At 32.9% G+C, this 54,982-nt stretch overlaps 4 protein-coding genes, 1 non-coding gene and 1 pseudogene across 5 annotated transcripts; 5 read left to right on the top strand and 1 right to left on the bottom strand.

The window, feature by feature from the left end:
• The first annotated feature begins 22,646 nt into the window (after positions 1–22,646).
• Positions 22,647–26,583, top strand: LOC125831316 (protein NUCLEAR FUSION DEFECTIVE 4-like). The gene is made up of 2 exons (XM_049510515.1): positions 22,647–23,157; positions 25,338–26,583. The coding sequence occupies exons 1-2, from the start codon at positions 22,687–22,689 to the stop codon at positions 26,499–26,501; spliced, it is 1,635 nt and encodes a 544-aa protein (XP_049366472.1). The 5' UTR covers positions 22,647–22,686; the 3' UTR covers positions 26,502–26,583.
• Positions 26,584–27,175: 592 nt separating this feature from the next.
• Positions 27,176–30,684, top strand: LOC125831365 (protein NUCLEAR FUSION DEFECTIVE 4-like). The gene is made up of 2 exons (XM_049510561.1): positions 27,176–27,849; positions 29,318–30,684. The coding sequence occupies exons 1-2, from the start codon at positions 27,361–27,363 to the stop codon at positions 30,509–30,511; spliced, it is 1,683 nt and encodes a 560-aa protein (XP_049366518.1). The 5' UTR covers positions 27,176–27,360; the 3' UTR covers positions 30,512–30,684.
• A 533-nt stretch (positions 30,685–31,217) lies between these two features.
• LOC125831159 ((+)-cis,trans-nepetalactol synthase NEPS1-like) lies at positions 31,218–40,523 on the top strand (annotated as a pseudogene).
• Positions 40,524–42,638: 2,115 nt separating this feature from the next.
• On the bottom strand, positions 42,639–42,720 carry TRNAS-UGA (transfer RNA serine (anticodon UGA)). Its single transcript has one exon. It is a non-coding gene; the product is annotated as a tRNA-Ser (tRNA).
• A 1,633-nt stretch (positions 42,721–44,353) lies between these two features.
• LOC125831152 ((+)-cis,trans-nepetalactol synthase NEPS2-like) lies at positions 44,354–45,321 on the top strand. The gene has a single exon (XM_049510337.1). It carries the CDS (start codon positions 44,354–44,356, stop codon positions 45,152–45,154), a length of 801 nt encoding a protein of 266 aa, XP_049366294.1. The 3' UTR covers positions 45,155–45,321.
• Positions 45,322–49,281: 3,960 nt separating this feature from the next.
• LOC125831681 (uncharacterized) lies at positions 49,282–54,624 on the top strand. Its single transcript, XM_049510861.1, has 5 exons — positions 49,282–49,782; positions 49,871–50,004; positions 53,798–53,945; positions 54,049–54,155; positions 54,402–54,624. Exons 1-5 carry the CDS (start codon positions 49,485–49,487, stop codon positions 54,441–54,443), a joined length of 729 nt encoding a protein of 242 aa, XP_049366818.1. The 5' UTR covers positions 49,282–49,484; the 3' UTR covers positions 54,444–54,624.
• Positions 54,625–54,982: the final 358 nt, after the last annotated feature.

Genomic DNA, 54,982 nt, shown 5'->3' with positions numbered 1-54,982 from the left:
TACTCACTCAAACATCAAGCCATTTTATTTGGCCACGTAGCGCCAATTTGAACCCCTTTAAACCAAACTCGCCTATCCTTTTAAAAATTATACTGTTTATACATAGTTAAAATGTTTTTTTATGTTTTACTAATTTCTTTTGACTTTTTGTATGCTTACTTCTCTCTATTTGGCGACAACACATGTTTAATTAAGTAGCTATTATTTGTTTTATTTTATTGAGAAAAAGGGTCAGAATATATTGAAACTTTGATCGATATTGCTACAACAATCTTAAACTTTGTAAAAAAAAATGACATGATCCTTTTGACAACTATAATTAATAGGAGTATTAAGTAGGGGTGTGCACTATTCGGACTAAACCGAATAACCAAACCGAATTTTTATTTGGATTGGTTTTTCGGATTGGTTTTGGATTAATAAATTAATTTGTTTGGTTTTCTAGTTTGGTTTCGGATTTTAAAAAATAAAAACCGAATTTATATATAATGCTTAGGTTTAGAATTAAGTTGGAGTTAACCACTTTTGTCCTTTTTTGGTTATTGCCTTTCATGATGATTACATTTATATTTTATGTTTAAACATCTATAATAAGTATACTTATAAGTATTATGTTTTAAGTTTTACTTATGATTTATATTAGAAAGTATATTTAAGAGATTCAATATTATTACTTTGGTTATGTTATTAATTATTGACATAACCGAATAACCAAATCGAAAAAAGCCGAACCGGATAGAGGAAAATCAAATCAAACCAAATTTATTTTGGATCGGATTGGATTACACTTTTACAAAACCAAAAATCAAAAAATCCAAATCAAATAGTGCAAAACCAAACCAAAAAACCGAATGCAAACCCCGCATTAAACTATTAGCATCCTTGTTATATTTTAAAAATTATTTGGATGGTAAACAAATTATATTGAAATTATAATAAGTGGATCAAATAATACCGAATGATTTAGAAATATTATTTATATTACTAGATAATTCGTGTGTTGGACTATAAATAATAATATGTGAGGCTTAATATAAACGCTGTGTTTAATTTCAAATTTTAACCGTGATTTCTTAAGAGGCTTTGGAAAAAAAGCTTTCGAGAAGCATTTTTATCATTTTTTTTCTGTTAATAAAAGTTCAATCAAACTAGTTATAAACTTTTTTCTTCCTGTTAATATAAACTAGTTACACATGTTATGTTTGAAATTGTTATTCCTTTTTTACCAAATGATCTATTAGTGAAGTGATTTATTGAGACCTGTTTGATATAAGAATTTTTTATTACAAAGAGAGATAAAATGAAAAATACGTAAAACTTTAATATCACTCATTTAAAAGGATTATTTTAGTCTTTTGCATTTATTGACTTACATATAAAAAAACTTTTATTTTTAATGTTTCATGCTTAATGAAACATATTCACATAAATGAAAAGAAAGAAATATTTCTCAGGTAGAATAGTGTTTTTGGTGCCTCAATTACTGCTAAATTCTATTTGTAATTTTATGATATATGACTCAACTAATTAAACTTCCAATTAATTAACATGTGCTCTTTACCTTTAGGTTGAAAATAAGTTATATTTCAGTTGTTTGTAAAAGTATATTACCTTTATTGACGAAGTAATTATACAAATTTAACATGCGTTTGGATACTTAAGCAATTGTATTGTTAATAACTCTGGAAAACTATGAATACTCTTACGCAAAAGGATAAAAGTACACATTTCAAGTAGTTAAAGAGTAAATATACTTGGTCAAATGTCATAAGGCTAAAATTAAGATTTACCAATAATTAAGGGATAAAAATAAATACTATTAACAGTCTTTTTTAACAACATATTTATTTAAAAAGTTGAATTAATGTTATTAGATAGAGTAATATTTTGATAAAACTTTTTACTCCCTATAGATTTGAACAATGTTTTAAGTGTTAGTTAAAACAGTAATATAAAGTTAAAAATATGATATAATAGCAAAATTAAATGACAAGTACTTTTACTTTATATATTCCTTTTATCTGTTTCCTAATTGTCTCTTGTGCGTTATTTGTGCCTTTGTGGCATCTGGTGGAATAAAATTATTACTACGTGTTACGTAACATGATACATGACACGTGTACATGTCCAGCTCAGCTTAGGCACGTGTCCAACACATTATACCTCGTGTCCATCGGCTATTGACCATTGATTTCCATTGACTAAATTAAATTAGCAGAAGCAAAGCTTAAGCACTTGTTTAATCTTAAATTAAGGACGGATTCGAGTATTAATTAGTGTGACCTTTTGGTGTTTCTAATGAGACATTAGCACATTGATTAAGTACCTTCATCGATGTTGACTAAGTACGATCTCACATTGATTATTAATCCAACTTATTGTTTTTATCTGTCAATTATTAATGTTTATAACATGATTAGTTCTCTGATTAGCATTAATTAGCTCCCACTCCCCTCCCTCGTTCCAGAAGCTTCTTTCGAATATCCATTGTCCAAAACATCAACTGTTCATTTCATTAACACCTTGTTTGGATGGTTGTTACCTGTTGTGTATTATATTGTTAATTTAAATACAATTTTGTTTTAATTGTTACTTAAATTCTATTGTGTCGTATCGTTTAAATTCATCATTAGGTAAAGACTTATTTTGTATAACGAACGATGTGGTGTGATCGCATCTTTACCTTAATATTTTCTTCTCATTTTTTCTTTACTTATTATTTAATAATTATATTTATTTCATTCATCCTACCTACTCATAGTAGCTCTATCCCGTACTCTACAATTTTTTGTAGGTTTATCATTGAAATTATGAATAACTGACATGATGTAACGACAGAGGATATACAATTTATCCAAACGTTGTATTCATTAAAACAATACAGTACATTACAAATTTACAATACAATACATTATGAAACAATACTTAACAACTATCTAAATAAAGTGTAAACATAGAAATTTTTAATGAGTGATATATAGGGTTGTATAACAGGAAAATATTCAAACTCATCCTTGTTGAATCTCTCATAAAATAATATCAAGATTGCAATATAAGATTAAATCAGTTTTCTTTTTTATGTTAGAAGCAACATGCCAACCAAATGCAATATAAAATAATCTCGAATTTAATATTGATTGTCATTATTTTTAATCATGATAACCAAACGACCCTAAAAGTCTGCTTGAACATTTAAATTTCAAGATTAAAAAGGAAACCTATAGAATTTAAAATAAAAAGGGAAAAAAAGGCACATTGAATGGTATGATATATACCGTCTTCATTGTTTGGTAGTGACAACCTTCATTTAAATATTAACAATTTTCAAGTTTTGTTTAGATTTAAGTTGTCCACACTATTAATTAACAGACCTTGTAACCTTCACAGTCGACAAAGCTTCTTTTTTTTTTCCTTCACAAAAAATAAAAAATAAAAAATTAGCTTTGTTAACTAATAATATACTCCCTCCGTTTCTATTTATATGCCACCATTTTGGATTTCATGTGCATTAAGAAACTGAGCAAGTTTACTATTCTACCTTTATTTAATTTTTTTGGAACTCAAGTTTTCAATCAATGAATATGAATTAATTTATTTTGATTAATTAATTTAACCAATGAATATAAATCATTTACTTGCTTTTCTAAGTTGGTCAAGTGTATATTTTCAAGGCAAATAATTCACAAGGGTAAAAAAAGGAACAATATAGTAATTTATGCATTGATTTTATGAAATGACAAGTATTATGAACTAACTATTTATAAAAAGGAACGGAGAGAGTAATGCATTGACCGTACATGTTACAAGTGTCGGAACAGTAATGATTTTCCCAGAAATTTCCTAAACTATATATATATATATAAACAACTAAATAATGGCTATATTATAAAGCATGTGCCTAATAGTTAAAGAAAATACAACACCAACTCAACAAGCATGAATTGGTGCGCACAAGCCCGATATCAAACAGAGTTCGTTAATTAACATGCAAATACTATTTTTTGTCAACTTGTTTAATTTGAGAAATAATAATTAACTTCAACTTATAAACATTCTAATTTTTTAAAAATAAAAAATTTATGTCCAAACATGATTTTAATTTTCAAATATTCTTTGTTAAATTCAAATTTAAATTATACTTTTTGCATTTTCAAACACATATTTTTCAAACACTTACTAAGGTAGCGTCATAGAATTATCTTTGTAACTTCAGTAACATATATAGATTTTTTTTTATGAACAAAGTTTTCTCGATAATGGATTATGGGCCAGAAGTGTTGAACAATGTTGTTCCAGTTGGGATTATTGGGCCAGGAGAAGAATGTTGAAGTGTATAAATTCATGTTCTATTTAGGCATTTTTGTCTAAAGTGTGTCCTTGTGAAAGTCGAACATCAAATATTATTGCTTACGTTAGACATTTTTTCCAACAATTTATAACAATCTTGAGATATCTCAAATACTACCCAAATTAAAAGTGTATGATATAATTAGTCTCCAATTAACAACAATTAGCCGTGTTTGTAAAAGTTGCAAAGGTTTGATCTTCCATCATAGCCATTGGGCCATGAATGACATGGGCCCAACCAAGATTAATCTGTGGCCCAAACGGTCCTCTTGAGTTTCTTGTTTTTTGTTAGTATTTTTTTTTAGCAACTTTCACATATACCAAACATAAAAATCATATTTGTATGTTATACCTATAGTTTGTATAATTACGCTCCATAGCAAATTTTATGTTTGCTATGGAGCTTTTGATTTGTATAATTCGCTACAAACATCAAATTTTATACAAATTGTTTAGTTTTGTATAAATTCATTTATACATTGTAATAATTTGTATAATTATAAGTATATAGGGAGAAAATATATGTATTTGTATATACACTTTTCTCTCACTTTATACAAACACAAACGCATTTTATACCGAAATGTATAAAATGGCTAATTGTATACCGAAAAATGGCTAATTGTATATCGAATCAGATTGCAAAAAAAGGGGATGTTTGCTGTGAATTACAATTAAAATAACTATGGCTATAACATTTAATTTGAATTAGTAATTTGCTATTTCATACAATTTTCTCTATTTGTTTTAAGTTATAATTCTTTTTGAAATTTTTGGTCCTTCATGGCTCCATCCTTCCATCACCCTAATCATGTGCAACAACCATTACTGATTTTTCAAAATAATAATAATAATAATAATAGAATTATCGTTTATTTGAATAAAATACTAGAAATTTGAACATGAATACATGATGATTGATTAAAGACTAATATTGTTGGAAATTCCTTCTTCACCTACTATCGGTCTATCACCGCTTATATTTTTAAAAACTTAGAAATACTAAAAATAAGAGTTGATTGTTTATATGATCACTTAACTTTTAGTTGGAGTTACGTTTAATTAATAATCATAGATTGTATAAAAGAATATTTTCACTATCAAATTATATTTAATACTTGTTATAATAAATAATATGTCTTGTTTTTAAAATTGTATCTCTTTTTTTTTTTGGAGAATCACTTGTTATCTATTGATTTGATATTTATCGATGTATAAATTAAACTAATCATATTTCTATTTCAAAGGGCAAAACCTTCTAAGATTGGATAATCATTAAAAAAAAATGATAATGTTTGAAATATAAAATTTATCTACCTACTACATTCAATGTTTATATCAAATCTTAAATACATGATATACATCTACACATAAAATTTTAATATTTGATCATATAATTAATAAACATGCATCTTTATCTTATTAAATCACTTAATTACAATAATTTACATAAGTCGACGAAGAAGATTTATTGGAAGTTACAGTTGTTGACCTATAGTACGTGGCATATTAATCCAAAACATGAGGGACTTAAGTCTGATGTGGACCACAATAATAAAATCCATAAGTAGCATTGGTTCCACACAGTGCTTGTATCTTTTACTCCATCTGTTTTTAATTACTTATTCAATTTTCTTTTTTATGACAAATAAAAAAAATAAAATTATTTGTTATATCCTCAATTAATTAATTTTTATTAAAGTAAGACTTGTTAAAAATCTTAATTTTTTAATCCATCAATAGGGTAGAATGATAAAGTCATTACGTCAATTATTGTGTTCTTAATAAATATATCAATTCAAAAATGGATAAATAATTAATAACAAATGAGTATTTTTTTGAAGTTGGGTGCAAATTCCAAAAGGAGTGTTTGGTATGAATGTCTAACTCTTTTGTTAAAATATATATTTTGTTAGCTTGAATGTTATGAAAAAATGTTTTTGATGGATTTCTTTTCTTTCAATTTAAGAATTATGACTTTGCTTATCTAAAGTAATGAAGTATTTTCAAGACTCGTTCTCTTTCAACCACACTATCAATCCATTATGGAGCATGATGATGTCCGATCTCGATTCGAGACTAAATTCTCAATCTAAAGTTGGAATTTGACTTCAGACCTTAATGTGGCGCTTAATTCTCAATTCCGAACAAGATCCCAATCCTAATTTCGACCCCTACTTTAGATTTGATCTTAATTTGCGATCCAATTCTTAACTTTGACTTGGGACCAAACTTCAACGCTGAAGTTGTTTCTATTTTTAGAACTCAACTCATCCCTATTTAACCAACATCTAATCTGACTCATCTTTTCTTATTTTAGGAACTCATTTAGAGTCTGTTTGGATTGACTTAAAAAGTAGTTTTTAAGTCAAACTTAATAACTTTTAAATCAAAAACTAAAAAGTAAGGGTAGACTTATTTTAAATTATTTTTAACTTTGTCAAACACTTGCAAAAGCTTAAAATAACTAAAAAGTGGATTTGACCAACTTTTAAACTAATCCAAACAAACGCTTAGTCATAGATATTGCAAACATCTTTTGGGAATTGTTTTTTACTTATAGTTGACATCACTTGATATTAATAATCTAATCAATCTTTAAACCATTTTTTTTACCAAAAAATAAATAAAAATTTTAAATCATTTATATCGAATATTAGAATTACTCTCACCAACCAAATTTAAATCATTTTATATCAGATATAACCAGGATTGATTTTACGAATGCTCAAAGAGTGTCACGTGACACTACTTTGTCGAAAAAAATTACTATACATATATAATTAAATGTAAAAGGAAAAATAGAGAATATACTTTATAAAATGACATTCTTTGACACAAACGTGCACTCAACTTAGCTGGTTAGGTGTGTAGGTTTCGTGGTCAAGGTTGCATGTTTGTATCTAGAGGTCGTCATTTGTTATACGTCTTAAGTTCTTATTTAGATACATTTGAAGTTCTCCATACACCCTTTTAATAGGCTTATTTTTATGTTCTTTTTTCTTTCACCTTCTTTCTCACTAATAAATTAATTTCAGAAGAATTTATGAAACATTTAATATTATTATTTTAAAAAAAGTTATTTTGAATATGTATATTTTAAAAAGTTCATGGATTTTTTTTTTTAAAAAAAATTATTATTAGAAAAGGTATAGTATTGAGTGTGAATTGTATTTTATTTATATATATTATTTTAAAAATAATAATAATATGATATCATATTAATTTATTTATTATTTTTCTTTTTAAAAGGTGATCCCCTTACAAATTTTTTTGTGTACGTCACTATATAACTATTATTCTATATGTGATAAGATTGTTTGTCAGGAGCGAATCTACTATTACTCTATATGTGATAAGATTGTTTGTCAGGAGCGAATCTACGTGGAAGTGAGGAGGTTCATGACCCGAACCCTCTCGATCAAAAGATTACATTTTTTATATATAAATGTCATTGAGGTTGTTGCGTGTTCAGTTGCCCCTGACATCATATTTTGTAGTTTTCACCATTTTTAGTTAGGTACATTTGTATGTATTTATTTTTTAAATATCTAATTTTCCTCATCCTGTAATTTTACGTATTTTCTCCCTTCATATTTTGAACCCGCGGAACAAAAATTATGTGTTCGTCAATGTTGTCTTAATTATATAAGAGGATTATATTAAAGAATAGTATATTATAATTCATGTTAAAAAATATTACTCTTTTATTGAACTAAAATTCTATCGATAAAAGTTGTAGTCTTTTAAGAATAGTTTTGTGATAGTGTATTATATTTTTGTTATGAACTTTTGCTTATTTGATATAAGATTATATATATAAAAAAACAATTAGGGCAATTTTCATAGTTTTCACGACTTTTTATGCTTATGAGCAAAAAATATAACTTAAAAAAGTGTAACATACACATACAATTCACTTAATATGGACTAGAAGAGGTATGCCTTATAATTAACCAATAAACCATAACGTGAAAAATGAATTAGAACTAAATTTAGCATAAAAACACATACTATCGTGGTAGTGACGTTTTTAATTACTATCGACCATATGGATGATATTATTATTCCATTAATTAAATTTAGCAATAAAACATATATTAATGTGCTAATCATGATCTTTAATTTTAACTACTAAGACACCTCCTCTACCATGTGGATATTAACAACAATAGTTGTGGCATTTTTCTTTAGGTGCAACTGTGCAAGCGATAGAGAAGAAAAATTTATGGTTGACATTTTATTTATGAAAAAGGGTATGTACTAATTAAAAATAGTTTAAATATATTATTTATTATATTTTTGGTTCAAATAAATTCCTTCTATTATATATTGATACAAATTTATTCTTAATTCTAATAAAGGGACACATTTCAAACTTAAAATTAAATAATCCTTCCTCAAATTTAAAATCAGATTTTTAAAGAACTCATTGATTTAGCTACTATACACATGGTCGATAATACACATGTCACGACCCAAACTGTTGTGATTGGCACCGACACTAACCATCTGGTGGGAGAATCACTACTACAACCCAAACTAAACAACTAAAACAATACTAAGACAATTAAGTTACAGAAGCAAGTTAATTAACTAAACAAATGCGGAATAAACAACCTAGAACTTGAAAGTTAATTGACAGTACATCAGCTGATTAGAGCCAAATATCCTTGGCTAAGAAATGTTCCTTATCACTGGGCTGGAATGATTGATTTGCTTCAGAATTATAAACCCAATCTTTACTTTCATATTGTCAAGTGGGAGGCACCAGATGAAGGATGGGTCAACTACAATACAAATGGGGCAAGCAAAGGCAACCCAGGGGAGAGTTCATATGGTTTCTGTCTAAGAAATAGTACGGGGGATCTGTTATATGCTGAGGCGCAGAATATTGGTATAACTACAAACATGGAAGCAAAAATAATAACTTGTGGAATGCATTAAAATATTGCAAAAGACAAGGCATCAGTAACATCATCTTAGAGACCGACTCTTTGAGCCTTAAGAATATGATTATGAGGGATTGGAAGATACCATGAACCTTAACCGAGAAAATAGAGAGGAGATGCAGGAAATTATGGCTAACATACATATTCAGGTGATGTACATTTCCAGAGAAGTGAACCAATTAGCAGATTGCATTGCTAACTTAGCTATAAATCAAGAGGAGAAACAACACTACGACAGTTTTCATAATTTACCATATAGGGCAAGAAGGATTCTAAACATGGATAAACAACATACACCTACAATCAGAATTAAAACAAAAAGGATAAAACAATCACCAACAAGATAAGCAAAAGAAGGATCACAAGTTCACTTATTACAATTACAAACTAGTTTGTGGTCAGACCATTGGCAAAATAGGTACGCGAGATCGTCTAACCAGCCTGAGCTATAACAACCAATAAAAACAATAGAGTCACCAGCAAAAACGATAGTAAGATTGGTATGGAAGTACTTGTAAACAACGAGGAGAACTACAAGAAGGCAACTTGGATTTCTCTTTCTTTATTTCAACTGCGCGGGAGGAAGGGAAGCCGATTAGTGATACAAAAGAGGGGAAATGGGAGCACTTATATGAAATGAGCATCACAATTATGGAGAAAGAGGAGAAATTGATACCTTTGATAGCCGATCAATACCAATACTCCTCTCTGAGATGGAGAACGTGGATGACCCAAAAGCAAATGAGAGTGAAGCTCGAGATGAAAGGTCATGGCAGAATCTTCAGCGGTGGATCTTAGAGATGAAAGAGGAAGGAGAAACTACTGCTTAATTTTTCAGAATTCCTAATTTCTAGAGTTCTGTCTTTTTTCACCTGAAGAATGGTCATGTTTGGACCCTCTTTTGTATATATTTGTTTCCTATTTGGTCTAATGGGCACATCTTGAGTCCATTAGATTTTCTTAATAAAGTCGGACCACAAGTCCAAATTTGATTTTTTTTAAAAATAATAATAAAAAAAATGTACCAAAACATCTAAACAAATTATCCAAGTCTAAACAAGAAGGGATACATCCCCAAACTAATGAACTAATGAACTAACTACAAATATCTAAGTCCGAAAATGATGGACATAGACGAAAGAGAATCCTATGGCAGTCCAAAAGAATTGGATCACCTTTGAATTTGAAGCGACGATCATTGATCTTCTAAGCGAGATCTGTCAATAGTCGCATGAAAATGCCCTATACTCAACAAAAATAAGAGTAAGTGCAGAATCAATACACAACCACAGTGTACTGGTAGGATCACACGGCTATCCCACTAGTGCAACATAAGCAAGTCAAACAACATTATAATCACATGCATATATATCAGCATGTACAACATCATCAACATGAAGAATCAACAACACATTTCACATTTATCATCACATCATTGGTCCTCTCATGGAACCCAAGCCCAAATAGTTAGCATGCCAGAACGTGGCAATCTGATCCCATATTTATGCCGAAACGTGGCAATCCGATCCAAGTTAGTTATGCCAAAACGTGGCAATCCGATCCCATTCACACACCACAATCACAAACACAAGTACATCATCAAGATCATACATTTAAGTCATGATTTCATGGCAATGATATTCATCTATCTTGTTTACAACAAGTGTGATCAATATTGCAACATTCATACATGCACAAGTATCACAATGAAGCAAAAACAAGCATACATCACACAAACATAGAATCACAACCATCACCTACCTCCAAACAAGCTTGAAACCCTAAGAAACTTGATCCTTCCCTTTCCAAATTCGTTTTTCTTGTTCTTGGTCTACAACAATCAATATAATGCTGGAATCAATAAACAATTATTAATTACCTGAATTACCAACAAGTCTAACAAACCCTAGATCAATCCATGATCCCAATTATCAAATTAAGGGTTGTAAGGGTTGTTTCAACCATAGATACAAGATCAAAACCCCCCCATCAATATTCACCTATTCTATTACGTTCTATGGATCGAAAAATAGATTCGGAGAGTGAAAAGCTTACCATAAGCCTCAAGAATGGTGAAATATGAGTATGAGTCGCCTGGGGGTCGTTCCTTAGCTCTAAAAGTCAAAAAGTGCATAATGAGGTCGTTTAGGGTTTATTAACAACTTTAATTCGCGTCGGTCCCGCCACAACGGCCACTACCTCGCCACAACGGCCATAACTCCCGCCAAAGCGGCATTCTTGAACCAGTGAGCTATTTGTCTTTCACCTATGATTTTAAATCTCATTGTACCCGCCACAACGACCCTAATCCCGCTGTAGAGGCTCTGCCAGAGCGATCAAATCGAGCACCAAAGCAGCCAAAATGCAACAGAGAGCTATTTAAAGAATTCCAAAATTCCCCTTTCACAACACACTTCTAACCCACGACACTCAGAAAATACCTTTTGCACTAAGATCGATTTTGGGAGTTCTACTCGCTCGAATTCAGTTTCGTAAAGTCGTACGGATTCCTTAACAAGTTAGCTATCTACTCATGCAATCAAAATCATAATTACTCCACTCGATTGTTACCAGATTTTTCTACTCTTGGTGACTCCAATTTCCTCCAAATCTGGACAGGGTTGGGAAAATTCAAATATTACGAAAAAGTTTTTATGACTCCAAATTTCCCCCGTTGGCATTTCTATAACGACGGAACCCGATCGTTACAATAGTTAGCAATTTATCCATCACTCGTCCCCAAGTGACAAAACTTAGGAAAAATAGGTTAAGGAAAGAACGATGTAGTACCTGGTGTGACGAACAATTGGGATACTTTTCTCGCATGTCCCTCTCGATTTCTCAAGTAGCTGGACGATGCTTCTATTGAACTTTCACGGACTTAATCTCCTTGATCCTCAACTTACGCACAACATGATCAAGAATAACAATCGGTTCCTCCTCATATTGGAGGTCTTTGTCATGCGCAATTGGGTCTCACTTAATGATATAATCTCCGTCACCATGATATCTCTTCAACATAGACACATGAAATACCGGATGAACACCGTATAGATTAAGGGGTAGAATCAATCTATACGCCACTGGCCCTACACATTCAAGAACCTCAAAGGGACCAATATATCTCGGACTTAACTAGCCCTTTTTACCAAATCTCATCACCCCTTTCATGGATGATACCTTAAGAAGAACGTTCTCACCAGTATGAATTTCCATGTCTCTTACCTTATGATCCACATACTTTTTCTGTCTACTCTGGGCTGCTAGAAGTTTAGCTTGAATACTCATCACCATATCTTGAGTATCCTTCACTAAATCAATCCCCAAAGGTTTCACATCTCCAGCCTCGAGCCAATCTATTTGTGATCTACATCCCCTTCCAAATAATGCCTCAAATGGTGTCATATCAATGCTGGAGTGATAACTAATATTGTAGGAGAACTCACACAAAGGTATGAATTTATCTCAATACCCTCCAAAATCAATTACACATGCTCTCAACATGTCTTCAAACACTTGAATAGTCATCTCAGGTTGTCCATCCGTCTGTGGATGAAAGACTGTACTAAAAGTGAGTTGTATCCCCAATTCATCATGCAATTTTCTCCAAAACTTGGAAGTGAATTGAGTACCACGTTCTGAGATAATAGAGAGGGGCACCCCATGTAGCCTCACTATCTCTTTCACATATACTTTAGCCAATTAGTCAGCATTATAATCCATTCTGACCGACATAAAATGGGCTGACTTGGTCAATTTATCAACCACTACGCAAATAGAATCGAACTTCCCCAAAGTCTTGGGAAGACCAACCACAAAATCCGTAGCTATTCTTTCCCACTTCCATTCCAGAATTGACATTTTTTGAAGTAAACCTGCAGGGGCCTTTGATGCTCATATTTCACTTGTTGGCAATTTTGACACTTCGCCACAAACTCCACTATGTCTTTCTTCATGCCCGACCGCCAATAAATTTGTTTTAGATCTCTATACATCTTGGTCACACCCGGATGAATAGAATATCGCGAACCATGAGATTCTGCCAATAATTTTTGAATCAAGCCATCAACTCGAGGAACACAAATCCTTTATTTTACACTGAGTACACCTTTCGCATCAAGAGTGGTCTTTTATGCCTTACCATTCGCCATCTTCTCCTTAAGTTCGTTCAAATTTTCATCCTCAAATTGTTTGGTATTGATCTCCTCAATGAACGTGGCCTTAACTTCAATGCTAGCTAACACCCCGCCTCTTTCAGAGATGCCCAATTGCATGAACTTAGACTCTAAGGCATGAATTTCTCTGGCCAAAGGTCGCTTGGTTACACTTAAGTAAGCTAAGCTACCCATGCTTACCGTTTTTCGACTCAACGAATTTGCCACAACATTAACCTTACTCGGATGGTATTGAATGGTCATATAATAATCATTGTGTAACTCCATCAATTTTCGTTGTCTCAAATTCAGATCCTTTTGAGTGAACATATGCTGCAAACTACGATGATAAGTAAATACTTCACACTTAACATCATAAAGATAATGTCGTCAAATCTTAAGAGTAAATACTACCGCTGCCAACTCCAAATTATGGGTTGGATAATTTCTCTCATGCACATTCAATTGGCGCGACGCATAGGCTATAACATTCTTATCCTGCATTAACACAACGCTCAATCCAGAATGAGAAGCATCACAATAAACTATAAAGTCCTTACCTTCCACCGATAATGCTAGAATGAGCGCGGTGGTTAAGAGAGTCCTAAGCTTTTGAAAGCTCTCCTCACATTTTTCAGTCCATTCAAATGGTATCTCCTTTTTTGTCAAATTGGTCAAGTGAGTAGCAATTGAAGCAAAATTCCTTACAAATCGACGATAATAGCTAGCGAGTCCCACAAAAATCTTAACTTCCGTCACAGAGCTAGGCCTAACCCAATTCCTAACCGCTTCAATCTTTTGAGGATCTACCATTACACCCTCTTTTGACACTACATTCCCCAAAAATGCAACTGATTTCAGTCAAAATTCACACTTCAAAAATTTAGCATATAACTTTTGTTTCCCAAGAACACCCAAAACAGTACGAAGATGGTTGACTTGCTCTTCTTCACTTTTCTAATAAACCAAAATATCATCAATAAAGGCTATCACAAAAGAATCAAGAAAAGGCTTGAACACTCCATTCATTAAACTCATGAAAGTTGCAGGCGCATTGGTCAAACCAAAGACATAACCAAAAACTCATAGTGCCCATAACGAGTTCTAAACGTCGTCTTGGGGACATCCTCAGGTCTAATTTTCAATTGATCGTAACATGATCTTAGATCAATCTTTGAGAAAATCGATGCATCTTGCAATTGGTCAAAGAGATCATCTATTCTAGGTAAGGGGTACCTATTTAGAATAGTGACTCTATTTAATTACCGGTAATCTATACACATTCTTATACTACATCCTTCTTCTTAACAAACAAAACTGGAGCACTTCATGGGGAAGCACTAGGGCGAATAAATCCCTTATCAAGGAGCTCTTGGATTTGTGCCTTAAGCTTTCTTAATTTTGTCGGAGTCATGCAGTATGGGGGGATAAAAATAGGACGAGTACTAGGCTCTAAATCAATGCAAAAATTTATATCTCTATCCAGAGGCATACCAAGCAAGTCATTAGGAAACACTTCACTAAATTCTGACACCACATGAATAGACCCACTGAATGGAGCCTCAATCTTAACATCCCTAACATGAGCCAAATAAGCCAAACAACCATGCTCTACTAATCTACTAACTCGAATGAAGGATAGAATTTTAGCTTGCTTAGGCTTGTACAACCCCTTCCCACCTAATTTTTCCCTTCTCTGAATTTCTAGAGTTACAGACTTAGTATTACAATTAAGCACAACGTAATAGGGGGATAACCAAGTCATGCCTAAGATTATGTCAAAGTCAATCATATCCAAAATCACCAAATCAGCCCAAGTCTGAAAACCCATAAACACAATAGGACAAGCACGATAGACATGAGTAACTATGACTGACTCTCCAACTAGGGTAGAAGCACGAATAGGGGTGTCAAGAATATCACAAATCATCTCAAAATCAGAGGCAAATCTCATAGATACATACGAATAAGTAGAACCCGGATCAAACAACTCATTAGTCATCCGGTCACAGACAAGAATAGTACATGTGATCACCGCGTCGGATGCCTCCACCTCATTCTTGCCCGAAAAAACATAACATCTTGTCGAGCTACTTCCCTATTTGGTTGCGCGTTACCCCTACCTCCATTACCATTACCATTTCCTCTACCTTCACGACCTAGCTGATTTCCTCCTCGCCCAACTTGTGGACGTCCTCTACTAATATTATCGTTCCTCACGGGTACCACTACTCTAGACTGTTGCTGCTGCGCGGAATCTGACATACGTGGGTGGGGACAATCTCTCCTCATATGCCTAGGTTCTCCACAATTGTAGCAAGTACAATCAAAAGATGGTATGCTTCCCGTCAAAGGCGTAACATACTATCCTAAAAATTATGAGATGGAGTTCCCGAGTAGTTACCTATAGAGACGGGCATAGCGGACTAAATTGGTTTGGCTGCAAGTGTTAGCCTTCCAGACCCCTTAGAGTAAGAGCCTTGAAAGTTACCTGAATTCTTTGCTATTTTTGCCCAAGCCTTAGCTTGACTGTCTCGTCGCATCCCCTCCACTTTCTTAACATAATTTGTCACCTCATTAAAACTCCTCCCTGCAGAAGTCATATGGACAGATAATACTTGCAACTTAGAATTCAAACCTCTAATAAATAATCAGAGCATCTCCTCCTCAGTAGTAACTAACTGCGTAGCATAACTGGATAAAGCATGGAACTTGGCCTCATAAGCAGCCACAGACATACCACCTTGTTCTAACGCCATAAATTCATCCTTCTTGCGATCCCTCAAGGTTCAGGGCACATATTTTTCTAGAAATAGAGCACGGAATTGAGTCCAAGTAAATGGAGGTAAAGTAAAAGATATGCACTACATATAAGCTCTCCACCACTACTTGGCCTCACCTTGAAATTGGAAAGATACGAACTCAACCCTATGTTGGTGAACAATACCCAATTTATGCAGCCTCTCATAACAGTATAAGATAAACTTATAAGCATCTTCAGTCTCAGTACCAAGAAATACCAGAGGCTTAAGCTTCAAAAACTTAGTCAACATATCATGCTTGTTCTCAGTCATAACAGAACCCAACAAATGATGGAAGAAAGCACCAGTACCTACATTTTCACCCGTCTTGGGTGCAGTGCTAGAAACATGAGGATTAGTAGGAGTTTGAGTTGCTTGAGCAGATCAAAGCACTCCAAGACCAGCCAACCCTTTCAAGAACGCCACAATCTGTTGAGCTAACACCAGATCGATGGGGGAAACAACCACAGTCTTCGCTGGTACCTCATCCTCTTGTCCATTTTCCTCAATATCCTCTTCTATCTTCTCATCATGCGCATGAGGGTTTTCATTCATAGCAATATTATCAATCGACACCTTATTCACAATAGACACTACTCTCCCACGACCTCTATCCCTAGCTCTTTCTCTACCTCTACCTCGACCTCGAACGCGACCTCTCGCTGCAGATTCCTCAGTTGGAGCATGGACATGAGCTATGGGTCTAACACCGTTATATCTAGTATTAACCATCTGCAAACAAAAGAGTGAAGGAGGTTAGATACCAATTTGAATTGCCAGATACGAATTGGAATCAAGTCATAGCACGAAAGGAGACAAGAGAAAAATAGAGATTTCCTAGAGTCCTATAGCCTCTCGAAGAAAAGTAATGGCGTCCCTATACCGTTCCGCGAGACTCTTCTAGACTCATTTTGGTAAATTGAGATCAACGAACCTAGGTTCTGATACCAATTTTGTCACGACCCAAACCGTCGTGATTGACACCCACAATAACCATTCGATGAGAGAACCACTACTACAACCCAAACTAAGCAACTAAAACAATACTAAGACAATTAAGTTACAGAAGCAAGTTAATTAACTAAACAAATGCAGAATAAACAACCTAGAACTTGAAAGTCAATGTACCAAAACATCTGAACAAATGATCCAAGTCTAAACAAGAAGGGATACATCCCCAAACTAATGAACTAATCAACTAACTACAAATATCTAAGTCCGAAAATGATGGACATAGACGAAAGAGAATCACATGGTAACCCGAAAGAATTGACTCACCCTTGAATTCGAAGAGACGGTCACTAATCTTTTAAGCGAGGTCTGTCAATAGTCGCGTGAAGATGCTCTGTACTCAACAAAAATAAGAGCAAGTGCAGAATCAGTACACAACCACAAAGTATTGGTAGGATCATACAGCTATCCCACTAGTGTAACATAAGCAAGTCAAATAACATTATAATCACATGCATATATATCAACATATACAACATCATCAACATGAAGAATCAACAACACATTTCACATTTATCATCATATCATTGGTCCTCTCATGGAACCCAAACCCAAACAGTTAGCATGTCGGAACGTGGCAATCCAATCCCATATTTATGTTGGAACGTGGCAATCGATCCCATATTTATGCCGAAACATGGCAATCCGATCTAAGTTAGTTATGCTGGAACGTGGCAAACCGATCTCATTCACACACCACAATCACAAACGCAAGTACATCATCAAGATCATACATTTAAGTCATGATTTCATGGCAATGATATTTATCTATCTCGTTTACAACAATTGTGATTAACATTGCAACATTCATATATACACAAGTATCACAATGAAGCAATAACAAACATACATCACACAAATTTAGAATCACAACCATTACCTACCTCGAAACAAGCTTGAAACCCTAAGAAACTTGATCCTTCCCTTTTCGTATTCGTTTTGCTTGTTCTTGGTCTACAACAATCAATATAATGTGGGAATCAATAAACAATTATTAATTACCCGAATTACCAACAAATCTAACAAACCCTAGATCAACCCATGATCCTAATTATCATATTAATGGTTGTTTCCACCATAGATTCAAGATCAAAACCCTCACCCATCAATATTCACCAATTCTATTACGTTCTACGGATCAAAACGGATTCAAAAAGTGAAAAACTTACCTTAAGCCTCAATAATTGTGAAAAATGAGTATGAGTTATGAGTCGTTTGGGGGTCGTTCCTTAGCTCTAAAAGTCGAAAAGTTCATAATGAGATAGTTTAGGGGTTTATTAACGACTTTGATTCTCGTTGATTCCGCCAAAACGACCACTACCCCGCCACAGCGGCGACGCCAGAATGACCATAACTCCTGCCAAAGCGACATTCTTGAACTAGTGAGCTATTCGTCTTTCACCTACGATTATAAGTCTCGTCGTACCCGCCACCACGACCTTAATCCCGTTGTAGCGGCTCCGCCAGAGCGGCCAAACTCAGCATCAAAACGGCTAAAACGAAATAGAGAGCTATTTAAAGAATTTCAAAATTCCCCTTTCACAACATATTTCTAACCCACGACACTCAGAAAATACCATTTGCGCTAAGATCGATTCCGGGAGTTCTACTAACTCGAATTCAGTTCCATAAAGTCATACAGATTTCTTAACAAGTTAGCTATCTACTCATGCAATCAAAACCACAAATACTCCACCCGATTGTTACCAGATTTCCCTACCCCTTGGTGACTCCGATTTCCTCCAAATCTGGACAAGATTGGAAAAATTCAAATACTACGAAAAAGTTTTTCCAGCTCCAAATTTCCCCTGTTGGCATTTCTATAACGACAAAACCCGATCGTTACAACACATGGTCGATAATAGTTAAATTTAATTAATGCAATCTGTTATTGAGGCTATTTAATATTAGATATTTGTATTTGTCAACTATGATCATAACATAAAACTAATAAGGTAATCTATTCTACATCAATTGAAGATCTTATTAATTCGAGATTATATTAATTTGTTCTATTTTATAGGTAAAAGTTATTAATTGCTAATGTTAGCTCAAATGTGTATGTATGAATATATATATATACTAGTTTTTTAACATGTGCGTTGCACGTGATTATCAATTCCAAAAATATATATTATAGTAAATAGTATTGCTTATTTAAGCGGAGATTTGAAAAATAAGTTTAGCAAAAAATAATATTGCATATTGTTTTGTGAATGTTCAACGTAGATCGTCATATATATTTCTTATTCACACAAACCTATGAAGATGGTCAATGAAAACTTTTATTAGTTAAATGCAATAATGTATATATTTATTTCAATTTGATGAGGTTAATAATGTAATTAGTCTTATCTCGCTAATATTACCTTATAGACAATATTTGTTTTGTATTTTTCTCGTCATCTAACCAAATGTGCTTTGTATGTGTATTCCATGTTAAACTGTTTAGATGTTATATGAACAAGTGAAGAGAACAACTACATTTTATATTTTCACATATTTTTTAAAAAAAAACTTGGAACATTTTAAAATAATATATTTTGAAATTAGAAGATCTTGTTAACTTGATAATACATTTGTGACATATATAATACTTTAATTTAAATACAAATACCTACCCAAATATAAATATATATTTGCATTAATGAAAATATTTGTCTCATAAAATTAACTATTAACTATTAAATAAATAATAAAAATTAAACTAATACAAACTTCAACTGGCGTTATTACAAGTCATATGAACTTTTCTTCGTCTAAAATACTGAAATATTAAGAAATAGTAAATAAGTAAAACAAAAGGGCAATGTTTATATAGTAATTACTATTTTGAAGCAAACTTCATGAGAGTCTAAATCACATAAGTAACATTGATAAATAAAGTCATTATTTTGTCTTGAGCATAAAAAACAAATCGTGATAATTCTCTAAATTTCGAAAAAGATATTCAGAAACATATATCTACATCACAAGAGAAATTGTTAACAAAAACAAATGAATATAGACTACATCATGTTAACTTCATATATTAGAACATACATACTAATGTATATATTAAGCAAAAAAATAATTATTATATCATCAAAATTATTTTCCTCAAGTACTTGAGGTTTTGGAATATACCCTCCTAGGATAGAACAAATTACTTCATCAGAATATTGGTACCTCATATCCGCTAAACTTCGAACTCACTCAACGACAATAAATCAAACAAAAAAATTTAAAATGCAAGAAGAAGAAGAGTAGAAGATCAAAAATTGGTTGAAAAATGAGAGGAAGTCTCTCTATTTATAGTCAACCAAGGGTAGTATGAACAAATATTTTTTGTGTCTTATCTGAAAAGTCATGACCTTTTCAAGATGTCACAACCCTTTGGAAAAGTCACAATTTATTGAAAAAGTCACAACTCTTTGGAAAAGTCACAACTTATTGAAAAAGTCACAACTCATCGAAAAATTACAACCCTTCGTAAAAATTCACAACTTATCGAAAAAGTCACAATCTAAGTTAGGAATATTATAGTAATTTAACATTTAAGTTAGGAGTTCATACTTTTAAGGTAATATAGATAGATAGATATAGATATATACCTACAAAACTAAAAATAAGTTGGAGCTTTTTTTCCCACTTGAACTTGCAATTTTTGTAAGTTTTATTTTTATTTTAAGTTAAATTTATTTACTTTAAAGTTATGTATTATATTAAGAAATTATTATTTTTAAATATATATATGACAAAATAATAGTAGTAATTACTAAGTTATACATGCAGACATTAAAAAAAGAAGGGAAAAAGGATTTGATATACCCCTCAATTTTGTCATTTGGAGTTGATATGCCCCTCGTTATCAAAGTGGCTCATATATATTCTTACCGTTATACAAACGGCTCACATATATCCCTACCATTATAAAATGAGCTCACATATACCCTTCATTTAACGGAAGTGAAAAAATTAGTTTTAAATTTATATTTTTTACTTTTAATTTTCTTAAAAATTATTCAGGGGTATATATGATTCTTCTAGCAAAGTTCAAGGTATATTTTAATCTTTTTCATACATAAATTATTTTTTGACTTCTTTTATTATAATTATTTGAGTTTCTTATTCTTATTTTATTTTTTAATTTCATTCTTTAGTGTAAAGAAAAAAAATTTAAAACTATTTTTTTGTGGCTATATTATTAGCTAAAACTATTTTTTTTTGTCTATATTGTAATTTAATTTTTGTATTTGAAGAAAAATTTTTGGTCATTTATAATAAGTTTTACAAAAATATTAGTGAAACATAAATAAATTTGACCATCAAAATAATTAATCTAAATTGTCATTGAAACAAAAAAAAAATGTTTGAGGAGGATTAAATATACTCATATGGGATTATATATATATATTTAAAAATAATAAAAAATTAAACTAAAATTAATTGTTTTCATTTCCGTTAGAAGAAAAGGATATATGTGAGTCATTTGTATATAAGTAGGGGTATATATGTGCCTCTTTTATAATGAGAAATATATCAGTTCTAAATAACAAAATTGAGGAGTATATTAGATTCTTTTCTCAAAAAAGTGAAGGTCCTATCAAAAAGTACACTAAACAGTACTTCAATTATGTGAAGGCCCTATTGAAAAGTCTGTCTGTACTTTCTATTTCAAAAACAGCAAATTCTCATGGCAATATAAAATTCACAATTCCCTAATCCACTTGCAAATTGCTCCATCTTCCTTAAAGAGAGATTTTTGAATATTGTAAATTTAAAATAAAGATATATATAATTATTTTAAAAAATTTATAACCTTAAATTTATCATGTTGAAATTAAAAAAAGAAAGAAGAAGTAACACGACAGAGACCCAAAATCACGATAGGGACCCAAATACAACCAATTGGTTGTCCTCGAGAAAAGACCCCCAAAAACAAGAAAACCTTTAACACTTTGTTTGGGGTGATGGTTAAGTATTGTTTCATAATATTATTGTATTGTATTGAGTTGAGTTATAATATTTTAATAAATATTTGGATAGATTATATCATCCTTCATTGTTGCATAATATCACACGTTAGAAATTTAAATGATAGACCTAAAAGAAAAGTAGAATACATGATAGAGTTATTATGAAAAGATAGAACAAACATAAAATAAAGATAAAATAAGAAGATAAATATTAAGATGATCACTATATAAAATGAAGTTTTTCATTATTATCTAATGATTTAAATAATACATAAATTTTTAATTATCAATCAAAATAAACATTATATTTAAATTGTTAATAAAATACCATAGTTTAAGTAACAACCATCCAAACGAGGGGTAAAATATAAAAATAAATTTGAAAAACAAAAGGATGCGTAATTAGTTTCTGTTTATTATCATGACAGCTTAGACATACTATAGCAGGCACAGAACATTTGCTATGGAGAGCAGCAAATGGCTAGCAGCGGTGGCTAGCATATGGATCCAGTGCAGCAGCGGCGCATCATACGCCTTCGGCATCTACTCCCCTGTGCTCAAGTCCACCCAATTTTACGATCAATCAACTCTCGACACCGTCTCTGTTTTCAAAGATATCGGCGCCAACGCCGGAATTCTCTCCGGCCTCCTTTATACCGCTGTCGCCGCCAAGCCTAGATCCGGCCGAGGACGATTCTCATTTCTCCACGGCGGGCCATGGATCGTACATCTGGCTGGGGCTATCCAGTGCTTTGCCGGTTATTTCTTCATGTGGCTTGCCGTCACCGGAACCATAAAGAGGCCGCCTGTGACTGTTATGTCCCTGTTCATGTTCATTGCTGCTCATGCTCAGACTTTCCTTAATACGGCTAATGTTGTTGCGGCCGTTCAAAATTTCCCGGACCATAGTGGCACTATTGTGGGTATCATGAAGGTATGTTGCGAATTATGAGCAAAATCAACTCTCAGATGAGTGATTTTCTACTTCTGTAGTAATTTTTTTTGCTCCCTCACTCCCAATTTTTGTGGCTCCATTTGATCCGAATCCAAAGTAGAAATAAGGCTGCATTTATTACACCCTATTTTTTTTTCCTTTATTATAATTAAAACTAATTAATTTTAAAAAATTTCTTTTATTCTTAATACAATATTTATAGCCACATAAATATTAAAAATTATTTTAGATTATAAATATAAATTTTAAAAGTGGTTTTTTAATACCAAACCAAACAATCTCATGTAAAATGAAAAAGAGAAAATATTATTTTTGGGATGGACTAAAAAGGAAGGAGGGGTACTATTTTGCATTTGTGGCGGATTTTCTTATAAAATTGTGTTCCGATTGTTTAATTGTTAAACTATTTCCTTCTACTATTTTTAATAATTAGGCTATTGGGATAATGATTATTGCCAGCGTACTTGCCCCTCTATGAAGTTTTATCCATTAATGTGGCGTTTTATAGGATTGATAAGTGGGTGAAGCATTCTGTTGCTTGACGTTTAGGGATTGATTATAATAAAGTTTTTCATTTTTGGCGGCATATGATGCGATGATAACTGATATATATGTAAAAGTTGTTTACGTAACTCTTTATCTTTCTTTGTTTCTCCTGATAATCAAACGAAGTCATCGAGCTTGTTTGGATTGATTAATTTGAAGTCAAAATAATTTTGATATACACATGTTATTTTAAGCTTAAATGATAAAAATAAGCCAAAAGCTATAAAAACCAATCCAAATAAGCTCTTCATGCTTCTTTCTTTAGCCTGTTAAAGCTTCAATAATTGTGGAGTTGGTAGTGGGACATTTTATATTTATTAATGCTATTAAGGAAAATCTAGTGGGAAGTATCTTATTGATTTGATTAAGATATTAGGTATGTGCCTACCACAGCAGTTGCAGCACTGCAAAATATGTCTTTACATATAATAATCCTTTAAAGGGGCTTGCTAGCAGTGGCGAATTTACAACCAAAAAATAGGGCACCCGCACCCGTGGTCTCTTCGTAAAATTAGATATTTTATATGTATATTTTTTAAGATTTTGTATAATACTATATTCTTGCACCCGTACTACAAGAAGTCTAAATGGTCCACATGGTTAGATGTTGAGCTTTTGACCTTGAGAATTAAGGATCAATTCTCACTTCAATACATTTTACTTGGTGCACCCATGTTCGAAAAATCCTAGATTCGCCTCTGCTTGCTAGCAGTTGGCCTTAAAGGTCTAGTAGGCTAAGTAAGAATAATATTCTTCTTCAGAATAACCGGGCATTAAAATATTCTACTTTTGATGTAAGTTCAATAGCTTTTCCCACTAATTTTTCTGAGCTTAACAAAAGCCCCCTTCTGAGTTTGAAGGAACATTATATGCCTCCAGAAAATGAACTAGGAGATGCATACTTTTGCAAACTACAGAAAAATAATGGATAAAGATTAACGGGTCTTTGCCTTTCTGCAATATCAGTTTTACGGCTCATTATTATAGATTTGCATTAATCCTTTTACTTGTTGATTACCTGTAAGACCTGAAAAGAGAACCTAGTGTTTTCAATTATGAGCAAAGTGCAATTTGTTATGTCTGTGAAGTTGTACACTATGTTGTCATTGTGATTAATCTATTATATTTATTGGAGTCTGAAGAGCAGCATCATATTTTCTTTTTTGTTTTTGTTAATCTGTTTTTTCACAAAATAAAAACAACTCTCATGTTATGACTGCTCATGCATCTGCTTGTCTGCTAAGCCCTTCCTTCAATCCTTCTTTGGTGAAACTTATCTTGGAGGTACTCATTGTGAATTGGAAGACTAGAAAGATTTTGTGGCTTAGCTTTTGAAATTATGTTAGCTGTAGAATTATAAAAATTGGATCTCTTAAGAGTTAAATACTTTAGCAATGAGCATTAGGATATGCTTAATATCTTTATCTTTAATGCGTTTCAGTTCTTCCTCATTCCCCAGGTAACAGATTCTTTTTTCCCAATCTACTCTTATCAATGCTGGTCCCAATTTTTCTCTGATGGTCTAGTACCATCATGAGTATTTTCTCCTGTTGAGTAACTGATGCATTGTCTGTTCAATTAAGCAATTTCTTGATGCATTCTCTCCTGGCCAGGGTTTTCTTGGTTTGAGTGGAGCAATTCTAATACAAGTGTATCAGACCATATTTAATAACAACCCAAGCTCGCTGATATTGATGCTTGCATTACTTCCTACTATAGTCACTCTGATGCTCATGTTTTTGGTGACAGTCCATGAGACACCTTCAAGAAATGAGGAGAAATATTTACAGGGCTTCTTATTGGTTTCTTTAGTTATTGCTGCATATCTTCTGTTCTTACGGATTTTGGAGAACGTCTTTGTCTTCCCAGAATGGGCAAAGATCATTACATTATTGGTTCTCTTTGCTCTTCTCTGTTCTCCTATTAGTGTTGTAGTCAAGGCCCAAAGCGTTGATCTAGAGAGACTGCCGCCATCAGTCACATCTTCTACCTCTCTATTGATAGATGAACCTGAATGGGAGAGTTCTGATAAATTGGCTGTTGAGAATATTATGGATTATGATGAAGTGCCAACAGATACAGTCCAGCGAAAGGCTAGCTCTATCTTGCAGCCTGATGAACAAAAAAATTTGTGGCAAGCCATGTGCACCATAGACTTTTGGCTTCTATTTGTCGCGATGATATGTGGGATGGGATCCGGACTGGCCACGATAAATAACATTAGCCAGATTGGGGAATCACTTGGTTACACAACATTGGCAAGAAGTACATTAGTTTCACTTTGGAGTATATGGAATTTTCTTGGCCGTCTTGGAGCTGGATATGTATCAGATATATTTCTGCTCAGGAGAGGGTGGCCAAGGCCATTATTCATGGTCTTTACTCTAGCAGCAATGACTGGTGGCCATGTGATTATCGCTTCAGGTTTTCCCGGAAATTTATATGTGGGTTCACTGCTAGTAGGTGTTTGCTATGGGTCGCAGTGGTCATTGATGCCTACCATAAGTAAAGAGATATTTGGTGTGGTCCATATGGGTACAATTTTCAACACAATCGCCATAGCTAGTCCAGTGGGCTCTTATGTTCTTTCTGTCAGAGTAATCGGCTATATATATGACAAAGAGGCATCAGGAGAAGGAAATTCATGCTTTGGTACTCACTGCTTCATGTTATCTTATTTCATATTAGCATCAGTAAGTCTTTTTGGAGTTGTAGTTGCCTTGGCATTGTTTTATAGGACAAGAAGGTTCTATTCTCGTGTGCTCATGTTGTGCTGATCTGATCACAAGGTTGCAAGGCACTGAAAGGTCTGGCATAAATTTTGGCCAAGGTTTCTGTATTTGTGTCAAATCCTTGCAGAGTACAGTTGCTATTCTGTATCTGTTTCTTAATTATTTTTTTGGGGGAAACTAGGAATTTGGGATGCAGCAAACTGTAGATATTGTGCATAATTGTGACTTCTTGTGGTTCGTTTTTTGGTTTGTTGCCTTATAGTGCTCCCTTACAGGAATTGAAAAACAAAAACGAAGATTATGCATTTACTTCGGGAATTTTTCAGAAAGCCAACTGATCTCACTGTCATTTGTTATTTAATCAGTATTATTTTGTGTATGATCCTTTGAAAAAAGAATCACCTGCATATGAAAAGAATGTACCAAATATTCTTTGATCTTAATGTAGATGAAAAGTTAAAAATTAAAGAGTTGATAATTTTTATTTTTTTTTAAAAATGCACTAAATTAAGATAAACAAATTGACACGAAAGGAAAAAGTAATTATTTTCAAATCGTTTTTTATAAGTGAAATGACTTATAATATTTAGCGTTAATATAATAGTTAGGGAGTGTGTCAAATCACAACCTGAACAGATTAGTATTTCTAACCTGGCAATCTGGCATACATAAATTAGTGTATTTATGTACACGTGGCAGCCAGAGTAAACACTCAACATAGAGAGTTAGAGACGAAATTCCTAAACCGTAAACACTGAACGCGAAGACGAAATCCCAAAAATGAAAACAACTCAACATATAAGACGAAATCAGAAAATGTCAAAGTAGTGGTGAAGAACACGTCGAATAATTCCTGGAAGATCACTCATCAACCAAAAGAAAGAAGAAGAAAAAATCAGTAAAAATGGATTTAGACCCAGATTACAATCCCAGTTTTAAGGCCAAGATCAACACCAAATGGGTAGCCACAGTCGCTAGTATATGGATCCAATGTACCAGCGGTTCACTCTACACATTCGCCGTTTATTCTTCCATTCTCAAATCTACCCAAGGATACGATCAATCATCCCTCAATGTCGTCTCCGTATTCAAAGATGTCGGCGCTAATGTCGGCATACTTTCCGGCTTACTCTACTCATCAGTCACCAGTCGCCGCCGCCGCCGTTGTGGTGGGCCATGGGTGGTGCTACTTGCCGGAGCTATTCAGTGCTTTGCTGGGTATTATCTTATGTGGTTGACCGTTATGGGGCTTCTACCTAAACCCCCTTTATGGGTTATGTGCCTCTATATGCTTTTAGCTGCTCATGCTATGACTTTCTTCAATACGGCAAACGTTGTTACTGCTGTGCACAATTTCCCTAATTATAGAGGCACCATTGTTGGCATCATGAAGGTTCGTTTCTCAATCCCTCTAATTTGAGCAAGTCTAATTGCGTTACTTTTAAGAAATTATTGACAAATTTTAAATTCTAACTTTTTATTTAAGTTGCAAGCATTATTGTCAACTTCAATTTTATGCTTATACAAGTTGCAAGCTTTGTAATGGACTTCATTTTCATGTATTCTTATCAATCAATTAGAACAACTAATATAAAGTGGTAGATTAACAACGCAATGTGAGTGGGATGATAAATTGAAGTATTACCCCAAAAAACTTCAAAAAAAAAAATTAAAAAAAAAATGTGAGTGAGATAGGATATGTGCAATAAGAATTTAGGCCCCGATTGAAATTGGGATGAAATGAGATTAGATGGATTGTGGTGCCTCAATGTCAGATTATTTTGATATGGACATTCAATCTTCCAATAGAATGGTTTGATAGATGAAGATGTAACACATAAAGTTGAAATAAACCGACTTAAATTGAGGAGTGCAATATGATTGTCACACATTGGGAAGAAGCAAACGAAATGAAAGGTTTGTCTTATAGAATGTTTGTAAGACTATAAATGTAAACATATTCTCAATATGAAAATCGTAGAAATGCGGGTGTGAAGATAGATTTCGGGCATAATAAATTTGATAAAAATAGAAATGATCACACTTAATGAAGATTGCAAGTAGCACACATACATCGGATAGAACTAGAAATGATAACATGCTACAAGAGTGCAGACATGTAGATGATAAAGTGAGAAGGTGGCCTGGGATTATTTGGTCATTTCTTAAGTGGACCTTCATATGTATAATTATAGATGCTATGATGACTAGATGTGGTAGTGAGATTGGTGAAATCAGTGAGCTAGATCTGAAATTGTATGGAAGTAGCTGTCTCAAAAGACCTATAATCTTTATAAATCAATGTAAATTTAACTAATCACAGAACAAAAGGAATCAAATGATTTATTGAGGTGATATCAACTGAAACTTGGTTTTGTTGTTTTTGTTGGTGCTATTATGCTTACATAAGGCTCTCTGTTTGTTAAGATTCTCTTAATTCATTTTTGTTCTGGTTAGAGACTTTATATCTATGTAGCGATAAGTGCTATTACGCTTACATAAGGTTAGAAACTTTCTGTCTATGTAGGGATAGGTATAGATTGATGCATAGTCAATCAAATGATATTGTGGATGGTCATCTCTTTGACCTCCAAAATATTAACTAAAGAAGGCGACTGACTAAGTCGTTCACAAAGTTAATTGTATCTTCTCCTCTTCATAATATAGAAGGAATTGGCATTCCTTTGATTTCAGCACCAAGTCTCAAAGTAAAATTGAAAGATCATAGAAATCAGGGAGTAGAGTTGGAATCTCAGAAGGCTTGTGATGCTAATCTTTTTTGTGGTATATTGATTTCAATTTAGCTACCTTCCCTTGTTCCCTATTTGGACATTTAATTTAATTTCCATAATTCTATGCAGGGTTTTCTCGGGTTGAGTGGAGCAATATTAATTCAAGTATATCAGACAATCTTTAGAAACAGGCCCACTGCATATCTTCTGATGTTGGCGTTGTTGCCTCCTATTACTACTCTGTTACTTATGTCATTCGTAACAATCTCGCAAACAAATGAAGATGATGAGAAGAAGCATCTTAATGGTTTATCATTGATTGCTCTGGTACTGGCTTCTTATCTCATGGCTGAAATCATTGTGGGAAACATCTTCTCTTTACAACTGACCGTTCGCATCATTACTTTTACTATACTCATTTTCTTGCTGCTTTCCCCGATTTCTGTTGCGATCAGTGCCCACAAGGAAAAGTCTTATAGAATAATTAAATACTTACTCGAGCAAAACTCACCGGAGGATGAACAGCATAGATCTCAGGCATATTTCGTGGACATGGGGCAAAGTCATGGAAACTATGAGGAGTTGCCTGCTGGTGCTGATCAAGGGAGAGATATGAATGAGAGGAGGACTCCAGAATGGGGGGAAAACATGAATCTTTTTCAGGCAATGTGCACCACTGGTTTTTGGTTTTTGTTTGTCACCACTGCATGTGGAATGGGCACAGGGCTGGCCACAGTTAATAACATTAGCCAGATAGGAGGGTCACTTGGGTACACTATCTTAGAGACGAATACTTTAGTTTCTCTATGGAGTATCTGGAATTTTCTTGGTCGCTTTGTAGCTGGTTATATTTCAGATTATTTCTTGCGGTCACTAGGTTGGTCAAGGCCATTATTTATTGTTGTTACTCTGGCTAGTATGACTGTTGGCCATGCTGTGATAGCATCTGGTCTGCCTGGTGCTTTGTATGCAGGCTCTGTTATAGTTGGCATTTGTTATGGATCACAGTGGTCACTAATGCCCACAATTGCTTCTGAGATATTTGGTGCAGGGCATCTGGGCACAATATTTAACACCATAACCGTAGCAGGCCCTGTAGGATCTTATATACTGTCTGTTTGGGTTGTCGGATACTTCTACGATAAGGAAGCATCAGATGAAGGAAACATGTGTACTGGAACTCACTGCTTCATGTTATCCTTCTTTATCATGGCAGCTTCCACTTTCTTTGGGGCTCTTGTGGCCTTGGCTTTGTTCTTTCGGACAAGAAACTTCTACAATAATTTTGTTCACAGAAGAGGTGCAAATACCATTACTGGTTAGTTCTCATTTGATAAAAATAATTGAGGAGGATAGCAGTTGAACTCCCTTAGCAACAGCTCCTTGTAACATAGTGTACACAGTTTAGTTGGTAAGTTTACCTGACTTTGTAACCGATGATATATTTATGAATCTGTATTAGTATGAATTTGAAGTTTGCATCACCAAGGACACTATAAGTCTGAGAATCAGATGCGGAAGGAGGAACATTTATCTCAAGTATACTCCATGACGCTTCTCTTGTTAAGGTACACATTTAGGAGATATGCAGGTATGAGTCCTGGAGCACTTGAGATCAGATAGATAGTAGTTGGAATTCAGTTGACAATTTTGAACTATATGTTGTATACTGAACTGGATGCTACTCTTATAAGTTGTAAGACCTGATATTAAGAGTTTGAAATTGCATGCAATTACTCTGTACCTTCTCTAGAATATTTGGAGAAATTTGTATCACTGCTGACTTCCTTGTCTCTCCGAAGAAAGTTTTTTAATTAAACTTGATGAAATAAATGAGGTCACTCAACAGAACTACATGTGGATGACATATCCGCAAAGCATTTTTGTATGCCACTAAATTATCAAAAAAAATTGTACTATGATTGTGACTGCAGCCTCCTTATCTTACCTGCAATTATTGGCTAGCTTGGAGCTGATCGTATCAAACTTATGGCGCTGCTTAATTAGGCCACCTACTCCAACTCCAAATATTTGATCCAAGTGTTTAGGAAGATATTTCCATTCTCAAGTAACAACATACAAGGTAAAGCACAAATCGAAACAAAAATGGCAGCGGTCTCGCTGAAGCTGAAAGGCAAAGTGGCCATAGTGACTGGTGGTGCCAGTGGAATTGAGGAAGCAACAGCACGCCTTTTTGCCATACACGGCGCACAGTCCGTTGTCATAGCCAACATCCAAGATGAAAAAAGCAGAGCCTGTGGCTGCATCCATCCCTTCGCAGTTGCAGCTACGTGCAATGCAACGTGAGGATGAAAATCAAGTGAAAGCCATGATGGATTGGTGGTGCCAGTAACTCAGGATCCAATGAGTTCATTATGAAACAGAGGGAACAAACGAGGTTTCTCACCGTGTTCGGTATCCAATTGGACAATTTTAGAGCCTGACTAAATCTGAATTCGTATTTAAAAGTCTCTGAGGTAAAACGCTCTCTAACAAAGGCAACTCTTTATTGGGGGACTCAAACTCGAAACATATGGTTAGACCCTTGTAGTAGTGTAGCTCTTCTCTTAGATGGATTTCGAATCTTCATAACGTGTACTCTCTATTTTAAGATTGAATGTGTTTTGACTTTGTAATTAAGAAACAGTGTGCTGACTGCTGGGTGCTGGCTATGTAAAATTATCCAAATTTCAATGTTTTGATCACATTATAATTTGGCAGATTGCAAAGTTACAATTCGAGAAGTAGTACTGGGCATGTTTGTTGCTAATGAGAGGTGACAAGTATCCTGTGAAAGGTTTGTAAAAGCTGGCCCCGACACAACAACCATGTTTGGTATTAAAAAAAAAAAAGTAGTAGTGGGCATGTTTGGTATCAATGGAGAATTATTGCTCTGTCACGACCAGCTAGGGATACAAATCCATGGTCCATTGATTGTGTTGAAGTACAGGTCCAGAAAAGCAAGTGTAAAGCTCTCTAAAAGTCATGAAACACTAGTAAACCAAGCAGTTGAAATAAATACGATGAATTTGTAATTATTCAAAAATTCATATATTGGGAAGTTCGACAAGGTATCCCGTTAAGTATTACGGAATATGGAGCACTAAATTTTACTGATAAAGAAGATAATTTTGTTGGTATTTTAGATAATTTTAAGGAGAAAATGTCTAAATATAGTATTGGCGTGGTTTGATTCATATATACAGTTACTGACTACTACAATATTTTGTTTATACTTTTGGGCCTGATGCATTTTTTATGGAGTTGTTATAGCTCTTAAACAATCATCAAATTAAAAAGCTTCGAGCGCATGAAGAATTTAGTTTATTTTCTTTTTAAAAGATAACCAAAGTGATTGTGCAGATTATAAGAAATTGCATGAAATTATGTGGAACTTGTGACACACAAACTTATGATAGAAACTATGTAATATAAAATTGAACTGGAAATTGCAAGCCCAAAATTGAAATATCTACTATAACAAGTACTCTAACTCCATTAATTACATGCGGCAACATATAGAAGTATAGAAAATCCATTATTACTTGGCTTGCAGTTTACAAACCAAAATTAGTTGAAACTAAAATCTAATGAAGATTTTCTTCGTAAATAAAATTCTATGCATCAACCTTATACCTTATACCCAAAAATGGCGTAAGACAAACACGTTCATCTTTAATTCTCTCTGCTGCGCCTCTGGGAGTGGAATCCCAACTGTTAACTGCAATGAGGAGAAGCACTGAATTGGCTGGTAGAGACATTGATCATGAAGAGATTTCAGTGATGATGGGTGACATTCTATGCAAAGGCACACCTATAGAGCTTAGTATTTCACAAAGACTATCATCAGGAGCACCTATCATAGCATGACTCGACAAATAGAAAGATTGCACCATAAATGGACCTCGAGGTTCCTCCTCGATGGAATCCCCTTTCTCTGAAAGATATTGAACAAATTCTTGAACACGAATTTCAATCAAGAATAAAGGACTAGTAGAAGGATTGTTGTTGTTGATGATGCTCTTCAAGTTGATGTCCTTTGGAATGATAAAATCATCTGTCCAAACTTTGAACTCATTGAAGGTTTGTGGAATCTCCATCTTCAATTTTTTGTTGAGATTGCAAATTGAGCTAAGTGAATAGAAGAAAATTATTGGTGATGAATTGTTGGAGCAATAGGAAGCTTTATATAGACTTTAAGGAAAGACTAATTTGTGTTGAAATAGGAATCTAAGGTTTCCAAAATTGTTGATTCGGAAACAAAATAGTAACTTAAGAAGCAAGCAAGTAATAATTAGGCAATTCTGTGGCCTTAGCAAGTACGAATGCTAGTAAAAAATTGAACCGAAACTAATGGATTAATTTCAAATAAACTTTCCATTTATAAACCCTAAATAATAATAAATAAAAAATTAAAGAATATGGAAAGACATTATATTTTGCCAATTGAAAACTCAAAGAGAGCCCCCTTTTGTCAATTCTTCTCAAGTAAGTGACATTTCTAAATAAAAAATAAAAAATAATCTTAGAATCACGTAATAAAAACTAACTTTATTGGGTAAATAACTCTTATCAAGAGTCATGAATAAAACTTAAAACTAGCACATTGCTTACACGTAGGTTGTGTATCGATCAATTTGATTCAGTTTTAAAAATTATCAAATTATTAATTTATAAATATATAAAATCCATAAGGTATCGATTCAATCGTTAAATGTTCCTCTTCTTTATTCATCTTAATATAATCCCTAAGATATCAATTTAATTGATTATAAACAAAGTGATAAAACCAATATGCACATTGCTAAATGCTGCTTCTTTATTCACATTAATATGCTCAATTTATTTTGAAATATAGAAATTAAAGAAAGCACCAAACAAATATTGGCGGTATCTTTAGGAATTCTAAAAAAAATAATCAATGTTTGTCCAAGGTTAGTGAAGTCCTTTTTTGAATTCGAGAATAATTGAGAACAATTTGTCTTTTATCAAGGTTAAAATCAATAAGAAATATAGTGATACACCATTGTTAAAAAAATATAATATATAATTATTATAACTTATTAAATTACTACTATTAAATTATCAATTTTCCCTTTAAGAAAATTGAACCAATAAAAATATAAAGAAAAATTTAAATTATTGCCTAACAGTTAAATGAATAACCTATGTATCATTAAACAAATAATATTATTTGGGATTTGACTTATCAATTTCAGTTCTAATTTAAACCACCCTACTAACATGCTCGCCTGATTTTTCTTTGGTTGGATTAATTTTAACAAGGAAGTGAAATATATTTGTACATAAAGATTGAAGAAAAGGAAAATCCAATTTCACCATCCATAAAACAAAATTGAACGTACAATATAATACACCATTTATTTTGTCTTTTTATAAGTCCAAATTAAATATGATCCACTGTAATTTGGGGATAAAACTATGGAACGCCAGATAGATTATTACTTATTTTTTTGAAAGATGATTCAATTTGTCCCTCTTCTACCCTAATAACATCAACCATTCTTTTAGTGACATAGCCTTGATGAACTAAAGTAATTGTAGAGATAATAAACTGCATGAAACAAATCTCTTACACATATTAAATTTCAACATTGATTTATGATGTAAAAGATTTATCAAAATAAAATTGAAATACTTGCAGTGTACAAAACATTGATTGAAACTAAAAACTAATCAAGATTGCATACATAGTAAGTAGTATTAAACTAATCAATTCTTCGACGTTTATCCATGGGCTTGTCCTCCTCTTCAATCTCCGGTATGAAACCATATTTTCTCTGGTGCGCGATTTCTAAGTCTCTGGGATTACAAGTATAAACTTCAATGGCGACAACAATGGGAAGCAGAGGACGGCCGAAATTGGCAGGTTGAGCCATCATGCTCTGAGCAAAAGAAGAGATATCTCCAATGACAGTAGGCATTCTGTGGAGAGGCACGCCTACGTAACTTAGTATTTCGCAAATGCTATTATTATCATCATCACCAATAACAGCGTTACTCGGCAAAAATAAAGATTTCACGATAAATGGACCTCGTGGTTCCTCCACGGTGGAATCACCTCCCTCTGGCAAATACTGGAGAAATTCTTGAATCCGAAATTCTATCAAAAAAGGGGACTAGTAGAAGGATTGTTGTTCAAGTTGATGGTGTTGGGAATGATAAAATCATCAGTCCAAAATTGGAACTCATATGTGGTTAGTAGATTCTCCATCTTCAACAGATTTTGTTGGAAGGATGAAGAAATAGAAGACAATATTGTTGAAACTGAATTGAATCTAATTGTGTAATGCTTTTATAGACTCTAAAGAAAGGCTGATTTCTGTAGGAAAAAAAATAGGGCAAAATATGGTAATTCTTGAGAAGTCCAATTTGTGTAGAAATAGGAAATGTCAAATTTCCAATAAGGAAACTTTTTTAAATAGACGTAAAACATATAGCTTCATATGGTAACACTCTATTACCTTTTTTTCTCCGTTTCAAACTTTCATCAAATATATATAAATTTTGAAATTTGGTTAGAAAAAGATGTTCCTCAAAAATTTTATATCCATTAATATTATCTTATATTTTTATATTTAAATATTAATTTGTACGAGACTACAGTGGTTGGAGAAAAAAAATAAGAACATCTATTTAACTATGAGGCTTCTGTGTTACCAAAAAAAAGATTTCTTTTTTCAAAAAATATATTAAAAAAATTATTGCAAAAAATATAGGTTAATAAAATTCATAGTTTATTCTTAACAGGCTTGTTCCCACAGCATACATTCTTAACATTTTGAAGTAATAAAAATGTTGTTCAACTTTTTGCAGTGATTAATTCAGAAAGTGTGATAACATTGTACAAAATAATCCGCATATACTTTAACATGTCCACTGCTATTCTCACTTCAATTTTAAACGCTAAGGAGTAAGGTCTGTTGGGAAAAATACTATAATATTGATATTAGATTGAAATTGTAAAGTAGTAAATAACTTATTACAAATACTGTGTGGTAAGTCACTGCCTTAAAAGCGATTTCGGTTCTATTTCGGTGCAAATCGTTGTAGTGGTTCCATAATTACTCTCAAACACATGCACTCGTGGTTGAGAGTTTGGAGGTTGCTCAAAACCAATTGCCCAAAAATATTCTAAGAATAAGAAGAAAGGAGGAAAGAGTTTTTCTCTTCTTTTTGTTTATGTTGGTAGTGTTGTCTCTTATGCTCGTCAAAGCCTCTTCTTATATAGGATTGCAAGAAAAGGAGTTGCAAGCAGGAGAGTTTAATTTTTAGAAACGTATTATCAAGGTTAATGGCATTAAAGGTCATTACATCACTTTTTTTTTTTTTTGAACGGATGTATCATTCCTTTTGAAACGTACTTTACATTTGTGTCTTTGCATTACGGTTAGTTAATAAAGTCAGAATAACCAACTCAAAAATATAGAGTAATTAACTCAACAAGGTCCTATCTCTAGAAAAACAGAAAGTGGCAAATCGGTTATTCAAATTTCAATGTTTTGATTACATTATGATTTGGCAGATTGCAAAGTTATAATTATGTTTGTTACTGGTGAGCGGTGATAGATATTCCATAGAATTAATTGAGGTGTACAAAAATTGATCCATACACTATGATTTTATGGAAAAAAGAAGTAGTGGGCATGTTTGGTATCAATGGAGAATTATTGCTCTGTCACAACCAGTTAGGCCTACGGACCCATGGTCCATTGATTGTGTTAAAGCTCAGGTCCAGAAAAGCAAGTGTAAAATTCTCTATAAGTCATGAAACTCTAGAAAAGCAAGCAGTTTAAATAAATATGATGAATTTATAATTATTCAAAATCTATATTTTTGGGGAAGTTCTACTAGCTATCTTGTTAATATTATGGACTATGGAGCACTAAATTTTACTTATAGAGAAAATAAGTTTTGGGTATTTTAGTAAATTTTAAGGAGAAAATGTCTAAATATTAAATTTTACTACTAATATATTGTCTATTCTTTTGGACCTAATGCAGTTCTAATGTAGTTATCATATTTGAGTTGTTATAACTTGTAAACAATCATCGGATTAAAAGGCTTCAAGCGCATGAAGAACCTAATTTATTTATTTTTTAAAAAAGGATAACCAAAGTTATTGGGCAGATTATAAGAAATTCATGCATGAAATTATGTGGAACTTGAGAATCTTTGACACAAACTTATGATAGAGACTATGTAGTATAACTATTTTGTAACAATGAACGTACATATATGTCTACTCTCTCCTAAACAATTAACATCGTTTGCGCGTCTACATCTGGTACGATCTTTCCACAAACCTCGTACGTTGAATACTTTATGCACCAAATTGATTTTTTTACTTATAAAAACAATCTCAAACACCTAAAAGTATTCATTTATTTTAATCAACTAACTCAAATAAGGACGTGTATACATAAACTTAAGCTCTTAAATTAATACTGAAACGTTTGGTGAGAGTGTAATAATGAGATTCACACGTGCATGAAGTGTTGTATGTGTACTAATTTTTATTAATACTCTATTAAAGATGGAGCTTAGGATAGTGTTGAAACTAGAAATTTCATCAACATGATAAACATATGAGTATAATTTATTTTAATAGAATTTTTTAACAAAAAATATTCTACTGACCACGGACCGAATATTGGGTGGGGATGGGGTTATTAGTAGTAACTTTATAGAAGATAAGAGAGAGGTTTGAAGAGAGTAGCTTTATTGGTAGGGTTAAGTTGTCGGGGCTCTACATGTATACCAAATGAATAAAGGTAGCTATTGATGGATCTCTAACTTTATTTGATCCATCGATGGCACGTGGGAGGGTTTACAAGAAAATGAAATGATGAAGATGATGAAATTCATGATAACTCTCTTCGTTTCACAAAGAGTGACCTGGTTTGATTTGATACGAAGTTTTAGAAAATAAAGAAATTTTTTGAATGTTGTGGTCCTAAATTAAAGTTATGTGTACTAAATTACCTTTCAATCTCGTGGCTTTAAACATGTCACGTGAAAAACTGAAATTAAAATGTTACCAAAAAAGAAAAGAGGTCATTTTTTTTAACAGACTAAAAAAGAAAAGAGGTCATTATTTTTTAAACGGAGGAAGTATTATTTTTGCTTCTGCAGAATCTACTGCTTGGTACCTTTATATTTGTGGGTCCATTCTCCATTTGGCTTTCCACCATTTTGTTTCATCATGTGCTTACCCCAGACTTGGCTTCAACTTTAACATCAAATTAACAACCATATTTCTTATATTTCATATACTCAAAAAAGTTCAATTACGATATAGATAGATAAATATATATTTCTAAAGAAAAATATTCTAGGAAAAATATTAATAGATATAGGTAGTTGTTCGATCGTAGTCTTCAGTGGTGGATCCAGGATTTAGAGTCCGTGGGTGCCAAATAAATTTATCGATTAAATTAATTTTATATTTGATTAAATTATTTGTCTTTTTGATATATATCATAAATCAATCAATAAAATGTAAATAATAAGATATTACACTTTTATTGAGTATTTAATCAAGTAAAAGAAAAGTCAAAGGAGTAATAATGTAATTAATTTAATTTAAGTCAATAACAATTATAAAAAATAAAAAAATAAAAAAAAATTGTGCCAGCTGTTTTTCCTTAAAAAAATGTGCTTGGAGCCTTTTTTTTTTCTTAAAAAACGTCTGCAGCAAATTTCTCAAAAAAATAGGTACAAATGAGATTCAAACCCGCAACATCAGCCTTCTAAAGTTGCCCTCCTACCATGGCACCACAAGACAGTTTTGTTCTGTGGGTGACACGCTTTATATTTATATAAATATTATATATATACCTATGTATATATAGAGTTTCCGTCGAAGTTCGGGGGTGGCGTGGCACCCCCACACCTCTGCATAGATCCGCCACTAGTAGTCTTGATATTGGTTGATTTGAGGTTTCATTAGTTTTTACTAACAAGCAAGCTTTGGTACCCAATCAATTGAGTTACTAAGATTATAAACTTATAAGTTCGAAAGAGAAGAAAAAAATTACAAAGGATGAATAAAGATTTTAAAATTATATATAAGCAATACGACTTAAGTTTGCTAGGAGAAAAAAAAATGTGTTTTACTCCAGGGTATCAAAGTCTTTTCATGATTATGTTCTTCATTTGTTAGAAAATGGGCACACCAGTTTACCTCTATCTAAATATGTTTAAGTGTGGCCTTATTGGCAACAATAACAATATACTCAATATGATCTAAAAAAATAGGTATGTGTATTATTACGTACCACTATCTAACAAAGCTAGAGAGGATGTTTTTTGAATAACGCAAATAAAACATATAGAAGGAACGAAAAAAAAAATATGTAGAAGAGGTAGCATTGCATAACAAAGAAAAACAGTTACAACTATGAAGTCATGTGATAACCAAAACACAAGATGAGAACAATAGCAATATAAATCACAAGACAAGTTTGAATAAAGGGTAAAGCACAAAACGAACCAAAAATGGCAGAGGTCACGCAGAAGCTGAAAGGAAAAGTGGCCATAGTGACTGGTGGTGCCAGCGGAATTGGGGAAGCAACAGCACGCCTTTTTGCCCAACACGGCGCACGAGCCGTTGTCATCGCCGACATCCAAGATGAAAAGGGCAGAGCCGTGGCGGCATCCATCCCTTCACAGATTTGCAGCTACGTGCAATGCGACGTGAGTGATGAAAATCAAGTGAAAGCCATGGTGGATTGGACGGTCCAGAAATATGGTCAACTCGACATAATGTTCAGTAACGCAGGAATCGTTGGTAATTCGGGTCAAAAGGTGCTCGATCTGGATCTTTCCAAATTCAATCGGGTGATGAACGTCAACGCTCGTGGCATGGCGGCGTGTGTGAAGCACGCAGCACGAGCCATGGTGGAGAAGCGTGTTAGAGGTAGCATAATTTGTACAGGCAGTATTGGGGAAAGCAGGGGAGGACCCTGGCGGACTGATTACACAATGTCGAAACACGCTGTGCTAGGGTTAGTGAGATCAGCTTGTAGGCAATTGGGTGAGTATGGAATAATATTTCACCTTCTGCAGTGATGACGCCATTGATGATCAGCGCGGAAGCAGAGGCAATGAAAGCTCTGAAAAGGTATGGTCCGCAGACTAGTTTGAAGGGTATTACACTGACGGTGAAACACTTGGCGGGAGCTGCTCTGTTTCTAGCTTCCGATGATTTTGCTTTTGTTAGTGGGCATGATTTGGGGGTGGATGGTGACTTGATCAGTATTCCAGATCCAATGAGTTCATTGTGAAACAGTGAGAACAAACGAATTTGTCTCATTTGAGTTTGTTTATCTGTTTTTCTTTTTTGGTTTCTCATCCTGCATTCGGTGCCCAATTGAACAATATTGGAGCTCACTAAATTGGATTCGTGCTCAAAAGTCCCAATTATGGTAAAACACTCCGTGGCGCAACAATGTATGTAGAGGGACTCGAACCCGAAACATATGGTTAAACCCTGTAGTATAGCTCCTCTTAGATGGATTTCAAATCTTCGTAACGTGTATTCTCTATTTGAAGGTTGAGTGTCTTGACTTTATAATTAAGATGCAGTGTGTTAGCTATTTTAAATTATCCAAATTACAATGTTTTGATTACATTATAATTTGGCAGATTCAAAGTTACAATTCGAGAAGTAGTGGGCATGTTTGGGCCTGATGCAGTTGTTATAGATTGTAAACAGTCATCAAATTAAAAATCTTCGAGGACATGAACAATAGCAATATAACCAAAGTGATTGTGCAGATTATAAGAAATTGCATGAAATTATGTGGAACTTGTGAATCTTTGACACACAAACTTATGATAGAAACTATGTAGTATAAAATTGAACTGGAAACTGCAAGTGTAAAATTGAAATATGTATTATAACAACTACTCCATTAATTACAGGCGGCAACATATGTAAGTATTGAAAATCCATTATTACTTGGCTTGCAGTTTACAAACCAATATCAGTTGAAACTAAAATCTGATGAAGATTACATGTATAGCTTTCTTCGTAAATAAAATTCTATACATGAACCTTATACCCAAAAACGGGGTAAGATAAACACGTTCATCTTTAATTCTCTCTGGAAGTGGGATCCCAACTGTTAACTGCAATGAGGAGAAGCACTGAATTGGCTGGTAGAGACATTGATCATGAAGAGATTTCAGTGATGATGGGTGACATTCTATGCAAAGGCACACCTATAGAGCTTAGTATTTCACAAAGACTATCATCGATCAAAGCATTACTCGACAAATAGAAAGATTCCACCATAAATGGACCTCGAGGTTCCTCCTCGATGGAATCCCCTTTCTCCGAAAGATATTGAACAAATTCTTGAACACGAATTTCGATCAAGAACAAATTCTTGAACACGAATCCCCTATATTTTTTAATTCGGCAATAATTGAGAACTATATATCATTATGAAGGTTAAAGTCAATAAGAAATTATATGAGTTCATTGTATCAGTCTTCCGGATCTAATGAATTCATTGTGAAACAAACAAATTTGTCTCTTTTGAGTTTCTTTTTCTTCGTGGTTTCTCATCCTTTATCAGCGCCCCTTACTCATATTGGACATTGGAGTCTGGCAAAATTAAGATTTGCACCAGAAAATTCTAGATTAGGGATATAATACTCCCTAACAAAGGGGGACTTAAACCTGCAACATCTAGATAAACCCTTGTAATGTAGCTCTTCTCTTGGATGGATTTCGAATCTTCATAACGTGACTTTGTAATTAAGATGCAGTGTGCTGGCTGGTTATGTAAAAATATCTAAATTTCAATGTTTTGATTACATTATTAATTAACAATGTAGACACGTAATTTTTTACCAAATCTAAGGTTTTACACCATTTTTATTCCTTAATTATTATTTTTTAGATCTTAATTATATATTTTATTTTAAAAGAGCCTCACAAAGCACATGCTAACAATTTTAGTTTTGAAAATTTAAAATTCGTAAAGTTTGACCAAAGACTACATTTGAATTTACATACATAGGCTTCCTCAATGCACAACCAATCTTACTAAGAGCCTCCAATTCCCAGTAATTCAGTGACAAGTTTGGCAATTTTACCCACATATAGTATCACTACATTCTTCTATATCTAATTCCCAATTTCACTGTGAGCTTCATACAATTGTACCATTGGTTTTTCTTCCTAGATCATATAATAGTCAAGAATATACATAGTTATACAATATATAAAATAGTCGAGAGGGCTTTGAATTTTATACTTTACACTGTATAATAGTGTATACAAAATGTTATATATTGTGATCTTTGGTCTCTACGTAAAATAGAAAAATTTACATTCAAAATTTTTGGATAATTTTTTTGTTGTAGATATTTTCTTATAATTTGTATATATGTAAAAAAGAAAAAAAAAAAAAAACGTCAACAGCAGGGTTCGAACCTGCGCGGGCGAAGCCCAACAGATTTCAAGTCTGTCTCCTTAACCACTCGGACATATTGACAATGCTGCTTATAACTGACAACACTTTCTATGTATTTCAACAAAAAAAAGTGTCTAAATGAATGAATAGCACTCCCGCCGTTCACTTTCACTTGGCCACTTTATATTTTACATGAGTAAAATAGAGTGTGATAAGTGATAAACATTGTATACAACAGAAAAAAAAATAGTGTGATTACATTGTATACAATAATCCTCATGTACTTTAAAATAGTGTGATACATATTCTCACTTTAATTTTAAACGCTAAGGAGTAAGGTCCTGTCTCTAGAAAAATAGAAAGTGCCAAATCGGTGTAATAGCTATATATTGATGTGCCTTTTTTCCAGAATCTGCCTTAGAGCCTGTTTGGATTGGCTTAAAAAAAATAGTTTTTAAGTCAAAAATAAAAAGTCAAATTGAAATGACTTTTGATTTCTGATTTATTTTAAGTCATTTTTTACCTTGCTAAACACTTCGTAACTTATTTTAAGTCATTTTTTATTTATTTTAAGTTATTTTTTATATTTATCAAACACTTCCAGAAGTCAAAAACTGACTTGAAAGTATGTTTGACCAACTTTTAAGTCAATCCAAACACCCTCATCGAAATAGAGCATGACCAGAAGGAAGCATAATCACTATGTCAAACTCCAATGTAGAAAATTTTGTGGTCATGGTATCCGTCACATCTTTGCTCGTTTGTTTATTCAACTTCATCATGTGACAGAACACAGATGCACAGTCCTTGTTCTTGATCTCTGACATCGCGGCCATGTTGTCACTCACCATTGACACAACTTTCCTAAACTGGATCCATCAATTAAGACAAATTGTCAGACATAAATAAAGAAGAAACTTGGTTATTACTTGCGTGTAAATCTGCTAGTGATTTGTTGTATGATTGCCACTGACTTTTTAAAAGTTATGTGGGACAACTATCTGCATTAAGTTCGTTTTCTTGGTCGGCCATTTTGTAAATTTGAGGATGGTAATAGGCAGGGCTAAGGAGGCATTTGATGCTTTTAGAAGTAAACGAGATTACTTCAAAACACTGCTGTTATTGTTATTGATTTAAATTACTAGTTTATAGCCGATAACATGTTGAAAAACTAGAGACATCTTCCTTGTGAAGTGGAGATTCCTATTACATGTGAGCCAAAGTTTTTTTCGCCTGAATGGACGGAATTTGCTGGATTATAACAAGAAAATGAAATATATCTCCGTGGTGGAGTCAAAATTTTCACTTCAAAATATGAAAAGTAAACACGTGAATAAGTTGAAATGGATGCAATATCTAACTATATATACACACATGATATAATTTTCTATCAAACGGATTCAGATGAACCTAACCCCTTACTACCTCTGCTCCTGGTCCCCCGGGTCCAGGGTTGGCTGGCTACAAAGCCTACAATAAGCTATGGGATCTACTTTCTGAATGATTCCAACATATGAACTGACAAATTTGAGGGTACTTCTGCTAATTCAATAAATCCCAAAATTCAACTGATGTTGGCATTTACCTAATTATAATCATTAGGTATGCACATGTCTTTTTTTTTCCTATTCCAACAAACAGTTTGTTGAATATAAATACACTAGTGCCAAAGTGTTTGTTACCTTCAAAGTGCGTCCAAAAAAGTCGAAAGAAAATGGAAAACCCAATTCCGCCATCATTCAATCCAAAATTGAACGGTAAAATTGCCATCATCACCGGAGGAGCAAGCGGAATTGGCGAAGCGACAGCATATCTGTTTGCTCAACATGGCGCTCAGGTAGTAATTGCTGACATCCAAGAAGAAAAAGGTCGATCGGTTGCGGAATCAATCGGGTCCACTCACTGCACTTTCATTAAATGTGACGTTACAGACGAGCAACAAGTCCAATCCCTGGTACAATCAACAGTGGAAATTCACGGTCGAGTCGATATAATGTTCAGCAACGCCGGAATTGCAAGCCACAACGAGCACGCACAAGATATTCTAGGGTTCAATCTGGATGCTTTAGATAACCTATTCGCGGTCAACGTTCGTGGGTCAGTCGCTTGCGTGAAACACGCGGCGAAGGCTATGGTGGAAGGTGGGGTAAAAGGAAAGATAATATGCACGGCGAGCGCGGCGGCAACGATGGGGGTAACGAGGCAAATTGACTACGCAATGTCGAAACACGCAGTACTGGGATTGGTGAGGTCTGCAAGTAAAGGACTGGGTGCGTATGGTATACGAGTGAACTGTGTTTCTCCAGCAGCAGTGGCAACACCATTGTTAGAGAAATCGATGAAAATGGGTGTAGAGGAGCTGGAAAAACTGTTTGAATCCTTCAATTGCTTGAAAGTTGGAGCTCTTAGAGCTTCTCATGTAGCTGATGCTGTCTTGTTTTTGGTGTCGGATGACTCTCAGTTTGTCACCGGCCATAATTTGGTCGTCGATGGAGGTTTTCATCCTCCTATGTGATTGTTATTTGGGCTTAGGTTTGGGTTTTCTTTCCAGTTAACTTTGGGATTAGGTTTGGTTCTCGTTCCAGATAATTATGGGCTTTGGTTTCCACTTGTATCTTTGTTGGGTCGTGGACTTGGGTTTGAAAATCTGTTTATATTTCAAAATAATGCCTCGTTTTAAAATTTAATTATTCAGATCTCAATCATTGAATTAGTTTATTTTTTGTTTGAATCTTCATCATTTATATGTAACCATTTAATGTGGATTTTTTATGTTGCAATCACTTGATGGATCATAATAGAATTAAATGATTAAGATACGTAGTGAAGTCTTAATATAGTTAAGATATTTACATTTAGTACTGTTGTTATCATCCCCCATCATTATCAACTTCGGTTGCTGCCATTCACCTTATCTACTACGACAACTCACTACTCAATTCCATTCTCCTCAACCATAACACCATTCAATCAAACATTATAGACTACAGTCAATCATCACATTTACTAGCAACCATTTGCATTTATTACTAATGACAATCAATCGCTACTAACAATCACCATATTAGCTATTACTCTCTCCGTCCCATTTTATATATCATCCATTTCTATAAATAGTTGGTCTATATTATTTGTCATTTCATAAAATCAATGCATAAATTACCATATTGTTCCTTTTTTACCCTTGTGAGTTATTAGCCTTGAAAATATACATTTCACCAACTTAGAAAAGTTAAGTAAATGATTTATGTTCATTGGTTAAATTAATTCATATTCATTGATTGAAAACTTGAGTTCCAAAAAAAATTAAATAAGGGTAGAAGGGTAAAATTACATCATTTCTTAATGCAAGTGCAAAGTAAAAAAGTGACATATAAAATGGGACGGAGGGAGTATTACACATCAACAAACATCCATTATTAAATTATGATTCACAACCATTATAAATTACCGGCAACCTTCACCTCTACTAGCTACCATTTACATTTATATCTATCGGCAATCAATCACTATCGACAATCACCACATTAATCACTATTATACATTGCCAAACATCCATCACTGATTATGATTTACCATCATCATTAGTTATCACTATCATGCATCAAAACTATAAGCCGCCACCACAATTTACCCTCAAACCCCATCAACCATTACTGTCAACCATGAACCATCATACCACTAACTACTACCCATAAAATCACCATTACCTAACATCGTAGTTATTAGAACCACCACCTGCCATATAATTTTATAAAATATTTTATTGATATACTAATTTAGTATATATTATTTTTTAGATTTACTACTTTTTAAATAAAGATAAAATATAATAAAATTTAAATATTTAATATTTGTAACATTTTAATATTCAGATTTGTATTTAGATTTAGAATTTAAATTTCAATACATCTCTTAATATACATATTTACACGTTTTGATTTCAATGGAACTAAAGAGGCTCAAAATTCAGCAAGTGAAAGTGGTTTCTCAGCTTTGTACCTGCATGGAGAAAAAAAAAACTTTATACAAGAGCTGCATTATATAATTTATGAGTACAATAAATTCCGAGACGATTATACACTAAATAAATTGTAATGTTGGGGTATTCTATAAACTAGGGGTGTTCACGGTTTGGATAAAAACCGATTCAAATTGAAAAATCGAATCAAATCGATAAAATAAAATTGATTTTATTCAGATTTGGTTTGGTTATGGTTTTATTCAAAAAAAACCGAAGAATAACCGAACCAAACCGATGAATTATATACATAAATTTTATTAATATACATACTTAATATATTATTATTATAAACAATATATTATAAACAGTGATGCTCGAAGCTGAAGCAACTATCTGTGCACTTGTCTCCAGAGGCGGAGCTAGGTGGGATTCATCGATTCAGATGAACCCATTAACTTTTTCGTAGATCCTATATTTGCATTAGAAAATTAAATAAATATATGAATATTAACATCTGAACTCCCAAAGAAAACAGATTTAGAACTCCCAAACTCCTAACATTGTCTCCGCCTCTGCGGTTGTCCCCCACACTAATGCAATAATAAATACTTTTTCTTTTTTGTTTTTGTTGGTGTTTTTATACAAGTGTTGTGAAAAGGAAACAACGTAACAAGACAAGTTTTTTTGTGACTGTTCTAAGCATTATTAGTTTGTCAAACATTATCAACTTTTATTTTTTATTATTATTATTGTAAATGGGAGTTACGAGAATGGGAGAAATGAAGTGGCGAAGAATCGAACTCTCACCAATCATTAATAAGATAAAAAGTTAGGTAATCAAACAATTGAGCTATTAAGATTTCTCAAATATTATCTTGAAATCATTAGATTTAAGTAATTTATTAAAGTACCTAGTGGTAATTAAAAAAATTATTTTTGCATAGCGGTACATGTCCAAACGTCCAAACACAGAAAACGTTGGCATTTTTGGGAGTGGTGATATGTCCAAGACTCCAAATAATCGATCTATTATAAACTACATTTTTATTTTTATTTATGCGCATATATTGGTACAAAAAAACATGAATTTGTGTGAGTTACAGTTAATTAATAATAATATGTGGATTTAACACATTAATTATCTACTCTTAACGGTATTTTTATCTTTTGATATTCAATTCATATTCTATATTTTGTCTTGACAATAAAATAATAATTGTTAGTATTATTGTGAGTTTTAATATTAGAAATAAAAAATATTAAGTGTATCATAATTAGTGTGACACTCCAACTTAGATAAATTGAGTTGTGGGTCTAAGCTCAATTGAGTTTAGATAAATTCCGGTAAGGCGGGACAAACCTTAATGTTGAATCTAGACAAATCTCATGCGATGGGACAAATCTCAATTAAGATATTGAATCCATAAGAAAGCGTGTATGTGACACCCTTGATTAGGATAAAAAGTCTTACATCGACAGTCATGAGAGGAGTTGACTAAATTTGAGTTATATAACGTTGTTGAACTGTTTTATCATTGGGAAAAGACAAATCAAAAGTCATAATATTGAATCAGTGAAAATTATATTACAATAAACTTTAATCTTCTCAAATAAAGCGACATATTCAGACCTCATAATTATATAATATTTTTTCCAAAAGTAATTTACTCTAATTTGTGGTATATATAATGTATATTGGGTAAACTCTTATTGGAAAATATCAGTTTGATTAATTAATATATCTACCCATAATTAATTAAATCAAATGTAAAACATTCAGTGACAAGTTGAATAATTAAGGAAACATTCTTTGAAGGTGGCCCGGAAAAGACGCCGGCATTTGTGATAAGAGCATGGCCGCCCATAACCCTTGGCATAATGCATGAATTGAAAATTAATGATATGTTACCTCTACTTATCTTTTTCCCAAACTCCAACGTCATTTTACTCCCCAATTACTTTTAAACAAATAACAACAAATTATAAATCATTTTTTTATGGTCACTGACAATTTTAAACGATCATTATTTTTAATGTGTTCACTGTATACTCTTTTTTTTCATACCTAATTTTATTTTGTTGTTCTTGTTCTTGTTAATTAAAATGTAAAAATATACTCTTCATTTCATATTAATTCTTCCCTTTTCCTTTACACGCTTTATGAGAAATCATAAGTAAAATATAAAACTTAGTAAAAAAATTCAAACTTAATTTACTCATACTTTTAAAAAGAATTAAAATTAGAAGGATCAAATAGAAAAAAAATATAATGATATCTATTTTGATTTGAAAATTGACAAGTACATTAAAGAAACAATTAATAAATTAGGGCATGTTACTTTTTACATCAACAACAATAACAAATTCAGTAAATCTCACTAAGTAGAGTCTAAAGAAGGTAGAGTATAAGCAAATTTTATCACTATTTCGTGAAAATAGAAAAACTGTTTTCATAGACGTTTGACTCAAATACATCAAATTCAAATGTTTTTTTATTTGTAAAACCTAATTAGATGTCTTTAGGAAAATAATATAATAGGGTACTAATTCAATTGGCACCTTAAAACCACACTCTTGGAGGGGTCTAATAATAAAAAAAGACAATTGGACAAAATTAGCCGAGCTGGATACCCCCACCACTACTTACAAGGGGGTCGATGTGCCCCTTCAATATATTGAAGAGTCTCGTCCCTGGCGCTCATCCCAATTTCCAACTTCCACCCAAAGGGGTATCTTTGTTCTAACTTGAACCGCCCTAATTCACCCAAATCAAAAATTAAATTTAAAAAGTGCAATCCAAAAATTGTTCATTCTGCCTTGTTGATGGTTGTTCATATGTCACTGCTCTATTTTGCGTAGAACAACAAATCTATCGGAAAAAATGAATGCGCAGCTTCATCTCCGTTCTAGTTATCTCCCTAATCATTGCATTTTGCTTCCACCGACGTCTTTTTCGTCCTCGCACACATTTTCTGTACTGAATTCTTCAAATGAAAACAGAATCTTAGGACTTGGGAGATTGGGTTTGAACGAAAGAATACTAGCAAACAGGACAGTAACTAAAAGAAAAAAATCATGTCGTTTGGCCATTAGAGCATCGGCAGGAGTATGGGATGGTTGGATGCCAGAAAAGTCCTCGAAAGCTCCTCCACTAAGTGACATTATTTGGCCTTCTGCAGGTAGGGTTCTCTCAGTAATAATACTTACCCTATTTTGATATGAGGTCAGAATTAATGCATTTATTACTCTATTTACTATAATATATAGGGGCATTTGCGGCAATGGCGATGCTAGGAAAAATAGACCAAATAATGGCAGCAAAAGGGATATCAATGACTATAGCTCCACTAGGAGCTGTTTGTGCTGTCCTATTTGCCACTCCTGCTTCTCCCGGTGCTAGGGTACGCTTTTTTATTTCTCATTATTTATTGTTCGTTTTAATTTATGTGATATTTATTTTTCGTCTAAAAAATACTATAATTTTACTTCAATCAAAATTACTTATATTTTGAATCTCGGAAAACAAAAAGTTAGGACATAAAGAGCATATTCCTTTGCTAAAAGTTTATCTTGCCTAGTGCTATCGTTTTTTATTTTTGTGGGTAGGGTGAACGGAGAAGGGTACTGGTTGTTTTAGCTGGACGGTTTACAGCTGCTGCATCTTATTTTATATAATATATATATATATATATATATATATATATGCTCCTTCACATGTGATAAATATGGTCATATATATTAGTTTATATCCAATTGCCAACTGTAGCTTTAATTTTTTTTTAGATTAATTCTGAGAATTGACCTGAGGTACCTTCGATTAGCATAGAAGTTCATCTTTGTGGAGACAGAAAATATGAAGTCATTTTTTCATGTGACCAAGTTTTGGTGGGGATAATTGATAAATATTCTGTAATATTTTTGGTCTAAATCAACAAGTATCAAATTTTAAGGTCACTTCCGCTAATAAGTAACGGAAGTCATTCTCACTATTTTCCTTGAAATCAGTTTTTCTTTACGCATCAGAAAATGATCACTTCCATCGTGTCAACTACATCCGACTGTGCCAACACGGGGGTTGTGGTGCACTGGTGGGAGTGTTTCACCCTTAATTAGAGGTCTCGGGTTCGATTCCTGGTATGGAGAAAATCTTGTTGAGAGCGTCTCCCCCGAATGGGCCCTGCAGAGCGCAATCTGAATTTAGTCGGAGCTCCATTGTGGGCTCCGCAATTCTAATCACATGTATTTTTTAGATAGTAGTACTAAATTCACCACCCAAAACTAACGTTGTAACTTGTAATTATAATTACTAGTACTAAACAATTTCAGTTTTAAATTAAGTCAACTTATATCAAATTTGAAATGAATAGAGTAATAATTGAACTGATGAGTTTCGAAACTAGTTCTTTTTCCTAATATTATACAAAAGTCAACACCCAAAACTAACATGAGAAACCATATTGTTCTCATAATTACCACTAAACAATTTCAGCTTTCAACTACGTGAAGAGGAGTTAGAATCAGAGTTTTTTGCCACTAAGAATAAATGGAAAATTTGTGTTATAAACTTGATTTTCTCACTTAATTTACATTGAACCAGCTCACTGAAAAACTCATAGTGAGAAATAGATTCTTACTGAAACACATAATTTTTTTTAGTTTTTTCTTATGAAAACTCTACTTTAATTTAGTTTCTTTTCTCAGTGATTCAATAAAAAATAATTGTGAAAATAGTCACTAAATATTTTTCAATGGGAAATCAATTAGAAAACAGTAATTTTTCCTTAGTGAGTCTTGGAGCCACTAATGCTTATATTAATAGACCGTTTATATCACACTTGGGGATATTACCCTTTCCTAAACCTGCTAACACGGGATGCTTTGCCTATGAGAATATAGAAACGAGAAGTCTTGTGGGAAAGAACCACTTGAACATGTACAATCTTTGGATTCATGAAGTGAAAACAGAAACCACTAGTTGTGGATACTAACTCGTCATGTTGTCATCTTCCCAAAACAAGAAAGTGTTAAAAGATAAGTAATCAGTACAAAAGTCCTTAATTTGGTTACCAGTATCAAGTAGTATGTACCTTTTAATTTTTTTTATTTCTCTCTTACAAGTCTTGATTGGATCTTCCATTTTAAAAAGCTTTGGCTCAGGATCCTTTAGTGCCTTTCTCGTGGCTTGTGCATTTTCTAGTTTATAAATTACTACTTGTATGTACAAAATTATAATACAAGTTGCTGATTGCTTAGCTCTGTTTGTTCTGATATGCCAAAAGAAGAAAGAAAATAGTAAAAAAATTTGTCATTAAGTGAACATGTAACTTAATTGGCTCCTTGATATAGAGTATATATAACTTTGTCTCTCAACCAATTGAAAGCCTTAATTGTGCTTATCAACACTCAATTGCATCATTTTGTCGATAAAAGTTAGATCATGGGCATGATTACCTAGGATCGGTTTGGTTGGCCTATAGGAAGAATTAGTCATATTTAACATTAATCTATACATTAATTCTTTTTATACATTGTTTGGTGCTACTTTGATTTCCTAATAAATTAACTTATATGCGTTATTTTATTTTATATATTGGATAAAATATGAGTATTAGCAATATCAAATCAACTAAAAAACAGAATCACCCTCAGGCCTCATGATCTACGAAATTAATTACTTTAATGTACTAAACCAAACATCTAACAACTAATAATCATTGCATTACAATCTCTACAATAATATTAAACCATGCATAATAATTCCTGCCTTACTAATTTCTGATTATAGAATAAAATACATATCTAACTCCCCAATAACATGCATTTGTACCAAACGACCCCTTGGTGTTGGTCTGGCTTCAAGTATTATTAGAAGTGATAATACCTGCATAAAAATTCATCATAAGTGATATTCACTGTTCACTTTGGACTTTGCAGGTCTCTTAAAAATAGTGATTGGCATGAATATTTTAACTTAATATTCATATTAATATATTGATGTTTAATTTTGGATTGAAAAATGATTTGGAGAATAAGTAATTAATGTTAAGAATAAAAACATATGTTTTTCTCTTGATATGCTAAAAATAACAAGAGAAAGTGAGTGTATTTTTAATGTAATAGACAAGTAAAAATGAATGAAAGGAATAAAATGTTTTGTTACATTTTTTCTAGAGTTGCATAAAACTCAGCATTACTTATTCACTACTTGGTTGTCATTTTTGTTGATAACATAAATAACTCCCTCTAACCTATGCTAAGTGAATTGTTGAGCTGTGTACTTTTTAAAGTGAGATAAAAAGTAAAATAAAAATACACAGATTATAGTAATTCATGGATTAAAGCATTTAATATGACCAAAATGGCCTATTGTATTAACAATCCTTTTTTGAAAAGTTAAACTAACACATATTTTATCCTATCCATTTGTACAAGAGATAAGAATAATCATGAATGCATTAATACCTACATTATTAATCCGTAAATTACAACACCTCCATTATTAAATTTTACACTAAAATCTTATATTATTAATCTTTTCATAACTAATTCCTAACCAAACGATTCCTTAGTGTACCTTAACAACCGTGTCAAAAAAAGAAACAAGAGTGATTCTTTAACGTATTACTCCGGGGAGAATGAGAGCATAAGTAGAAGGGAACATTTTACACATTAAAATAATTACTGTACAAAATGCATACAATATAATTTTGAAAATATTAAGGAAAAATATAAAGAGTTAGGGGAGGCCATTAGATAGGCTTGTCTGTTATGAGTAATCATGCTAATACAACAACAATAACATTAGTATAATTTCATAAGTAGTGTTGGCATAGCCATCAGGCTGGTCAATTGAACATTCTTTTTCTAAAAATTATACCGTCTATATAGAAAATTATAGATATAATATTACAAATGGTCACTCAACTATAAACTCTCTTTTTTTCTTAGAAAGTCACTCAAATTTGATTTTTTAGTCACTGAACTATCAATTTAAACATAAGAATTTGAATAAGCAAGTTCATAAGTCATAACTAAACAAATGAATCCAGATTAAGTCTTCCGAAAAGAGAAATACGGTGTAGGTAAAATGATAATAGTTGGGTGACTTTTCTGTTACACAATAAAATTGAGCGACTATTAGTTGAATGATCATCTAAGTAATTAACTTTGGAATTATGTGTTGTGAATGTGCAGAAGTACAATATGTTTATGGCACAAATCGGTTGTGCAGCCATTGGTGTTTTGGCATTTACAATATTGGGCCCAGGTTGGCTAGCTCGAAGCACCGCCCTTTCTGCTGCCATGGCTTTCATGATTTATACTCGCTCTGTTCATCCTCCTGGTAAATTAGTTTGCAAATTATCTCTCATTTTTTTTTAAAAAAAAAGATCCTATGGTAATGTATATTCGAAGTTGTTGTGCTAAATTTGTGTTTTGTGTTGTAGCTGCAAGTTTGCCGCTATTGTTCATTGATGGAGCTAAGTTGCATCAACTCAACTATTGGTATGCTCTGTTCCCTGGAGCTGCTGGTTGCATTCTTCTCTGTTTAATAGTAAGTTTTGTTTCCTCTCTGCACCTTTTTAACTACTTACCGTTTTATTTGTTTTGTCATTATTTTACTTGAATCGAATTTTTATTTAACAAAGAAACAAAGAGTTCTTTTGAAATTTGTTGTCTTGACGATGTCATAATATTTGATTGTTGCACTATAAGATTTTTGAAACTTGTGGATAAACATTTGTGTGTTATATATAAACACAGACTGTTTATTAATGCTCTCGTTTTCTGATTATTGCAGCAAGAGATTGTGTGTAACCTAAAAGAAAATGTCAAATTCTGATGTACAAAGGCAAGTGGATGCATTTCGGTTTATATTTGTGAATAAGATCAGATGATTCTCATTCAACCCAGAAATTGTATTTGTGAATAACATATATCATTCTGGAAATTATCAGCATCATATTATTGTACTATATATTAAATGTTATTAGAAAAATATCACTAATTTGTGATCATCATAAGCTATATATTACATTACTTATTTACTGAAGACTTTACCAATATTGTTTCAGTCAGACGGAAAATCATACCCAAGTACCCTATAAAGGGGGTGAAAAAAAAAAGAAGTACCCTATAAAGGGAAAATGCATAAAGTTACCCTTAAGCTAGTCATTAAATTTTTTAGGCCAACTTTAACAAGATTCCCACAAAGTTTAAGTTAGAGGTGACTATCTATTTTTTCTTAACTTAAATTTTTTATATAGCTAGGTCAGCAGTGGCGGAGCTCAAATTTTCAATATGAAGATTTAAAATTTGAAAAACCAAGTGCACGAAGAAGCAAAGGAATTGATCAAAATCTATTATATAAATAAAAATAAT

The sequence above is a fragment of the Solanum verrucosum genome, unplaced genomic scaffold, assembly GCF_900185275.1.
Source record: "Solanum verrucosum unplaced genomic scaffold, falcon-dt-bn FXZP01000049.1, whole genome shotgun sequence".
NCBI classification, from domain to species: domain Eukaryota; kingdom Viridiplantae; phylum Streptophyta; class Magnoliopsida; order Solanales; family Solanaceae; genus Solanum; species Solanum verrucosum.
This window is presented reverse-complemented; position numbering and strand designations above follow the sequence as displayed.

Bases quoted from the DNA above. Each gene is read 5' to 3' on its own strand.
- LOC125831316 (XM_049510515.1), top strand. From the start codon at position 22,687: ATGGAGAGCAGCAAATGGCTAGCAGCGGTGGCTAGCATATGGATCCAG. The intron at 23,158-25,337 runs GTATGTTGCGAA...TCTCCTGGCCAG, and splicing joins CTATTGTGGGTATCATGAAG to GGTTTTCTTGGTTTGAGTGG.
- LOC125831365 (XM_049510561.1), top strand. From the start codon at position 27,361: ATGGATTTAGACCCAGATTACAATCCCAGTTTTAAGGCCAAGATCAAC. The intron at 27,850-29,317 runs GTTCGTTTCTCA...AATTCTATGCAG, and splicing joins CCATTGTTGGCATCATGAAG to GGTTTTCTCGGGTTGAGTGG.
- LOC125831152 (XM_049510337.1), top strand. From the start codon at position 44,354: ATGGAAAACCCAATTCCGCCATCATTCAATCCAAAATTGAACGGTAAA.
- LOC125831681 (XM_049510861.1), top strand. From the start codon at position 49,485: ATGAATGCGCAGCTTCATCTCCGTTCTAGTTATCTCCCTAATCATTGC. The intron at 50,005-53,797 runs GTACGCTTTTTT...GTGAATGTGCAG, and splicing joins CTGCTTCTCCCGGTGCTAGG to AAGTACAATATGTTTATGGC. The intron at 53,946-54,048 runs GTAAATTAGTTT...TTTGTGTTGTAG, and splicing joins TCGCTCTGTTCATCCTCCTG to CTGCAAGTTTGCCGCTATTG.